Below are 71,373 nucleotides of genomic sequence, written 5' to 3' on the forward strand. Positions count from 1 at the left end.
GTGCTGTGCGGCCCTCTCACTGCTGCATTTGTCAGACCAGATGCAACGACACAGATTCTCGGGTAGAATGCTCCAGGCTTGACCTAGGTTGCACAATCAATTTGCCCAGTTATATTCTGGTTTAAAAATAAAAACAGAGGACATACTTCTGTTCGACCTGTGTCAATCACTACATTGCTACAAAATGTAAGAAGACTCCATAAAAGTCTTTGGTTTGGGTTGGGTTTGGTTTTTACCAAATGAGCCGTGTATAAAAATAACCGGGTATAGGTTAAATCGTGTGTCCCGCCCTTGGCAAGCAATGGGGTAGAAGTTGTTAGAGAGTACTTTCCTTCTATCAGAGTCATCTTGCTTTTAGACTCTTCCCTGCATCTTCTGTGTTGGGGCGCCTTCCTCCCAATCATCACAGACGATCTGGGGGCCACAAGGGTCTAAATCCCCACGTGCTCTCAGTAGCTGACGAGCAGCACCTCTCATCAGTTGAACTTTATTTTCACTCACAATATAGTGTATTTCCCAACACTTCAGCTGCTTACAGGTCTCTGCACAAGTACAGCCTTCCAGCTATTTATCTGGCAAAGAAAGCAGATAAGGGATTCTAGGTCTGTTTGTCTCCACGAAGGCCGCCGAAGTGCTATTAGCGGAAGTGTTTTCCTGAATTGAAGCATGGAGGTTAATAGGGACCAAACTTTGCGAACAGCAAACACAGTCCAGCTGGTGAAAAGCAGGGATGAAACTATGCTTTGTAATTACCTGTCTGTCCAGAAATCGTGTGGGTGTCCGGGGAGCGCTTCATTGAGAGGGCGCTCCGCACATGCCTGCTGCCCTTCTTGGCGTCCGTCGTCAACCTTGGTGGCGAGCGTTTGTCTTCTCATCCCCCCCCGCCCCCGTGCCGGCAACACAGAGGACATGGTAAACAAAGCCTTGAGGGTCCATGCACCCAGCAAGGCCTCTCCTCATCCCTAGTGGTTCTTCTAAAACCCTCAGAGGTAGATTTTTAATGTGTTGTTTAGGACTCCCTTTTTCCAGCAGGCTGATGGCATGGCTCGTCCTCCCAGTCTGAAGCAGGGACATTGGAGCCAGCCTGGATTTGCTGCCTGGCTGCAGCCCATCCCAGGTCTCTTTGTTGGCTGGAGCCACCACCCCAAAGAGTGACAACAGGGGGCTTAAACAACAGAAATTTATTGTGTCCGAACAAAACCCTTCTGGCGGGGCGCCTGGGGGGCCCAGTCGGTTCAGTGGCTGGCTCTTGATTTCGGCTCAGGTCCTGATCTCGGGGTGGTGAGATGGAGCCCCGTGTCGCTTGAGATTCTCTCTCTCCCCCTCTCCCCCTCCCCCTGCTCACTTACTCTCTTTAAAATAAATAAATGTCTTATATAATAGATAGATAAATGTTTCGGGAAAGGGGCGCCTGGGTGGCACAGCGGTTAAGCGTCTGCCTTCGGCTCAGGGCGTGATCCTGGCGTTGTGGGATCAAGCCCCACATCAGGCTCCTCTGCTGTGAGCCTGCTTCTTCCTCTCCCACTCCCCCTGCCTGTGTTCCCTCTCTCGCTGGCTGTCTCTATCTCTGTCGAATGAATAAATAAAAATCTTTAAAAAAAAAATGTTTCGGGAAAGATCAAAAGTCTTCAGACTCTGCCCCATGCCCATAAAGTAAGCACAGTTCCAGAGCCTGCCATTCAATCCAGGTGCGAGTATCAGCAAAAGTGAGAACAGGACGCTGAGCAGAAGAGAGGGAACAATGTCAAGAGAAGTCAGGATCCCAAACACAAGGCTTTGGGACTCCGTTGCTCAGCAGGGGGTTCTGGGGCTTGGGGAACTATGGGATCTGTGACCCCTGGTGGTTCAAATTCTTCCTGCCCAGAGCATCTGTGTAACCAACCCTCAAAGACAACTCCAAGGAAAAGAATCCCGGTCCTAACACAGTTCAACTAAACTGTTTCATGGAGAAGGCCAAACCACCCGTGTAGATCAGATGACCTTTTTCAGCCACGACCGAGGTGAGCCAGGATCCATAAGAGCCTTGCGAAGAGGAAACCAAGGCAGATCAAGTCTTCGGGAGCTCATTGAATGGTCTCGAAATAGAGACACATGCTGATCGGAAGCCAGGCTTCAAACACCACCAGAAGCCTTCGGAAACCACTCCGCTTCAGCAGGCATCTCTCTACCTAGTTCATCCAGATTCAGCGTGTGTGGTTTCTTGCTACACCCGCACCAGCTGCAGCTGTCTCTTATCTTGGGTTTTTCTCAGACTTGGGATTTTCCCATTTCTTTGGCTCAGATTTCATCATTGATTGTTGACATTTCCTTCCCGACCAAGGTCCTTCCCCACCCATGCTTGACTCTTCAATCTGTCTACGCATGTCTGACTCGGCACTGGTGTCTGTCCCTAACTTCAATATTTCTGGTCAGTAGACGGATTCTAGAAAGACTCTTTCCTGAGCATTGGGATGATCAAAATCAGATTAGCAACCAGGGCGCCATGGAAATGAAGGGGTCTGAGGCAAACCAGACAGAAAGGTGAGACAGAACCTAGAGAAGAGCATGGACATTGGGAAGGAGGGCAGGGCCGCCAGGGATTGAAAAACAATAGGAATCCTGGATAAGCAGGCCAGCTAGACTTCCCTGAGGTTCAGGAGAAGCAGGTCAGGAAACGGGGAGAAGTCTGGCCACAGCCCAAATCCAATATTGCACGTACTGCTGTTGAAGACAATTGACCCTGGAAGTGAAAAGTAAGAAAGCCTTGACCCTAAGGCAAACAGCGCATCAGAGGAACTCTTCTAGAACTCTTTCTCGGGGAATGCTCAAGATGATGGAGATAGGAGGTGGGTAAGTGCACCTGCCTGGACAGGAAGGCAGGGCACAGGTAGCAATAATGGGAGGCTATGAACACCAGCCTTCTCCTTGGTCCCCTCCACCCCTGAGCACTCAGCCAGGCCACACGGGTGGAGTTGGAAGCAGCCTGGCATGCGCAAGTGAACCTCCAGCCTTCTTCTGAATGGGGCCTCTCAGCTACCCACGGGGTCCCAGCCTCTTTCAGATCACCTCTCCTTGGGCCCCAACAGCTCCACTGATTGGATTTTGAGAAAGGGGCATTGCCAGGAAACGTCAGCAATGTTCCATCCCATGGGCCTGTTCTCCTGCAGCTGCACTGCATTTCGGAGGACCATCCAAACAAGGGCGCGTGTAGGAAAGCCCATATCAGACACACCGGAGAAGCTGTCGCCCCAAATAAGAATGACGTCCCTCTGCAAGGCCCTGCTGTGCCTGGCTGAGGCCCTGCTGTGCCTGGGTCTGCAGCAGAGATGCTGAGACCGGGCCCTTACCGGCAGAGAGAGGAGAAGAGCGCCTTCCCGCTGCTGGCTTTGAGCAGACAATGGAGCTGGAGTGAAGGGGGGAAGGAAATTCTCACCACAGCAGTGGTTTCTACCGCCTATTTCAAAATATGCTGCAAAGGCTTGGCGGATGAATGTGCCCTCGGGTCCCCGCCAGGGCTGGCTGTGGCATCTCATGGTGTGCAGAGAATGGTGTGCTTGTGGGACAATTTTGCACTTCCCTGTCTTGAATGGCAGCTCTCTTTTGGATAGCATCCCTCCATTTTTCTTAAAGATATCTTTTATAACATCTTCTTCCACAGTGGAAAATATGCTCCCAGGAAGCCCCTGGAAATGCCTTACTAGAAACGTATTTTGGGGACGCTTGGGTGGCTAAGTCGGTGAAGCGTCTACCTTTGGCTCAGGTCATGATCCCAGGGTCCTGCTCCGCGGGGAGCCTGCTTCTCCCTCTCCCTCTGCTCCTGCCCATGCCCTGCTTGTACTCTCCCTCTCTCAAATGAATAGATAAATAAAATCTTGGGGCGCCTGGCTGGCTAGCTGGTTGAGTATCTGTCTTTGGCTTGGGTTATGATCCCAAGGTCATGGGATCGAGTTGGGCTCTCTGCTTGGCGGGGAGCCTGCTTCTCCCTCTCCCTCTGCTTGCTACTCTGCCTGCTTGTGCTTTCTCTCTCTCTGTCAAATAAATAAATCAAATCTTAAAAAAGAAAAAAAGAATCCCTTCCTTTAGGGGCGCCTGGGTGGCTCAGTTGTTTAAGCGTCTACCTTTGGCTCAGGTCATGAGCCCAGGGAGCCTGCTTCTCCTTGTCCTTCTGCCTGCCGCTCCCCCTGCTGTCTCTCTCCCTGTGTCAAATAAATAATAAATGAAATCTTTAAAAAGAAAAAAAAAAGAGAATCCCTTCCTTTAAAAAAAATTAAAATAAAAACTAAATAAAATCTTTTTAAAAAAATCTTTAAAAAAAAGAAAGGTGTTCTACAATAAATTGTGTCTCTTGCTCCCCGTGAATTCATATGTTGAAGTCCTGACCCCAGGTACCTCAGCATGCGGCCTTATTTGGAAATGGGGTCATTTTGAAGGTAATTAGCTAAGATGATGTCACACTGGAGTTGGGTGGGTCCCTAATCCAGTAAGGCTGGTGTCCTTATACATTGGGGGAAATTCGACACAGACATGCACACAGGGAGAACGCCTTGTGGAGATGAAGGCCGAAATCGGGGTGATACAGCAGAAGCCAAGAACCCCAAAGACTGCCAGAGGACTTCCAGAAGCAAGGAGATTGGCATGGAACAGATTCTCCCTCCCAACCTTCCTTTTTTATGGGGTTTAACTTTTTCAGAAGTTTCTTACAGATGCTGTCTCATTTCCTTCTTTTTTTTAAATTTTATTTATTTATTAGAGAAAGAGAGCACAAGCAGAGGGAGCAGCAGGGAGAGGGAGAAGCAGCCTCTCCACTGAAGCAAGGAGCCCGATGCGTGGCTCGATCCCAGGACCCCAGGATCGTGACCTGAGCCGAAGGCAGACACTTAACGACTGAGCCACCCAGGCATCCCTCGTTTCCTTCTTATTATAACAAGACTGGAAGGCAGGAAGAGCCAGTGTTAATAATGAGACTCGCTGAGGGCTCTGCCTCGGGGGTCTGATGCCTGACGGGAACCCGCCTCTGTCATTTACTAGCTGTGTGATCTTGGGGAACTCACTCAACTCCTCTGAACCTCATTTCCCTCAACCGTAAAACAGGGATATTGAGAGTGTCGACTTCAAAAGGTTGTTTACTACCTAGGTCAAAGGGCTGTTGTGAGGATTAAGGGGATAAGCCTGTCAGGCATGTGGTAATAAGCACCTTACAGATGGGGAAACTAAGGCCCAACTCAGGTGCCTTGCTTAGAGATGGAAAACCAGGATTTCTAATGTCCAACTCTATACCTCAGGGCAGAGACTTCATGGGGTTCAAACAAGATGGGCAAGGAGCTTGCTGGATTAATTTAAGATTGTCAAACAGCACAAAATATGTGGATTCGAGCAGGAATTTCAAGGAGTGGAGATGGCCGTGACACAAAACAGAGCAAGGGGAGCAACGAGAGAAGAGAGAAGGAACAGAGAAGGGCAGAAGGGCCATATGGCCGTCAGAGGTATGGAGGCCCTGAAGTTTTCATTGTCCAGAAAGGGAAACTGAGGCACAAGGCAGCCATACACACCTCCCGAGGCTAGAGCTGCAGAAGTCTGGACGGAATCATTTCACGCGGGAGAACTTTCTCGTTCTGGGGAGAACTGCTGAGCAGCCAACCGTCTGCATCAGCTTCAGCCTCCAGGGCTCATGGTGATATTTTCTGGAATGACTTCAGATTCTTCCCACCGGCCGCCCACACCCGTGGCCAGACAAGCGGAGCTAGTCGAGGGAGGACAGCACACAACACATCACGATATGTTCTTCTCTCTTTTGTTTTATTCTAATCTGTCTAGGCACAGGACACAGATGACCTTTCAATAATCCAAAATCCCAATAAAAAGAAATTCTCTCTGAAAAGTACACAGTGTTTGGGAAGGCTTTAGTAGTTAGTAGGCTTTAAAGATTTTCATCGGCCCTGCAATCTCTCTGTGTGCTTTGGAGGCAGTAGGGGAGCAATATTAGCCGAATAAAAGGTCACTACCACAAAAGTTGTTTTTAGCCAAATAAATCTGACATAGTAGAGTGGAAAGCTCTAGACAGATATGAAGTTGCTGACGGTACCACGGAGCAGGTACAACGAGCACTTCTCACACACCCAGGCAGGGTAGGAGAAGCCCTTCATTCTACGCTTGCTTGAAAATGTCTTTTCGTCTGTTTTTGTTTTTGTTTCTGTTTTTTTTTTTTTCTATATTCTCTCGCACGTTTCCTCCATAATTTACTTCAAGCTTCCCCTGGCTTTGCAACCATGAACATTGCCACTGAAACGTGGCTTTGCTGGTTCTCAAGCTTGTGCATGGATCAGAATTATCTGGAGGCCCCGTGACGCACTGACTGCTGGGCCCCAGCCCCCTAGTCTCCGATGCCGCTGGTCTGGGGTGGAAACTGAGCACTGGCGTTTCTAACAAGTCCCCAGGTGCAGCTGCTGCGGTGGTCTGGAAGCCACGCTAGAGATAAAGATTTACAGAACCTTCCCTGGGCTCTGCCTCGGCCAGGGCCACTGAGGCACTCTGCACTCAGACCTGCCCTCACTCCCAAGGGGGTTCAGGTCCTCGGGTTCGTGATATCTCTGGGCTGGCCCCACAGTCGGATCAGATCACGGGTCCTGAAACCCCCAGAGCAGCGTGGGGCTGAGCAGTCCTCCCCGCTGCCCTCTGACCCAGGAATGCCAGCGCCCACCCAAAGGGGTTTCCATCACCAGCCAGCAGTGTCCCTTACTTAGGGTGGGGGAGGCGGAAAGGGCACATCTGGGCATTTGTCTGATGCACTGGGTGTTAAAGATCAGGAACTCTGAGGTCAGGTGTGACAGACAGTCCTCATCTTCACAATTGAAAAAATAAATGAAACATAAGGTTCATTTCAACTTGTTCAGAAACAAGGCAATGGAAATCGCGGAGAAGATTGTGAAGTGGTTTTCGGTTGAAGATAACAAATTAGATTAGAAATAATAGATACATTTCCAAAAGGATTCAGTGGAAACCTTATTCCGGTCCTCTTGACGACGGTCTAATTTTCCTAGTAGGCTGGTCATTTAAGAGGAAACCATGAATACTCGGCCTCTTCTAATTAGCGGTTCAGCAAGGCTACGGTTTTCCTGGGAAGCTGCTGGTGAGTGTCAACACGGCAAAGGGACCCTGCGCTGCCCTTTCAGGTGCTGCCCTCTTGTGGCCGCCCGAACGCATGCAAGCTAAAGCTTGCTTTCGGAGCCTACACATCTATTCCTTCAAATCAAAGGGAGCTGAGACCAGAACTGACTTCTCTCACCAAAGGGGGGGAGGGGGGTGGAAGTGGGCCACAGCACAGATGTTTCCACAGGTCTGAAACTGTTGCCATGGCTGTCGCTTCGTAATGTTTTGTGCGCAAAGGAGATAAGAGAAATCATCGAGGCAGGTCATACTGATTTCCCTAGACTTTGTTAATAGGAAATTTGGAAAGTAAGGGGGAAAAAAAACATGAGTATGTGTATGTTGTCTGTGTATGAGTATATGTAAGGAGAGAGAGGGAGAGAGAGGGACAGAGATAGAGGGAGAGGCAGAGGGGTCTATTTTGCTCTTCTGTCCTGCTCCTACGGGCGAGCAGGGAGAACACGTTTTGGTGTGGGCTCCATGGTGACAGGTGTGTGAACCCGGATGGGTAACAAGCTCTCTGGGCTTCAGCTGCCTCCCTGTAAAATGCCATCATGGGATAGATAATCGCTGCAGTCCCTTCCTGTTCCAAATTCTGAAACTACTTAAAACAAAATGGAAGAGAAACCCCTTCTCTTCACTCATTGCAGACGCCCCGGCTGATAGACTTTGCCTCCCCTTTGCCTTCCTTCCTTCCGGCTTCTCTTCCCATATTCTCTAACAGAGAACTGATGCTGTCATTCTGGCTTAGTTTTGTGCTGCCCTCTTTTTGAGATTTTCAATATTATATAGGAAAGTTCCATTTTTCTTTTTGAATCTCACTCAAGGGTATTCCTGTTGTCTCTGCTTTTCTCTTCTTCTTTTCACACTCCCCTAAAACTTGTGTATCTTACCACGCCCTTCGTTGTTGTAAATTAGCAATTCCTGCTCAGAAACTGTTGGAGTCAGGCTTCACCACGGAGCTCCTCTTTGAGGCAGGCTACACACCAGGCATTCGTTGCTTTCATTTACATGCTGACTTAGGGCAGTGATTTTCAAAGTGTAATTTGGGTACCACCCCCCACAACACCCCGAATTCCTGAGAGCCTTCCAGGGGACCCACAAGGCCAAAACTATTTTTGTAATACCAAGACATTATTTCCTTTTTTACTCTCTCAGTCCCTCATGAGTATACACTGGAGATTTCCAGAATCTATATGATGTACCATATTGCAGCCAACTGAAAGCAGTAGCAGATATAAAAGAAGCAGATGTATTAAGCTGGACATTAAAGAGATTTCAAAACTGTAACACAATGACATTCCTCTGACTCTTGTTTTTGGTTTTGAAACTACAGATATTTTCCATAAAAATTTGTTACATCCTGCATGTAATAGATTTATTGTTATGTTTGAATACATTAATAACTAAGCATTTAAAATTTCCTTCCGTTTTAGTTTCTAACACAGTGAATATCAAGAGCTAGAACCCACATAATAAACAAAGGCTCAGTGGGGTCCCAAATAATTTTGAAGGGGTAAAGGGGTCCTGAGACCAAAACCAGGGATAGTAATAGTATCTAGTTCAAAGAGACGAGCAGTTTGAGAGCCTGTGGGTCAGAGGAGAGGGTTAGGCTGGTTAGCAGTCCACCTACCTAGTTCCGAAGGGTGGAGAAGCAAGGTCAGGTTTAACACTGCTAGCCAGAAGGGTAGTCTTAGGTCCCATTAAACTTTCCCTGAGCCCAGGAAAAATGAGGCTGCTTTGCATTACATCTGTGCCGAGCGGGGAGAAAGCTGAGGCCCCAGTGGAGATGCGCCTTGCGTGATGCTGATCGAGCCCAGCCCGGCTCCCAGCCCAGCGCTCCTGCCTGGCGCCTCCTCCCAGCAGCTGTGCCTGAGAAGCCGGGGATTGGCCGGAGTTATCCCTCTCCACCTCCAGCTACTGTTCTGTAGAGTCTAGAAAGCCAAACATGAGTTTCCTTAGCTTTGTTTGCAGCTAGCGTCCTCCTAGGGTCTGAATTATGTTCCCAAGAATTCATAGGTTGAAGCCCTAACCCCCTCATGTGACCGCATTGGGAGACAGGGCTTTAAATTGGTCATTAAGTTTTGCATGGGGTCATCAGCCCGGGGCCCTCATCCAGGAGAATTCGTGTCCTTACAAGAAGGAGAGAGGCCATGGGGGAGCCCGGCACGGTGGCCGCCCACAAGCCGCAGTTGGGGGGGGGGGGCGCTCGGGAGAAACCAAACCAAGGGCACTTCCGTCTTGCATTTCCAGCTTCCAGAACTGTGAGAAAATAAATGCCTGTTACTGGATTGAATATTTGAGAATTGCTAAGAGAGGAGATCTTTAAAAAGTTCGCACCACGAGAGGGGCACGTGGGTGGCACAGTTGGTTAAGTGTCCGACTCTTGGTTTCAGCTCAGGTCACGATCTCAGGGTTATGAGATTGAACCCTGGGTTGGGCTCCATGCTCTGCACGGAGTCTGCTTGAGATTCTCTTCCCCCCACCTCACACAATCAATCAATCAATCAATCAATCTTTTTTTTTTTAAGTTCTCACCACGAGGGAAAAAATATAGCTATGCAAGAAGATGGTTGTTAACTTCTTGTGGTGATCATTTCACAATATATACAAATGTCGAATCTCTGTATGGTGCACCTGAAACTAATACAATACTATAGGTCAGTTATTCCTCAATTTAAAAAATTCAGTAAGTAAGAAATAAATGTCTGTGGTTTAAGCCCCGCAGGCTTTGGTATTTTTTTATGGTGGCCCTGGCAGACTAACACAGGAAGTGACTGTGATTTAGATTCTGTCAAACAGGCATTTGGGTGAGATCTGGAAGGCAGAAGGGAGGTAAACACGAAAACTTGCTGCTGCTGCTGCTGCTTCTGGAAACTTCCTGGCCATGGCTGTTTCTGATCGTATTGGCTTCCCGATCGTGGCAGGTTCCTAGCTATACTGGCTTCCAAAACGTGGCAGCAGAGGCATGGCTTGGGGGTTAGCAGCTGCAAAGCTGAGTGACCATACCGACAGGTGACTTTCTGGTCACAGAAGAGGAAGTGGCTCTCGTGGTACTGAGGTGTGCCTTTGAGAACTGTTCCTGAAAGTTCTGAGCAAGAGAAGGCTCTGCAGGGATCTAGCTTGCCATTTGGCCCCTGTGACCCAAGGGACCTGATGGTATTCCAAGCCCCTGGGGCAGCCCAAGATGCTCTGTGGAGCCCGTGACAAGCCCTAATAGGCCCCAGAAGTCAGGGATCAAAGCCAAGGTCTCTCTGGCTGTTAGTATTCTTGAGAAGTAGCCCCTAACTTGCTCTGTGTCCTGGTGAAGATAGACCAGCTGGCCGTGGGACGTTGGTGGCCACGTGCCTCAAGCGCTCCATCATAACTCACCTGTTACCTAACCCAGCAAGTCGTAAGGTCGGGCGCATACAGCGGTACCCCATCATCGGGTGGCGTGGAATATACGAGCAGGTCCTGGGGTGCCGTTAGGCTGCCGGCACGGGTGCTGCACAACCCCAGCACAACGCCTTCTGCCACGTTGCCACCTGCCTTCTACCCTCGGCCAGGACCTCATGGCGGGGGGCTGGGGGGAGGGTGCCCCTGGGACCAGCTGACCGAGAAGAAGTTGAGTCTGGTTTTCAGAAGGTTCCACACAGCAGTCTGCAACAAGGCAGAAGGCCGACACCCGCCGCGGGGCAGCCCATAGGGCAGAGGAAGGCTTGCAATGAGCGGGACTTTGGGGTCCTGGAAGGAGATGTGGTCAGAGACCTGGCTCTTCACTCACTCCTGGGCAGCTACTAATCCTCTGGCTGGATGGCTAGAAGCTCGGAAGGAGTGAGATGAGGGGAACTGTCGGCACGTCTGGGAGAAAGTTATATACAAGATCTTCACCGAATGAGTCCCAAGTGTGACAATAATTGTATCCCATGTGACTGTCACTAAAGAGCACGACTGCATGTGAAGCTCTTAATAATCAGGTGAGAAGACGGCACACGCCGCGGGTGTCAGCCAGCCTCTCCCTCGGCAGCCAGCGTGCCACCTGCTTGATGGCCTTGTCGATGAGCCGGCGCCGAGCGGCTAGAGAAAGAGGGGGAAGCAAGGCAAGCTTGAGCTTTCGGTCCTGCTGTTGCGCGGGTAGCAGGTACCACGGGTGAAGGTATCGGACTGTGAACGCTCCTTCGGGGCCCTATCCCATCACCTGCAAGGTGGAGCCTTCAACCGCAAGGGGCCACACGCCAGGGCAGGGGAGCCTCAGCGTTCCCGTGAGAAACTGTCACGTCCGAGAGCCCGAGCAGCGCCCCGTTTATCATCCCAGAAGTTATCCCGTTGATGAGGTAGGCAGGCAGCTGGAGAACAGAAGGCTGAGATCACGCATTAGGAGCCGGAGGGGATGCGACTCCTAGACTCCCAGCTGGGAAGGCACAGTCTGGGGACAGAGAAGCGCTCCACTGCGAATCCACTTCCAAAGTAGAGAAAGCGTCCTCCTGTTCCCTCCGGTCTCAGCCCGGTGCGTGGCTTCCCGCAGCCACCAGGCAGCTGCGGCTGCTTCCATTCCCATCTGGTCCCCCTGTCGCCCCCTTTCCACCTTCTCCTCGATGAAGCTCTGCTGGTTTTTGCTTACACCGAGATACGCTCGGTCTCTATCCTCTGCAGCGGATCACGACACCTGCTTCACTGCCTTGTACCAAATAGTAACTCGCAAATCAAATTTCGGCAACTGGGGATAGTTACTTCACCAACCTAATGTCTATACCTCAGGCCCATGATGCAACACGATATTTGGGATTTTTAAAATGTAATGAATGGCTGATGTATTTCCCCAACACTCCCAAGAGCAGGCACTGAGGGGTAGAGTATCGTTGACACTGCATAGGCTTGAAGCACATTTGTCTCAGGTCATTCCCTGTAAATTGAGACATTTCCCAAGAAGGGGCTTCTCCGTGTTTCAGAAGGCTTTAGGAGGCCACGAGCTTCATCTGATGCCGGAGGAAAAATTACCAGAGCTCAGGGCACAGGGTCATCCCACTCCCAGTGCGGATCTGGAAGTCACAGGCTGCCAGCCTCTGGAAGGGTCTCCATGGTTTCTGGCTCAGATTTGTGAAGTCCCGGGGCATGCTTGCAGAACCTGGAGGGAGCAAGGGGGCTTTCTGGGGAGATGTAGGAAGACTGAGTGAGGCTGCGAGAAGCAGCACATTGGAAGGAGCCTTGAGTTGCCACGTCTGGTCGTGAGACTCTCCCTTAGACTTCCTTAGTCCTCATTTTCCTTCAAGCATGGACAAGAAAGTCCCCTCGGAATCCGCAAGGAGTGCAATCGTGCTTTCTATCCTCACAACTCCCATTACACTCCAGCTCGCCATTGTCTCTCTCCTCCCCTCCAGCCAAACTTCTGGAAGGAATTTTTCATAAAGGCCCTGCCTGATTAACCTTTCTCATCCTGAAAGCCTCAGAATGTGATAGCTAAGAGTGTGGGCTCTGGACTCAAACTGTTCGGGTGTGTATCTTGGTGTCCCCACCTGGCTGTGGCCTTGGGCAAATGACTTATCCTGTGCCTCATTTTCTAGGTGTGCAAGTGAGGATGAGAACAGTACTTCCCTCAGGGTGCTGTGTTAGGATTAAATGCCTTGGTTTCTACAAAGGGCCTAGAACAGTGTGTGGCATGTAACAGCCCTCGATAACTACAGCTGTTGTCATCTTTCAAATCTCAGCTTCAGGCTAGTTTCTCAGAAATTCCTTCTTCAGCCTCCCAGTTAGAGTCAGGCTTTCATGGTTCTCCCCTAAGTTGTGATGAGGCATTTGTGGTGTTATTATTACCCTCACCTGGGACACTACAAGATCAAAGAGCGGAAATTACCTCTGTATTCGTCAACACTGTATTCCCAGGGCTAAGCACAGTGCCTGGCACACGACAGGAGCAAGTAAACATTTGCTGAACATATAATTCCCGAAGGAATGGGGGAGTGAATGGGGGAGTGCGCACTTGCATGCAAGCATGAAGGGAGGCTGCCTCAGGGAGCCAGTGCCCCCAAACCCCTTGATAAACTCACTATGGAAGACATTGTTGGCCAAAGGATACCTGGTGGCTTGACAGACTACGACTCCCAAAGGGAGCCTTGTAGGGAGTCCCTTTGAATGAGAAAGCTCACTTTGAGCCAAAGATGGTGCATGTCTTGGAGAAGTTCCTGTTTGCACATGAGTGTCATTAATTCAGACCGTGACATCGAACAATCCCATTACTCAGTGGGTCTGGTGGTTCAAAACCACGGTTGGCTACTTCCTAGAATCCTTCAGGAATTTTTGAGAGAAGTATAGGTGGCTGAGTCCTAGCCCACCTGCAAACCCCTGGAGTTACCCCGGGGCCTGAATTTGCGCAAAGCTCCTCAGGCGAGCCTGCAGCCTGCGCAGGCCAGCATCTGAGAACCTCTCGTGCTGCCAAATTCCATCATTTTACAGAGAAAGAGGCAGAGGCACACTGACACCATGTCAAGATGGATAGCATGATTTTTTTAATGAACGATGAAGTAAACATAATTTGGTTGGGACGAGAAAATATGGTGTGCCTTTTGAAACAGTGCAGAACACAAACAATGCATGTTGGGGTTCATTAGCATGGCAACAGGCCCTGATGAGAAGGCCCTGGCAGCACCCCCCCCCCTTCCTATTGTGATCTGAGCAAAGATATTAGGTTGTCTGGGAGACTCAGTCGAGTTTCCACCAGCAGACTTGCCACACTTGGCTGGGGTGTATTTGCTAAGTTCAACACAGAATGACCAGTGTTAATTGTCTAAGTACGGACAGCCCCAGGCACAAGGCCAAGTCCCTCCATGTAGGGGCTCTGCACCTGACTGTTTCCGGTTTGTGAGAACACAGCAATCAAAAGGATCATTCCAAACTCAGAGTTTCTCAACGCGGGCACTACTGACTTTTATCAGATAATTCTTTGATGGGGGAGGGGTGGCTATCCCACGCACTGTTTTTTTTTTTTTTTAAGATTTTATTTATTCATCTGAGATGGGGGGGGGAGAACAGGGGCAGGGGGAGAGGCAGAGGAAGAGGGAGAAGCAGGCTCCTCACTGAGCAGGGAACCCGATGTGGGACTCCATCCCAGGACTTGGAGATCATAACCTGAGCCGAAGGCAGATGCCCAACCGACTGAGCCACCCAGGTGTCCCTGTTTTGGTTTTTTTTTTTAAGTAGGCTCCAAACTCCATGCAGAGCCCAACTTGGGGCTTGAACTCATAACCCTGAGATAGAGACCTGAGCTGAGATCAAGAATTGGACACTTAACCGACTGAGCCACCCAGCTGCCACTGCATTGTAGCATGTCAAACAGCAGCCATGGCTCTGCCCTCGGAAGAACAAGAAAAATGTCTGCAGACATTGCCAAAGCTCCCCTGGAAAGACAAAATCGTCCCCTCTGCCCCACTGAGCAGTATTTATTTATTTAACCTTACAAATGTATTATATTGTTTATCTAATCTTACAAATCCACCTTACAACGAATCAAAGGACTTGCAGCATTACATCAGGAATTTTTACTGGAGCCTTTTCCCCTATGGAGAAAATATTTTTAAAATATTTCTATGGATTTCATGAACAAAACCCAAAAACTCACAAACCAAAAGGAAAAGAGTGGTAAATTTGCCTACATCGAAATGTAAAGAGTTTATCATTTACAATGTTCCCACAGATGGGGAGAAAGTATTTGCAACACAAATAATCAACAAAGAATTGGTCTTTGGATACATAAAGGACATCTTAGAATCAATAACAACAAGAAAAACACTCAGTAGAAGAATGGGCAAAGGATATGCTAGGCAATCTCTGAAAGAGAAGCTCCAAGAGCCATTAAACACATGGAAAACACTCAACCCCATCGGTAGACAGGGAAATGCAAACTGAAGTAATCAGACCCTACTCCTCAGGGATTTAACACTAAATTAACAGGTGACAGAACCAAGTGTTGAGGAGGGTCTTTTTTTTTTTTTAAGATTTTATTTATTTTATTTGACAGAGAAAGAGACAGCCAGCGAGAGACGGAACACAGCAGGGGAGTGGGAGAGGAAGAAGCAGGCTCCCAGAGGAGGAGCCTGATGCGGGGCTTGATCCCAGAACGCCGGGATCATGCCCTGAGCCGAAGGCAGACGCTTAACGACTGAGCCACCCAGGCGCCCCAAGAGGAGGGTCTTGACTAATGGTATCTACTCCCCTCCTCCACTAGTGGAGGTATAAATTGGCAAAATCACTTTGAGAAGCTGCGTAGCATTATCAGGAAAGTCTGAATATACATACGCCTGATAACCCTACGATTACTCTCCTGACTAGACACCTGGAAACTAACATATCTCCATGAAGAAACACATACAAGGAGTTTGTTACAACTGTGTTTGCAAAAATGAAAAACTGGAAACATACCAAATGTCTACCTAGCAACTGGTGAATGGATAAATATTTAAGGCATGCATGCACTCAGTAAAACTCTATGAACGTCAGAAGTGAATTGCCAGCTACACGGACTATGTTTAATGGGGAAAATCATATTCTGAAAGGCTATTACAGCATGGATCCAATTACATAGTGCTTAAAAACAACAAAGTACATAACATTTATAGACATGCGCATGTTATTAGTAAAAATACAAAAACATGGATGAAACTTGGATAAGAAGAGAGGAAGGACACGGGATGCTGGAGGTCTACAATTGTGTTTACATGTTTTATTTATTAATTTTTTTTTAAGATTTTTTAAATTTTTTTATTTGACAGAGATAGAGACAGCCAGCGAGAGAGGGAACACAGCAGGGGGAGTGGGAGAGGAAGAGGCAGGCTTCCAGCGGAGGAACCTGATGTGGGGCTCGAACCCAGAACGCCGGGATCACGCCCTGAGCCGAAGGCAGACGCTTAACGACTGAGCCACCCAGGCGCCCCTACATGTTTTATTTTTTAAACAGAAACACATTAAAAAGAAAAACGGCAAAATGTTACCCTGTGTTTATTAGGGATGATGGCTATGCAGGCTATCAACTGTTTCATTTCTTTAGCCTTGTTGGAATGTTTGAAATATTTTCTATTTTTAAAAAATAAACTTTAAAAAATAAAGACATCTGGAAAAGGCAGAACTATAGGGATGGAAAATAGATAATTGCTGAGGGCTGGGGGTAGGTATAGAGGTTGACCACAAAGGAGCCCCAGAAATGTTGAGGGGTGATGGAACTCTGTATCTTGCTCATGCTGGTCACAACCGTGTGCATGTGTCAAAACTCGCAAAAGTGGATACTTCTATAAATTTTTATAAATTATATCTCAACTTAAAAAAGAAAAAGAAAAAATTCATCTAATAAATGTAGGAACAAAAGGTGCAGAACCAGACGTTATTTTATGAGCTTATCTAATAAAAACGAAACACTACATAAAATTCGATTGTTACTTAAAAACATATATTAATACATTCCTAGTCGTAATCAATACATTTTTAAAATTGGCTTTTTACCGAGTATGAGTCTTTGCCTCTGTCTGGGTAACGCCATGATCGAATGCCAGAGTTCATTCAGCAAGAGAGGAGGGACAGGCACATGGGTAGGCCGCCGAAAATGGCCGCCTCTGAGTGTGTTGTAGCATAGCATTATTTTAAGGCCCAGTTGGGGTCTAGGGACTGTAGTTCTAAAGGCTTCTCATCCTTTTAAGTACTTTGGCGTCTCTGAACTTTGACCTGCACTGGAAGGGGGTCTGGTTGGGCCATCTGGGGGAAAGGTTCTTATAAAACTGAACATATCTAAGACCTGGCTGAGAGGTGGGGCCTCCTGGAAAAGAATTCACCTAAAAAAAGAAGCGGTTGATTCCATCACTGTTGTCAGTAGCCATTTATTGAACACCTACTGTGTGCCGGCCGTGGCGGTCAGGGCTAGTGGTGAACGGGGCATTTATGTAAAGAGGAAGAAATTGTCGCTCTGATCGCCCTCCATCTCAGCACGCATAGACTCATACTGTATCCAAGGGAGAACGACCACTGTTACAATAAGGAAAATCTGCAGGAGCCGTTTCTATAAAAACATGCTGAGCACTTAGCAGCACTGCATCAAAGCCTGAATGAGAAAACACAGCTGGCACAAGGGGGGCAGAGGGGACTTATCTGTGTGTGCCGTTTGGGGAGCTCATTTGTGCTCTGAAGGGACACAGTGGCCTGAGCACCCAACCAGCCCAGCCCACCTCCTGCCCAGAGAAGTTAGAGGAGAAGGCGGCGTGCTTTGGAGAGTGGAGTGGGGACAGCAGGTGTAGGAAGCGCTGACCCCCCGGCAGCTCTCAGCATTCTGAGAGCAGGGTGGTGGGAGGGCACAGCTCTCAGGAGAGCCAGCACCATTAGAAAGGGAGCTAGGAGGGTCCAGGGGTTCACAAGACAAGCGAGATATTCCTGCACTCTCCCAAGACCAGTCAGGAGGAACTTAAGGAGAGCTGGAGTTCCTTTAGATCTGCTGGGGGTGACTATACTGTCAATAGGACCTATTTTTATCTGTGGGTTGGTATGTGGGGATGAAACATGGATTTCAGAATTTAACAAGAATTAGAGGAGCCTCCCATCAATTGATGCTTTCTCTATGCTGCTGTCACTGCCTCTACAAATGTGAGTGAGTTTATTACTATTATTTGCTTGAGTTTATTATATAGAAAAATAGGGGAAAAAAAACCCCAGTATAATAAGGTCCCACATACCCATCACCCAGCTTCAAAAATTATCACTACATGCCCAATCTTGTTTCATCTATCCCACTTCCTCCTGATACCATTTTGAGGCAAATACCAAATTTTATCATTTCGTCCATAAATATTTCAGTATGCATCTAAAACATAAGAGCTATAAAAAAAAACATGACCACAATACCACTATCACGTTAAAAAATTAATAAATCCTTCATATCTTCAAATATCCAGGAGGTGTTCAAATTTCCAACTGTCTCATAAATGTCATATGCTTTTTTACAGTTTGTTTCAGAATCGAAGGAAGGTCCCCATATTCTATAAATCTTAAACTCCTAGGGAATTCCAGATTGAAACAAAAAGCCAGAACAAAATTGGATTTTTCTATCCCTACTTTATATTTTATGAAATTGCAATAGTAGAGAGGGTATTTTTTTTTCCTTATTAAAAAAAAAACTTTGAGAGGCAATGGCGCTAGTAGTTATAAAAGCTATTTCCGTGGGCCCCAAGTTTCTAGCCTCATAACTAGAAGCACTTGGCAATTTGCCTGTCCAGCAATGTTGGAAGGCGAGGCATTTCCCACTGGGGTCCGTTGGGATTGTAATGTTCCTCCTTCTGTAAATGCCACCACCCACCCTCAAGATCTCTGAGGCCTAAGTCCAGGGGTCAGGTGCCAAATCAGCCACCAGGGGGCTCCCAAGGAACTCCGCGAACTTTGGGGTTGCTCAAAGAGCCAACTTGGTGCGTTCTAATACAGATACGGAACATGCCAGGCGGGGACTTGTCTCCTCGCTCACATCAGATTCTGCCAACAGAATAGACCAGGCCCCCGGGAGATGTGGCTCCCCAGGACGAGCTGGAAAAGGACAAGGTTAGCCGTCAACTGCCCTTTCGAAGGATTTGAGCTTAGCAGCCCTCCCCATCCGCCAGTGGTCCTCCTAGTAGATCCAGTTGGAGAGACGTAGCGCATACAGAGATGGGGAGCATTCTGCGCTAATTAGCTCCTCGTAACCCCCATGATCGTTGATAAATCCTTCGATTCTTAAGTACACAACAAGTGTTGCTGTAAGTGATATTAAGCACATGTGAGGAGGGATCGTTAACGGGAAATCACACACCCAGGGAGGAACCAAGCCTGACACCCTGGACACCCTGGCCTTAGAAATCTCTGTTTCTAGGCCTCACTGCCGGAAACCGAGGGGTTGGGATGGAAGCCATTCCCTAGGGTCTCGTCCTTCTCCACTGGGAGTTTAGTTGAGGGACGGTATTCCTTCGTTAAAGCCACGGTAACAGAACACCACACATTGGCTGATTTACCACACGGGTATGTATCATCTCACTGTTCTGGAAGGCGGAAGTCCTAACTCAAGGTGTCGGCAGGGCTGCGCTCTCTCGGAGGGCTCCCGGGGAGAGTCCTTCCTTGCCCCGGCTAGCTTCCGTGTCTGCTGGAATCCTTGGGGCTCCTTGGCTTGTAGGTAGGTGGCTGCCTTATTCCTGTACGTTTTCACACCTTCCTCCATCTGTGCAGATCTGTCTCTATGTCCAGACTAAGGACACCAGTCATATTGGATTAGGGCCACCTCCCCCCATGAACTCGTTTGAACTTGATTACCTCTGTAAAACCCTTACCCCCAAATAGGTCACGTTCTAAGGTACTTGAGGATTCGGACTTTGTATCTTTTTCAGTGGACACATTCAACCCCTAACAGGGACCACTACTGTAAAAGCGATAATGTTTGGAAGGCCTTTGCAATGTACCCATGAATAGTGCATGCCAGTGGGTCACCCAATCCTGAGGCTCCAGGACAAAGTTACAAGTCTACAAAGGTATCATGATAACACAAAAACGTGAAAAACTACATACTGTGATTTTACCAAGAAAAGCGAACATAACCCAAATTGCATTAAATTCACAAGGTTTGCTGTTTTCCTGTGATCTTTGCTATAGAAAATACATGGAGGACGAGTCCCCAAAAATCCAGGTTCTTTTTTTTTTCTTTCTGAAAATGTACATCAGAGGGTGATTATTATGCTACTATATAGGTTATCAGAACGCGTTTATACAGTAAACTCTCAGAACTCTTTTCTGCATTAAGCACAGAGAAGTTGTGTATCTTAAACATTCACAAAATCAGATTCACACCCCTTGCCAGGGGGACAAGCATTCGTAACCTAAATGAGGCCACGCCTGCTTTTGCTCATCACCAGCAGAACGAACCCCTTCATTCTTTCAGGTTTTACCAGAACGTTCATGGCCCTGCAGGCATTGGTCCCAGCAAGCACCGCTTCAGTTCCTGACATGGTTTCTCAATGCACAGCGTCAGGGCCAGCCCCATGATGAAGGTCAGCAAACAGTGTCCAGAGAAAAGATAGAACTGGAGAGAAAAAGGGGCAGAGTCAGACGCAATCTTACTACCAGATTCCTGGCTGTATGAAATGCATCTGTAAGGCAGACAGCCCTGAACACTAAAACTAGAATAAATACCATCAACGAAAGGTATTATCCTGAAGCCCACCCTCAAATAAAACAAAGGACGACAGGCTCTTCGCAACAACGGAACAAGCTTCTCCCCAAGCCAGCGGGTGGCTTTGTTGGTCCAGCAGCGAAGGGACAGTGGAGTCAGGCCGGAGCCAGGAGCAGGGACTCACTTACCATGTTGGTGTCGGTGTAGTGAATGAGCGTTTCTTGGAGCCCGTTGTAGAGCACGATGAGAATCGGGTGGGCCAGGTAGCAAGCGTAACTGATGCTGGCGGGGAGCGTCCAGAGCCGGCAAGAAAGCAGCCGGGTCACCAGGCCTGCGGGGAACCGACAGCACGGTTCACGGAGCCGCGAGCGCCTCTCCGGCTCCGCGGGGCCATCCCTGCTCCTGAGTGTGTGAACCTCGTCGAAGAGGGTCTTTATTCTCATTTTTAAGAGACTGTGCCAAAACAACCAAACAAAAAAAAAACCCCACAAGAAACAAAAGACAAAAAACACTTCCCTTTGCAGGAATATGAAACAAATAAGAGACACTAACGTACAGTTTACCGTCCGTCTACTCCCTTCGTACGCTCTCAGGGCCGGAGCACAAAACATGGCACATGCAAGACGAGGGGCCAAGTCCTTCCACCAGCTTCGGATCTGGCTCCAGAGCAGCCCAGGAGCCGCTGGGCCTTGGGACGAGGCGGTGGCATCGCCAGACCTCGGCCTTGTCATTGGTTATGGACGGGCTTGCATTTGGTCAGCTGCTAGTCCCTTTCAGGACAAATATTCTGTAACTTGGTATAACTTCTAGAACTGCGCCGTCTCACATGATAGCCACTACCCATTTGGGGCTATTTAATTTCAAGTAATTAAAATGAAGTGCAATGAGACATTCCTTTCTGCATGGGACTTCCTGCTCTCTCTGGTGGCTGGAAGAGGGGTCTCCCACAAGCTATGTCCACCTGGATCCTTGTCTATTTGCCATGAGGGTCTTTGCAGATGGACTGAAGGTAAGGTACTCGAGATGAGATTATCCTGGATTAGAGTGGGCCTCAAATCCACACGAGTGTCCTTATAAGAGACAGAAAGGAGACATGGACACACAGAGGAGAGGTGCAGGGCAAAGCCATGTGAAGACAGAGGCAGAGACTGGAGTGAGGCACGCACGCACCCACAGGCCAGGGAACTTGGGGCTTGCCAGCAGCCACGGGGGTGGGGGCAGGAGAGAGCACGGAACAGATCCCCACAGGGCTTCTGGAAGGACCTTGCCAACACCTTGATTTTGGGTTTTTAGTCTCCAAAACTATGAGAGAGTCACTTTCTGTCGTTTTAAGGCAAGAAAGAAAGAAAGAAAGAAAGAAAGAAAGAGAGAGAAAGAAAGAAAGAGAAAGAAAGAGAGAGAGAGAGAGAGAAAGAAAGAAAGAAAGAAAGAAAGAAAGAAAGAAAGAAAGAAAAAGAGAGAAAGAGAGAGAGAGAGGGAGGGAGGGAGAGAGGGAAAGAAAGGGAGAGAGAAAAGAAAATAAAAAGCTTGTCTTTCTTGTCCACAAGCCCCATCTCGAGTGCTCAGTAATGCATCATGAGGTTTCAGTTGCCCAGGACAAAGTCTTTGCTGCCATCCCAGATTCTGTTCTTTCTCCCGTATCCCACAGAGCGCCGCCAGTCTATCATTAAAACTATCTCTCTCCAATCAGACCCTTTCTCCCCCTCTCCTTGAGTACCCCCTCATCGAATCCACCAGGGATTCCTCCTCCACGGACCCCTACAGTAGCTTCCTGCCGGATCTGATGGTCTCTCTGCTCTTGTTCTTGCCGCCCTACAGTCCCCAAGCAACATCTAGAGTAATCTGTTAAATCACAGGTCAGATGACGTTACATGACATTTAAAATAAAATCCGGATTTTTTCCTGCAGCCATGAAGACCCTGCATGACCTGGCGGCCACCTTCCTCTGTGTCCTCATTCCCATCGCTCTCCCACCTTGATCCTAATTCCTATCTCGCTGGTTTTCTTGCTGTTTCTCCCACCCATTGAACTCATTCCAGTCTTGAGATCTCTGCTTCACCATTCCTTCTGCCTGCAATGCTTTTGTACCACGTATTTGCAAATGCACCCCTACTCCAGTTACCCTCCGGTCCCTGCTTTACTTTTATTCACTATATATATCTGCCCTGGAATTATATTATAAATGTATTTACTTACTGTGGCTCTGGATTTGTTTCCTATGACTGCTCTAACAAGTTGCACAAACATGGTGGCTTGAAACAACCAAAATGTATTCTCGCGCCATTCTGGAGACTAGAAGTCCAAAACCGCTATCACTGGCTGAAATCATGGTATTGACAGGGTCACATTCCCTCTGTAAGCTCTAGGGAAGAATCCATTCCTTGTCTCCTCCAGCTTCTCGGGGCTTCTGGCATTCCTTGGCTTATGGCCACTCCCACTAACATCAGCATTTTCAACGCTCTGCTCCACCTTCATATCCCCATCTCCTCGGTGTGTCTGTCAAAGCTCCCTCTGCTCTCCTCTTTTAAGGATACACGTGACTGCACTTAGGGCCCACCGGGATAACCCAGCATAATCTCCACATCTCCCCATCTCATGTTGGCCACCATCATATCTGCAAGGTCCCAATAAGACCTGATATCGTGGGGGCCATTATTCAGCTTACTAGAGTCTCCTGGTCTCTCTACTTCCCCTAGCCCTCTGTGATCTCCTACAAGAGAGAGATTGTTTTCTTGTTATTGCTTCTAGCCCCTGCATCTCAGTGCTTGGCATAAAACAAGCATTTGTTAAGTATTTTATGAGATTGAGTGAATAAATAGAGGTGGATTCACAGACAAAAGATGCATTTGCCCCAAAGTGAGTGCCCAAGGAGAAGATCAACCAAGATACTACTGGGGTCATACAGTTGTAGAAGAATTAAGTCAGCAAAGAGCACAGGTAAACCAAACACAAGAGAACATTCCTGAGGCAAACAGTATCTTGTTCATATCACCAGCTACAATTGGTTCCAGCCAACCACTAATCACATTAAATTAATGGTGTTGATTCAGATTTTATTGGCTTTATAGTTTGATGGTTACTCTATTATTTTTTTTAAGATTTTATTTTTAAGTAATCTCCACACCCAACCTGGGGCTCGAACTCACAACCCCAAGCTCAAGAGCCACACACTCCACCAACTGAGCCAGCCTGGTGCCCCATTTCTATGGTTACTTTATAAATTTGTTTTGGCTTTGTAAATGTATGTGCTATAAACATAAAAGTTTGTGTCTAGGTTTATGTTTGCTCATGTTTAGGTAAAATTAGAATTAAAATTTAAGCCAATACAAGGGATCCAAAAGACTTCTTATTCCTTTAGAATGGGTCCATATATTATTCAAGGTTGAGGACCATTGCTGTAGGACAGAAAGCAGCCCTGAAAGTTTTGACTGGAGGAGTAACGTATCAGAAGATGACTCTGGCGACTCAACAGAACACGACTTTGCACGGAACCACACCCCCATGGTCTACGCTGGCCCTGACTGAGCTGGCGGACACATGATTTGAGCCGTCAGGATCCCTTCACACCCTGAGAGTCTCAGCGAACACTTCTTCTTCAGATTTCCCTTTATAGATATACTTGTCTAAAGGTCACCAGGTGGATACATATTTTCTAGAACTGTATCTTGCCTATCACCTCCTACATTCACCTACTAACCAATCTTGAGATCTCAAAATAGCGTTGGAGACGCAAACCTAGAACGTCAGTCACACCTAGATAACTGTGATCGGCTAACGACAACAGACTTCGAAAAGACACATTGCTCCAGAACAACCAAAGGGCTAGTCTGTCACCTGGATTGATGGAGATATTGTCCATATTCAGCCTAATGGTCGATAGCACTTACTAATCCACTGTAATGATATTGCTGCAAATTCGATTAATCTTCTAACTTGACCTAAGTCACTCCCTCTAGCAGGTTAATTCTTCATTGAGCTCGACTTTTCACATTAGACAGGAATACTGTGATGTTTGCCACATACCATGGGCCAGGGGGAGTAGTTGCCTATGTTCTGAGGCTCTGGGGACAACTTAGGGTCACTGTCACTGGGTGGGAGCAGCGTTAGGGTGTGGTCATGTGATTCAAACAGCTGCCCAGAAATGCAAATACATCAGTCAGAGAGAATGCAACCCACTTCGTTAATGTCATTTCTCCATATAAGGAAAAGCTTTTACAGTTAAAATATTAAAGGACAAATCCCTCATCATTATATACTCACCAAAGTCAAAAACGGCTTTACCAATCAAACATCTGGGAGGGGTACTGTTGCAGAGAAATGAAGGTCATGGGCTTTGAGCATTGGCCTGCACTTGGTCTGGGTTCACTTCCTAGCTCAGCCTCTACTGAGCTTGACCTTCACGAGTTACTTCATCTCCAGGCACCATCTTTCTCAAGAGAAACAGCTCCTGATGGTTCTATCCATAGGGGTATGGCCAGGGTCACCCGGGATCGTATGGGTGAAGTTCTCCATGGGGCCCAGCATAAGCCTGTGCTCAATTAGCGGGAGATGTTGGGATCATTTTATCATTTTTCTCCTTAAACCATGATTTCCAAACACTTCTGCTGAGGCTAACTGGGTTGGGTTCACAGGCCCAAGTGGAAACGCATCCTGATTATTTCTCTAGGGTGGAAAGGGGTCATGGCTCCACCTGGCTCACATTCATCGCTTTAGGGCTTCTGGGCAGTGTGGGGCCAGAACTTTTTCTGGATGATTCTTGCCAGGCGTTCTCCTGTCATTTTCTTTTCTTTTTTTTTTTTTTTAAGATTTTATTTATTTATTCGACAGAGATAGAGACAGCCAGTGAGAGAGGGAACACAAGCAGGGGGAGTGGGAGAGGAAGAAGCAGGCTCCCAGCAGAGGAGCCTGATGTGGGGCTCGATCCCATAATGATCATGCCCTGAGCCGAAGGCAGACGCTTAACTGCTGTGCCACCCAGGCGCCCCTCTCCTGTCATTTTCTGACACCTCAAGTACCCAGTTCTTACCTCATGCCAAGTAGAAAAGACAGGGGGAAAATGTCAGGTGACTTGAATAGACATTTCTAATCTGGAGAAGAATCCCTTTCTTTCCATTTAAGCCCTTTCTGCTTGACTTTTCCACACATTGAAAGCCGGGCTCAGTTGAGACAATTTCCCTGCTTATCAGAGGGCTGAGGGGATCTTGGGAACTACTCAGTCTATACCCTCAGGTAAGGAAACTGAGGTCCAGGGTGAGCGTGACCAGAACTTTCGTCTCCGGCACTGGTACTTTGTCCTCACTGTGTGACCCTATCTTTCTCCTGCAGCTTCCAAACTAGATTCATTGGAAAAGCTGCAGATTTTTCTTTCAGAACCTGCATTTGTACATAAACCAGGGTAAAAATCCAAAACAGAATATGCGGGCAGTTCTCCCCCAGGATATAAACCAATGGATGTTTTTGAGTCAGTAGCAGTCTTTCACCAACCACTCCAGCGAATAAAAAAGCCCTTCCGTGTACGTTGTTTTTGCATTTGTCGCCTTTAAAGGGACACGGCGTGAACCCGCAAGCAGCAGCCCACGCCACACCATACCTCCATAGCCTTCCTGACACGCCAGCATGACCCAGCCCACGGCGGCCGCCCACAGGGTCCGGTGGAGGGCCTGGTACAGAGCAGCGGCAGGGGAAGAGGTGGCAGAGGCGTCATCGAGCACATACGCCAGAGCGACCACTATGAACAGGGTGGACAGCGAGCAAATCCACCCCAGCAGAGCCTGAGCCTACGGGGAAAGAAGAGGCGTGGTCAAGCCAATTGAGCCTACAGGGAAAGGAGAGGCGTGGTCAAGCCAATTGAGCCTACGGGGAAAGGGGAGGCGTGGTCAAGCCAATTTGGACGTTGCGTATTTACCTCTTTCTACACTAATTCAGTTTTTTCTCTTATTAGTGTCACTTTACGTATCTATTTGTAAACCTCAATCAGTGCCCAGCTTCGACTAAAATAGAAGGTTCAGACTAGTGGTGATGAGGGGTCAGGGTTGGGGTGGGGTAGGGGAGAGTGGGGGGCGTGACCACGAAGAGTTAGCACAGGGGCGATCGTTGTGGTGACAGCAGAGTTGTGTACCTTGCTTGTGGTAGTGGTTACACAACTCTCTGTGTGCTAAAGTTGCACAAAACTATATACACACACAAGTGAGTGCACATAAAACTGGCGGATCTAAGGCCTGTGGGTTGCGTCAATGTCAATTTCTTGGTTGTGATAAGTTACCGTACTTCTGTAACCTGTTACCAGTGAAAGAACCTGGGTCAAGGGCACACAAGACCTTCTATACTATTTTTGCAACTTGCCATGAATCTCAAATAATTATTAAATGAAAGTTAGAAGGGAAAAAAGAAAAGATAATATTCTAACCCACTCCTGACCTCCCATTCTGTTCCTTAACCTAAGAAGGCTCCTGGATTGGTTCTGTGCCCACCAACAGTGCTTCCGTCACGCGGTCTGTACCTGGGCTGCACCCTAGTCATCGGGGTCATAAAATGGCAGCAGGAGTGGGAGAATGGAGAACTTTCCAGCTCAGAGAAGAGCCCCATGGGTTAAATTCTATTACCGGGCTCAGTTCAAGGTCTTAGATCTTATGTCACCTTACTTGACCTTTTTAGACTCACACCTGTCTTCCAAGAATCTCTCTCTTGCTTCTCTGTTCCAGTTCCCAAGTTGCTGTGATGACCCCTCCACTGAACCAAGCTAGCATCTTATCAGTCCACCGTCTAGTCTCTAAAGAGAAGCTCTCCCCTCTTTGGCTTCAGATTCCTGCGCTAGGTTCTGGCTACATTGGAAGAAAACCATTTCCTGGGGGGGGGGGGGTCTCCACAAGCCCCTTCTTTTAGGCTAGGATCCCCTTCACTCTTTCACTGATAATGCACCCTGCCTCAACTCATTCCTAGCATAGGGCATCGGCCCCAGCTGCCTCCAGCTTGACCTCTGTGTTCATATTTTTTGGCTTCTAGAGGTTTGAGTTTCGTCTACCCATCCCTTCTATTTTGTTTCTCCAGCTCAGCTTGACCTGTATTCTGCTCCCTACTCCCCGGTCCTGACTCAACCCCTGGAGTGTTTGCAAATGCTCTGTCGCAAAGAGCCCCTCTGCTCCCTGGGTACCTGGAACCTGGTTGACACTGAAACACCTCTTTGGTGGCACTCTGTTGTAATCTACAACTGACTTGTGCATTTTCAGGGGAAACTCCAACCCACAGGAAAAGTCACGTAGCCCTTATACATCCATTCTGTCTAATGAAGCCCTATCTCCTGTTGCTGCCGTAAGCAACACAAGATTTTCCAAGGACAAAGACCTCTTCTCCAGAGCATCTAGGTGAGGTACCCTCAAGACCTAGGCAAGCAAAGGTAGGGCTTAGCGGAGGAGATTTGGGGCTATCGCTGTACCCTAATAGTGCAAAGGAATTATTGGCACTTCATCCATTGAAATGCAAATTATCCTTCATTCATTTGTTTATTAAGTGCCTTCAGTGATTTCAGAACCAGACGCTGGGGATTCAGAGGTAAGACTCGGTCTACGCTCAAGCTCTAGGGGCTCAATGAAAGCCATATGAAGAGGTTTTGCACATTCAAGGGCAACACCAGGGTAGTGTTTTAAATAGATTGCCCAAAGGGTGGATTTGCGATGGACAAGACAAGAAGTCCAGGCAAGAGATGAGAAGAGCTTCAGTGAGGTTAGTTGGACAGGCTGAGAGGACAGCAGAGGAAACAACAGGGGGGCTTGGTGGAGGATTGCCTGGGAGGAGGGTCAATGAGGAGGACTTGTCAAAGATGAACCCAGGCTTCTGGCTTGAATAATGAGGTTGGATGGCGAACCAGAACGACTACCCACAAAGGGGCCAGGGAAGCAATTTTACCTGGAGGACAAAGTGACAGCTTCTTTCCCCTTAGACACCTTGTGTCTTCAGGCCCAAATGGAGCCATTGAATCTGACCAAGAATCCTGTCTATAGAAACCAAGGAGCTTGTGCTGTTAGAAAGTAACTATGGCCTTCCAGAAGAGGGCCTTGCCAGTGCAAACTCTCTGGGTGTGTTTTTCCCATATCAGTGAGTTCTCTGGGTCTGTACCAAGGCTCCAATGGGTTGGAACACCACTGGGTTCCAGTCCTGGAGCTTTCTTAAAGGCGCTCAGTGAGGGAAGCAGAGAATTAGCCTCTGGCAAGAAGATAAGGTCTCTCTTCCTCTCTAGCACCAAGAAACATTGCTGACACACCACGGCCCAATAAAGCACTGAGCAGTCTGATTCCTGCCCATGGCTTTCGACGAGCCTGGCCAAATGGGCCACTCCAGTCCCAAGCAGACCCAGCCTTTACCGTGAGGTGTGGGGCAAGCTTACCTTGGTTTTAAGAATGTTTGCCTGGTGGTTTTGGTGCATAAAAATGCTCAGAAAGAGGCCCACGAGGAATGGCCCGTATCTGCAGTAGGGCTTAGTGTAGTACTCCAAGAAATACAACACAGTCGCGTGTTCACTGAAAAACACAAGAACAGAAGGCAAAAGGGTCTGTTTGATCTGGACCTGAAAAAGGGAATCCCTAAGATGTCCATTGGTGCAATCAGCAAATCCAAAGGAAAATGTGGGGTACATTTGTTCATGTCCTCAGTAATGATCCACAAACAGTAACCTCATGAGCCCGCCTTAGACCACAGCTGCCTTGCTAAAATTCCAAATTCCCTTGGGCTCCTCCACCCTAGATCCCGAGGAAATATGACGACTGCGTTCCTTTTAAGTAGTTGTTTCTGGTAGCTGGTACATCAGGACAGCTCTAAAATTCCAGTTCTCAACTGGGTATTTACCCCAAAGATACAGACATAGTGAAGAGAAGGGCCATATGCACCCCAATGTTCATAGCAGCAATGTCCACAATAGCTAAATCGTGGAAGGAGCCGAGATGCCCTTCAACAGATGACTGGATTAAGAAGCTGTGGTCCATATATACAATGGAATATTACTCAGCCATCAGAAAGAACGATTTCTCAACATTTGCTGCAACATGGACGGCACTGGAGGAGATAATGCTAAGTGAAATAAGTCAAGCAGAGAAAGACAACTATCATATGATTTCTCTCATCTATGGAACATAAGAACTAGGAAGATCAGTAGGAGAAGAAAGGGATAAAGAAAGGGGGTAATCAGAGGGGGGAGTGAAACATGAGAGACTATGGACTCTGAGAAACAAACTGAGGGCTTCAGAGGGGAGGGGGGTGGGGGAATGGGATAGGCTGGTGATGGGTAGTAAGGAGGGCACGTATTGCATGGTGCACTGGGTGTTATACGCAACTAATGAATCATTGAACTTTACCTCAGAAACCAGGGATGTACTGTATGGTGACTAACATAATACAATAAAAAAATATTTTAAAAAATAAAATAAAATTCCAGTTCTCAGGAGTGAACTTCTTCATGGAAGCTATTACAGAATTCGGTTGCTTGGGCCACATCCCTGGAGACTGTGATTCAGAGGTCTGAGATGGTGCTTGCTAGAAGCATCGGTGGATTTAAAAGCTCCCAGGTGCGTCTCATGTGCTTCCAGAATCGAGAACCCCTGGGCTAGATGGGAATGAGCCTCTTCCTCAGTCACCTGGCAGTGTCCACAGAAGACGATGACATGACAGGAAGGGCATGGTGCTCCTCGGGTCAAAAAACCTGGGGTGTCTTCATTCATGCAGTCATGCAGTCATGCATTCATTCCCCTCGCAAATACACAGTGAGCACGGTGAGCCAGACATGGCTCAGGGCTATTCTACATCAGGAGGTCAGCGAAGGTTCCTCTGAGAAATGATGTTTGCACTGACACCTGTAGGAAAGCCCTGCCAAGATCTGGCTTCTAAAGGAAAAGCATTCTAGTGTAAGGGAACAGCAAGTGCAAAGGCCTGAGGAGGGAGCACGCTGGGTGTGGGGCGGTAAGAAGGCCAGTGTGGCCAGTCCAGAGTCAGCACATAGGGGACTGATAGAGGAGGTCAGACAGGGATTTTATTGTGACAGCACTGGGAAGCCATTGGACAAATTCAAGCAGGTGACTGACAGGATCTCACTCTGCCTGCTGCATTGAGAAGAGATTAGCAGAAAATCGGACCACTTTTCCCCATATGATACACAGGGTGGTTATAAGGAAGAATCGTTCGATATACCTCACTGGGGAGGCAAAATAGCATAGTGGGTAAGATCCTAGGTTCCACTCACACCTATGTCACTTACTAGCGGTGTGACTTTCAAGGGATGACTCCAACTTCCTTAAACTTGAGTCTCTCCAGCCAATTATTAAGAACTTCCAAGCGCAAGTTCTCTACTGAAGGAGAAACCCAATGCGACCACGTGGGGGCGCTCCTCTCCTCCGAGAAGCATTTCAACGGGCAGCAGTGAGTTCCCCATACTTTCAGAGAAGATTCCCCCCCACCCCACCACAGTGCAAGTTGAAAGGTTCGGAAGTTTGGAAACAAAAACGTAATCAACTTTCCCATCCAGGCTGAACATTTCCCACCCAGTTTTTCCACAAGCCAGTGCACACAGCACAAACAGCCTGGGACTCATGGAGCAGCCCTCCCTGGGAGGTCCTGGCCATCCGGAGGGCAGGCAAGGGAGAGTGGCAGGCTGGGAACTGCGGGTTACCTTGCTTCTGATGGAGCTGCGACCGGAAGGGTATAAGCCAGTGTGAGCAGCGCCGTGGCAGTGAAAGATGCCAAGAACAGCACGGCTCCGAGGAGGACAAGGACATGTTTACTTCTGCAAAGAGAGGACATTGACAGAAGCACTCTTCAGTTTCCGTCATCGCAACATTTGTGGCCGCGAAAGATTTGAAAGTTTGGCAATCAGAGGCACTTCCTGCTAGGGCGGCCTTTGAGGGAGGCTGATGTGGGGGCAGCTGTGGCAGAGTGGGCTGCAGTTAGAGAACTGGGTTAGCCTTTAAACTTGACCATTTACTGGCTGTGCGACCCTTGGCAGGACCTTGAACTTGAATTTCCTCATCTTCACCCTGAAATTTATGATGCAGCGCAAAATGAGACCATGCTTGGGAATGTCCCCTGCCAGCCACGAGGACATACATGGTGGTTGATTTAGGGGAGAAATGACTGTCAGGCACAGGGGGACACGGGGAAGGGAATAGCATAAGGGAGCCAGGATTCTTCTCCCACCCAGATGCAATCTGAAACAAATATCTGGGTGCTGGTAGTTGACACGGGGTTAGGAATGAGGGATGGGGTGTGGAACAGGAAGCAGGGAAACCTAATACTAGGGACATGTTATCAAGGTGGCTAATGCTCCATTCTTCCAAAATGTTCTAGGGAGCCTTATGAAATGCTCCTGAAAACTGTCTCGGGAGATGAAAGAAAGAAGCCTTTTCTAGTGTCTTCTATCCCCCATGGGTCAAGGGAGGCCCCACAAAAGCCAATGCCGCCACACTTTGGGACTACACATGTTTAAGGCCAAGAGGAGTCCTGAAGGAATCCCAGCTGCAGGATATAGGAGGTTCTGGGACAGGAACTGAGATTGAGGGACACAGGCTCAGAGCAAGGCAAAGTCTGGTTGCACCTACTCAGAGTCATGAGGGCTGGGACCAAGACGATCTGCAGTGGTACAAAAGAAATGTCAAACACAGGTGCAGGACTGTCCAGGCACAACCCTGCCTGGATGATGCTCCTGACAAGCCCATTCCACTGCTCAGAGTTGCCGTGGTTCTTCTTGAGAAAGGGATATACGACGAGTGATGCAGGGAACAAGTGATTTTCGTCCAGAGTGCCAATTCTACTTTAGTGTTAATGCTTGGAATGGAGGCGTGTAGCTCAGTGGTGCTGTGATTGATTAGTAATGTCTGCTGTGAGCGTAGGCTGGGAAGTTATGACAACAATGCCATCTATTTACTGTGCCTTTTGCCAGACCATCTAATTCTGCCCTCCTTGAATGACTGGCATTCTATATGAGTGTGTTCTCTAAAGAAAAAAGCCCTAACTTTTATACCTCCCACTATGTAGAAGCTAAATGTAGTTGCGTGGCCACAAGCTTGGCTGGTTTTTAGCTGAGGGACTGAAAGCTGCCTTCCATGACAACCTCTAGGAAAGATGCTGACTCTGGGGCCAGGGCTCCTAAGTCACGAGGACACTCAAGTAGGTCCCCAGTAGGTCTGTAGTTGGGAGGTACTAAGAATTCATGGTCTTAGGTGGGTGGTAAGCCATTCAATCAGGATATCCAATAAAAACCCACATCCACCCAAGTAAATATTTGTTGAACTCCCTGGAGGACTTGAGCCCAATCTGTGGCATCTCCCCTCAGGAGTCCGACAAGTCTCCCCTGGCTAACCACCACTATAATAAAACTAGTAATGCCTCCTAACATAGACTCTCATGGGCTGGATTGGGTCCCCCTGCCCCAATTCCAACTTCCAGCAATTCAGAATGTGACTCTGTTTGGAGACAGGGTCTTTAAAGAGGTCGTTAAGATGAAATGAGGTCATCGGGATGGGCCCTCATCCAATCTGAGAGGAGGAGATTAGGACTGGGACAACCACAGAGGGAAGACCATGGGGAGACAGGGGGAGAGGCCTCAGAAGAAACCAACCCTGCTGACACCTTGATCTTAGGCTTCTAATCTCCAGAACCACGAGGAAATAGATTTCTGTTGTATGGTACTTTGTCACGGCACCCAGAGCAAGCGACTACGCATAGGGACCAAAAGAGACAGGGAGATAGTGCCACACGGCCCACCTTACCTCCTGCTTGTCCCTTGTCCTCCTGAGCCCCTGAGCCGCTGATCGGGGCCTTTGACCACAGCCCAAACGGCCCAGTGCCAAAGCCTTCCCTCTGCCAACTCAGGTTAGCAGTTATATTTTCTGGCTTTTGGAGGGGACTATTCCTGGGACAATGGGATTGAGAAAGTCCCAGAGCTTCAAGCACAGACTGCCATCCCCATTCTCTCAAGAGGGATGGTCCCTCAAAAAGATCCACTCAGGGGCCATAGCCCAAGAGGAGGAAGGAATAGCAGAGGGTCTCCCTCTCTGAAAAGACCCCCGTCTTCCTTGCAAGCCTGTCAGCCCCCAGCATCCCGGCCAGGATTCCCTACAGGATTTCTCTTGCTCTTTCTTCACGACATACCTGGACCAGCAATCAGTACATCTTGCTGCAAATGTCACCTCCGAGGAAGCCGGGAGAGGCTTGCCCTTTCTCCGCTGCCAGGGCTGCCGGGCCTGCTGGGGCCTCACACCAGACCCACCTGTTCCTGCAGGCACTGGCCAAGGTCTCCAGTGCCCTTCGAGCAGCCATAGTCCAGCGCAGAGCCAGGGCTGTGACCGCGCCAGAGAACAGGTCAACCCGGCTCTGCTGGGCCCAGCTGCTCCCCCGACCCTGCGGGAGCTCTCAGGGTTTGACCGCCTTGTAGGAGCGAGAGTCCACCTCAGGGGGGGCCCTGTGGGCCTGAGCAGCTCTCAGCTCCTGCTCAGGGAGCCCCTCCCCTGGCAGCAGGAGAGATGGGTGACCCAGGAGTCCTCCAGGAATCCGCCCACCCTTTCTAAGGGGCTTGGGGGGACGGGGAGCTTGGTCAGCGTCCCAAACCCCCCTTCACCTCCTCTTCACCTTCCTTGCCTGATCCATGGCAGGGTGAGGGTAGGAGGTCACACGAATTCCTAATTTCCATCACTCTCAGTGATTGCCTCCGGGGAGATGTGAGCATCACATAAGCAGGCATCGAGTGGCATCTTTCTACCAGAGGATGTTCAGAGCTATTTTTTTAAATCTCCATTTCCAAAATAAATAGCCAAGTGATTATTAGATCTCATTTCCATCTTATTACCAGATTTGGTTTCGATTTCATATGCTTTTATCAGTTCCGTTAGGCTATCAAAAATGGCACTCCCCACCCCCAACCCCCACTCTGAGAAAATAAGCCATTCGATTCAGATGCTTTTGTTTCAGCAGACTGGGTGGAGGAGAACTTGGACCTCCCCGCTCTCCCCACAGCAATCATACAGAGACAGACATCCCCCAGCATCGGGCATTTGCTCACGTCTCCACAACCCTTCACTCACCTCGGGGGAGTAGAACTAAGAAGGGGTGAAGCAGGAAGCCTGTGGGAAGGGGTGAGGTTGAGCAAGGGGAATGTGGACCCTTCAGTTTGGGAAGCCTCCATTAACATCTGCTCCACACCAATACCTTCTGGAAAGGGTGTTTAGAGAAGAAGCAAGGAAGGCGATTGATTGCCCAGAGAAGGGGACCCTCTGTGGAATAGGGATGGTGCAGAGAATAGGGAGATGGCCATCCCTGCATGGGTTTAGCGGAGGAGCAGAGCAGGGCGCTAGCAGTGGCTTATCCAGACACCCTCCCCTGAGTCCCTGTGACACTGGGAGGGGCAAGGGGCCGCCCCTGCTTAAGGACAGCAGCTGGGGACAATGGCGATGACAAAGCATCTCAAGTAACAGGTAGCTGAGTGACATGTGGTCACACATGACTGACAGGCAGGTGCTGGACTGGCTCCCATGTGTATGACCTCGCTTTGTCCTCCAGCCCTGACGGGAAGCACTACCATCTCCTTTTACAGAGACGGAAGTTGAAGATGGGAGTCTCGCAAGCTACCCTGGACCCCATAGCTAGTGACTTCCCAGTCAGGATTGGAACCCATGTCTTCTGACTCAAACTCACTATCCCAGCAAACTGCCTTTGTGCTTAGTGGAATCCATGGAACATTTTTTTTAATGATTAGTAAAACAAACTATCCAAACGCCTCTTTACATTTAAAGTTAGAAAGCGGTGTGTGCTTAAGATATGTGGAAAAGCAGATTTTCCTTTTTTTTTTAGTTGCCTAATTCTTAGATTAAACTAAATGCTCTCTCACTCTCTCAAATAAATAAATAAATCTTAAAAAAAAATATTAGGATGCATTTCCCTTGCCCAGGATACTTGAATGTTCGCATGTGGCTGGAATGGGCAATATTCTGGGTCAGCCTGGAATTTAAAGGTCTGTCCGCAAAGAGCATTAACAGGTAACTGTGACATAGAGCTGGTCAACACACATTTGGAACTCAGCTGTACCGTAGTAATTGAAGACTTGCAAGTTAGATGTGAAAAATGAATGTTTTCTTACATATCAAAATAACAAGGTTTGTACTTTGTTCTGTATTATCATTAACGTTCCATATTGGCAACAGTGTAATTAGATGGCCAGAGGACTGAATATTGATAGACCTTTAAGGAAAGCAAAAATTATGCTTCGAGAGCCTAGAAGGCATTCATGCTCTTTGACCTAGTGATTTCCCTTAAAGATATGCATTCTAAAGAAATATCGGAGTTGGAGACAAATGGTGACCATGAAAATATTTATCAGACTGTTACCTACAAAAGCATAAAATCAGAAATAATCCAAGCATTTAACAATAGGGGAAGTTATAAGTAAACTAGAGTTCATTCATGGAATGGAATGTTATGCACACATTAAAATTATGTTTACTTAGAAGTAAAATTCTATGGGAAATTGCTTATGTCATAAAACTATTAAAAGAAAGATACTAACGTGTAGATAAGGAATCTTTTCATGTATAAAAAGCGATGCAGAAGAAAGATCAGAAAAATAAACACGAAGATATTAACAGGGAATTCACTTCTCCTTGAGTGAGGGATGGGTCGAGGGTGATGGTTTTCCCCTCTCTTCATCCTATTACCTTGCAGGGTTTCTTAAATTGAACATGTGTTTTAACAAAAAAAGAAATATCTTTTAAAATATGGCATGGAGGGGCCCCTGGGTGGCTCAGTTGGTTAAGCATCTGCCTTTGGCTTAGGTCATGATCCCTGAGTCCTGGGATCGAGCCCCACATCGGGCTCCCCGCTCAGTGGAACACCTGCTTCTCCCTCTCCCTCTGCGGCTCCCCCTGCTTGTGCTCTCTTGCTGTCTCTCAAAAAAATAAATAAAATCCTTTAAAAATTATTTTTTAAAATATGGCATGGATAATCCACAAGCTATAAGTCTTCTTGTGAATTATTGAGGTCTTCAGCTTTTCTGGAACTAACAAAAATTAAGGTAAAAAATATCCGATGTGGGGAACAGGTACACTGATGCATTGCTGGGGGCACTGTGAATTACCTCACTCTTTCTGGAGAACAATCACACAATATGTAACAAGCACCACGAAATTGTTCCCACCCCTTGACCTAGTAACTCCACTTGGAAATAGGACCCCAAGGAAATGAAGATGAGGGAAACGTAGTGTGTTCAAAGACAGTCACCGAGGTGTCACCTGAAGTCATGAAAAGCTGGAACTAAGCTAATGGCCAACTGCAAAAATGGTACATAACTCCGGAAACTGACAAGTACGCAGAGCATGTCGCTATGTGGACATGTTTGCAGAGACCGTTAAGTGGGAAAGCTGAGACTAGATATTAATACACACGGATTACAACTCTGCAAAAACCCAGAGGGATTCGTGTAGGACAAAAATCGGAGGAGGACACAGCGCAAGGTAAACAGAGGAGGGTTCGGTGTCCAGACTGTTCTGAAAAGTGCGGTTCCTAAATTGTAAAACTACTCTGCCCAGAACTGTGGTACTCGTTGAGAGTTCCATGGGAGATGCCCCACAGGGAGACACACCTGTCTTGGGGAGACCCCCTGTCCCGGGGAGACACATCTGTCCCAGGGAAACTCACTTTCCGTGGACGAGGACGATCGCCGGTGTGGTGAAATGGAACTGAAAGTCGTTGGCGAGGTACCACGTCCAGCCATTACACTGAAACAAAAGGAGCAGAGGTGACCCCTTTCCCTTGCTCACGGGGCACCCCACATTGTCTCGCCTTCCTGGAGCTGGAGGAAGAATTCACTGGGCAGCTGGGGTGGGGGGCGGGGGGAGGGCGGGCGGTGGATTTCCACGGGAAGGGAAAGGAAGTCTGAGTTAGAGGTATTTCAGGTAACCCCCTCTCATTTAACCCAGTTACAAGCCTGGGTGGTGGGGATTCCTATTGTCAGCTTACAAAATGGAAACGCAGACAAGTGTTCTTGCTTGTTGAAAAGAGCAGTGATAGCTAAGCTCCCGGAAGCCTTGTGGGAGCTCCATTCCATCCCATGACACGAATGGAAGGAACAACCGTGGCTTTGGTGCCGTCAGAGTTGGAAGGGTCCCTGTTGTGCTCTCCTCCCTGCCTTGCCGGCCCTCCCCACCTCCGGCAAGGAGTGTGTTCCTTTAGGAAGGAGGCCTGGCTCCAGACAAGCTTTTTGTGGGAAACCCCAGAGTTCCCACGCATGACTGACAGGCGATCGTCTGGCCAAAGCCACCTCCTTGCACAGGCTGTCCGCGTTTGTGTGAAATGAGGCCGTTACCTGTATTTCTTCTTCAGTGTGAGGAAATTCCTGGGGGCAATTCTCTCCAGGGCTTCAGAGATACAGGCTCCTTGTTCCCTCCAATCCCCCCCAGTCCAAGGGAGACCAGACTTATCCAGGGGAAGTGACAGCTTTCCTCGTCCCCATCAGAAAGAAGTTCCCGTGATGGGGAAATTTGTGGGGACTCCAGGCTTGACAGCCTGACACTTCTGCTTTCAAGGACCTACAGTGGGCTTTGCCTCAAAGAGGCGGCTGGCTCGTTCGTGTCCTTGCCCCCAGTGCCCACAGAGGGCCCAAGCCAGTCTGCATCTGGGCAAAGAGCCCAGCCTGGCCTCCACGGCCCTGTCACAGACACAGGCCCATCTGAAGGCAGTTAGGCGGTGACGCGCGCCCTGTCCGAGCCTCCGGGCGCCGGCCGATGGAAGGCGGCCATCTAGTCGGTAAGTCGTTCTGTGCAGTCATTAGCCACGCTTGAGCGATTCTCTTTTCAGCCTTGCTTTCCAGGCCTATGCACACATCAGTGACATGATCTAATTACGGCGATTTCACTTTCGTTTCCTCCAGCATCATGATGAGGATATGAGGGCTCTGGGGAAGCCACCACCAATACGTACTGATGTGGCATAGTCAGATCTGGCCGACAAGGCCGGCTGCATCCGGGACACGCACCTAGATGGCTGGCCCCTCAGTGCCTACTACCCTGCTCCCTCCCTCTGCTTTTCACCGCAACTGCCTGCCCAGACTGGTAGGGGTTAGTCTGCCCACCCACAGCCCACCTTACTATGGCTTTGCTGTTACTCCAGCGAATATGCCAGAAGAAAGGGCATCAGACTCGGGCTGGCCCTGGGAAAGTCACCAAGCTGCGCGAAGGGAGGCCCGGCGTTGGCTCCTGCCACCTGCCCGCTGCTGGCCCGAGACGCGGGACTCACCGCATTCCGGACCGACAGGAAATTATTAAGCAACAGCGCATTCGTCCACCACGCTTGCCGGCAGTTATCCAGGTGGAACTTGGGCACGTCCCAGACAGGTCCCCAGGGAACAAGGGAGAACAGTCCAACCAACAAGCACACCGAGTACAGGTGAAGAGGCTGCAACCTGGCAGGGAGAGCGAGAGGGGAAGAGAAGGTGACTCCCCGCAGCGGTTCCGTTAGGTGCGCTGGGTGAGCGAGCGATAGAGACACTCCAAAACGGATCGTACTGGGTGGGCGAGCAGCTCCCCAGCCACACCTCCAACCCCCCTACATTCCTGGGTGAAAAGTCGTGAGTGCCCACCGTGAGCCGGCTCCGGTGCCGCAGCTGTGAAAATCCTACGAGTCCTGGAGCGAGGGGTGCCTGCCGGCCACTGTGCTAGAAGCTTCTCAGATACTTCTAAACCTCGGAACACTCCTTCAGGGAAATAGTACCTCTATGTCACTGATGGGGAAATCAGAGCCCCGAGAAGTGAGCGACTTGTCCAAGGGGGCTCAGCCAAACAGCAGGGCTGGGATCAGACCCTGGTTCCTGTTCTTTACCCCGGGCTCCCCTGGAGGACAAGACCTTTCCTCCCTGCCTCCCTCTTTTCCTTCCTCCCTTCCTAGCTTTATTTCTCCCTCCCTCCCTTCATACCCTACCTCGTCCGAGCAAGACTTGAAGCAGCTACAAAGATGATGGGGAAAAGGCACAGGTGTCCTTTAAAAACAGAATTGGACCACATCTGCTGCCTGGTGTATCAGTTCCAGCAGCCACATTTGTCGGTCCAAACAGCTACAGTAAATTTTAATACTATACTTTATAGAGCCCAATGTATCCCAAATAGTATCATTTTAATAGGTAATCCAGCTAAAAAAGCAGTGAGCTGGTTTACATCCTTTCTTCTTTGACTACATCTTTTGAATCCGGTGTGTATATTTAATACTCGCCCACACGGCCGTGGGCCACCTGTCTGATGGCTACCTATGGGACCTCACCGGCCTCGAGTTTAGAAGTGAGGTTGTAGCCGGGAGGGGGACACGATGCTGGCATGGATTCTGGGTGAGCGATGATGCCAGCCATTTTTTAAAAGAACACATTTAGAAATTCAGAGCAGAGCACATGGCCCAGCAGCATCTCCGAACATCTCAGAGGGGGCATCAGGGCCCGGGGTGGGCTGTGACAGATGGGAAGGGGAGGACTGCTGCGGGGGGGGGGGGCACCCAGCCTCTGGTCCACACCAGCCCCAGACCTGTTGGCCTCCTGTCCTCCCCACAATGAGAGAATCCTTCCTAGCATGTGTCTGGTAGGCCGGAGGGCTGTGGGCACGTGGGGAGCAGGCGGGAATTACAGATCGCAGTCAGACAGAAAGGGCTGCCGACGGTGCCAAGACGTGTCTCCCCAGATGAGCTCAGACAACAGCCACGGAGCCCTCCCTGGGCCTGGGCCCTGCCACATTAGCCATCTGACCAGGCTGCCCTGCAGCTGCTCCCACAGGCCTCCCAAGCCTCCCTTCCCACCATCTGTCACCTCCCCGGGGACAGTAAGTCAATCCACCCTGCTCCCCTCAGAACCAGGGTTCAGGTCAGATGCCCTCAGGAGGGAGCAGGGTCCAGGCGGCGTCCTCCCCAGCACTGCCTCTGAGTTGCGGCCCATGGGGGTGGGGTGGGGGGGCTGGGGTCGGTCTCACCTTGAGGAGCAAGGCTACAGAAATGGGTGTTTTAGTTTTATCTAAATTTTCATTCTGAGATCATCTCACTTCTCTCTTTCCTCTTCTATGGAAAAAGGGGAACGATAATTCCTTAGATTCTTTTAAGAAAGATCACGATTCCTGCCTCCTGAGGTTTTTTGAGAATCAAATGAGATCAGTAAGGAAACACTGGGAAACATCGAGAGCATCAGATAAATGTAAACGCTCTTCATTTTTGTCCAAGCTTCTGGAAGATTTAAAGTCAAGTTTTTCAAAGATTAAAAAGTACAACTTTGGCTATTGTAAGAGGTGTGAGAAGCAGGCCTTCTCAGACCTGTTGGGCGGGAAGGTAAATTGGAAAATGTCTATCGAAATGTTAGATGCACCAAACTACTACTTGTAGGAATTTACCCACAAACATGTTCACAAAAGTGCATAAGTGTCTAGACATTGTATTATTGTCTGAGACGGCAAAAACTTGGAATTAGCACCATGCCCATTAACGGGGACAGGTTAAACTGATAGTTCACCCACGCATCACCGTCCCACCCGAACTTTGGAGTCAGTGAGGTGGTTCCTTTCATGCAGAGAGAGAGACATGCCAACGTTAAATCATTAAGTGCATAACAGCTACATGCAAAACAGTGCGGCATATTGTATAATCCTACTCACAAGGGGAAACCCCAATGCATATAAATACATGGAAAGTACCTGCAAGAATTCACACGAAACCGTTAACAAAGGTGTCCTGTGGGGAGTGGGACTGCAGTGGGTACCCTTTCTTTTAGTGTATAACCTTCTGTTATCATTAGACATTTTTATCAGTAATTTTTTTACATACACAAATCTATCTCTATCTATCTATAGAGATAGATAGATAGATAGATAGATAGATAGATAGATAGATAGAGATAGATAGATAGATAGAGATAGATAGATATAGATATTTTAAAAATGTGGCTCTGGTTGGAATAACCACACAGTTTTCAGGGTCCGGAACATCTACCCCTCTTGTTTCCCATTACAGAAGCTGTCCTGATTGACCCCTGGAAGCTGGGTTTTGCATTCTCTTATAGCCACACTAGCTTCCAGCTGTCGCCCGTCTCCTGCTGCTCTCCTCTCACTGTCTATTCTCAGAGTGATTCTTGGAAAATGTGAATCTGACCATGCCACTCCCCTCCGGGAACCCCCCAAAGGCTTCTTGTCTCCAGATGAAATAGAAAGTCCTTAAGCCAGCTAACGGTCCTGTATGCCGCCCCCCCCCCCCCCCGGCGGAGCTCCTGCCCCACCTCTCTGAATTCACACCTTTCTGTTCTCCAAGTTAACTGCTCCCTCCTCTCTAGCGGGCTCTCTGGGGTCTTCCAAACACACCAACGGTGTGCCCTTCTCTGCACCCACTCCCCATGTAGGCCCTTCTTCCCGCACAGCATTCTTTTTGCTTAGAACCTTCTTTTATTTCCTTGGACAAATGTCACCTCCCATGACTACCCTTCCAGAGGAAGAGCGCATCGTGCCTCCATCTCCCAGTTCGCACCTTGTGACACTTACCAGCACTGACCTGTTAGAAATGTATTTGCATGTTGCAACTTAATGTTGCATATTTATTTGTTGATCGTCTATCTCTATTCACTAGAACATAACCCCAGGCCAGAAGGCACTTGCATGGTTATGAACTGTTGGGTCCCCAGGGCTTACAACAGTCTCTGGCACACAGGGGGCCCTCCACAAATACAGAAAGAGTGAGTGAACAAATGATCTTACTTCCAGTCCCCTTGGAGGTAAGTAGGCAAACAATCCATCATATTTGAGTAATAACTGTGGGTTTTGCTGACAAGAATGAGAACAGCAAAGTGGCTAGGAGTGTGGCTGCTTTCTCACTGGGTTTACCTTACAGAGTGAGTTCAAACTCAGTTGGGGATGCTTCCCCTGATTTTTCAACAAAGTTTTGTCCCGCTGTGGACTCTCTCTTCCTGGCTCCAATCTGCCACTTTCCCCGAGCTCCCTATCTCAAGAACATCACCACCACCTGCCATGTCGTTCAGGCTGGAAAATGCGAGTGTCCTTGATCTGCCTTCTCTCCATTCCCAATGCCAATCACCAGCCCAGACCTGCTGTCCTGCCCAGATATTGCAAGAATTTACTCATGGGATCCTCGCCACCATCTTGCCCTGTAAGGCCTCACACACACACACACACACACACACACACACACACACGGACTCTTCCTGCCCCCACTACTGCTTTATCTGCCTGTTAAAACACTTCCTGCTCTTCAATCTCCAGCTCTAGGACTTTTCTTCTGAAGCGGGTTTCCCAGGCAGAACCCACCAGGCCATGGCATTCCACGCCCCACCCCCTAACAACCCATCAGCCTCTCTCACTAAGAAACCCTGGTCTGAATGCCGGTCCCTCTACAGAAGACCACAGAGCAGAATAGGCTAAACCCAGTGCCAGGCACCCAGAAGATATTGAAAGAATAAGCACTCTGTCAAGCATGCAGGACAAGGGCTAGATTTAATAGTGTTTGGAAGAAACCACAAAGGTCATGGTGGAAAGAAATCAATAGAGGCCTATTCCCTAGCTCAGACTCATTGTTAACCTATTCACCAGAAAAGTTACAAGGTGCAAGTAGCAACAAGAATAATAATGGCAGCTCGTACTTATGAAGGCTTATTACGTGTCACACTTTTCTAGGTTCTTAGCACACGTTCTCTCATTTTATCCTCGCAAGAGTCCAGTGGAGTGAGTGCCACTATTCGTCCCATTTTTGAGATGGGTGAACTCCAGCACAGGAAGGTTGAGACACTTTCTCGGGGTCACACAGCTGGCAGAAGATTGAGCCAGAATGCAAGCCCAGGCAGACCAACTAGAGTCAGATCTACCCACTCCATTTACCAGCCCAGAAGACTATTTCAACACCCCCCTTCCTGTTCCTTGACATGAAATGTAACAAGAGAGGCGTGGGCCCTAAGCAGTGAGAGCTGGCCCAGCTCAGCCAGCAACAAACCATGAGTTAGAGAAGGTACAAGAGGAGTATTGGGTTACCTGAGTTGAGTTTCCTCTTCTCCCCGAGCAGAGTGTGTTTCATTGCTTCACTACCTGTCTGCTATCCCACTGACTCCATACTCCGTCCCAATAGCGTATCCCCTCCTGCCCCAACTGTCCACACATTCGTAAAGAGGACCACGTCCTCCCCGCCTCCCTCTGAGCAGAAGGACCGTTGTTTCAAGCGTCACCTTCCCCTCTCCTCGTTATATCTTATTTTATTTTTATCATTACCCTTAGTACTCTGATTTACAGGACCCAGTTACTACCAATTTATAGGAACCATGGACATTCTCCCTTTGGAGACACATTCCAGGGACACCTGACAGTACATGTATTGAAGCCTGCTGCCCATCAGCTGAGAAATAAGGACGTTTTGCTGGTTTAATATAGTTCACATTCTATTGGGACAAATGCCATGAAAATTGTTATCTTGTAATGGCAACGGCCATTAAGCCAGCAAAAATCAACTTTATAAAGAAAACCCTGTCTCTCAGTTTATTTTTCTTTGAAAATTATTTCAAAGGAGGGCTAAAGACTAAAAAGGAATAAATGATTACACAGCAATAACGAATGAAAAGATGAGACAGCCCTACCTTGTAAAGCGGCTGAGGACGTATCTGAGTATGACACTGAGGGTCGTTCCTTTGTCTGAATTCTGATGTATCTTTAAAAATGACCTCGCACTTAACCAGCCACTGAGAGAGAGAGAGAGAGAGAGAGAGAGAAGACGAGTCACAGGAATGACTTCTCAGTGATACCGTTCATCGGATGATACACTGGGCTGTCTTTATCAGGGTCCGTAAGCGATGCTGCAGTAAGAAGATTATCTCCAACACTAAACAATAATAGTTTTTTTTTTTTGCTTGTGCTGCACGCACACGGCCGGTCGCCTGGAGCTCAGCATCGTTCCCACCAGGAGACCCATGCCGAGGTTACAGCCACTCTCCAAAAGGTCACCAGCGACCATGGCAGAAAACAAAAGGGTGCTGGAGGGCTTCAAACTGACAATTAAATGCTCTAGCCCAGAAGGGACGTGTCTAAAGCTCTCAGCATACCAGCAACACCAGGTACCCCTCGCTGGCCAGACCTAGTTCCTGCCCAACCGCCGCGGGGCCAGGAAGTCACCAAGGGCCTGGAGGGAAGAGAACCAGAAATATTTGGTGAACAGCTCGTTGAGCTACCACATCAGCCTTTTGAAATAATGACGTCCAAAGCCTTCCCCTCTCAGAGAGCCACATCGTTTTCAAAGTACTTTCGCTAATGGTGTTGCTTTTCCTTCTAGATCATTGCCAGACTGCTTTGCAATAAGTGTTTGTTGAGCGAGTGATTGGTGAAAGGGAAGATATTACCACCCCGGCTTACCTAACAGGGACATTGAAGCTCAAAGACTCAGTGGGTTGACCAACATTCTCCACCAACATAACCTGATGATGAATTTGTTACCCAGAATGCTCAGCTAAAGACACAGGCTACGTCTCTGAGTTCTAACTTGACAACAAGCAAGTTTGGGAGTGAGTTTCCTGACCTTCTGACAGGGATGCCAATGATCCTTGTGGGTGTTTCCCTAAGGAACAAATGCATTTCCTATTGCAAAAGAGGGCTGTGTGTGTGTTGGAAGGGATCAGGGAGGGTTAGAGAATGTCTTTGTTCTCTGCCAGCATGAGTTTCTTTTGAAACGCAGCAGGTCGGATTCACTAGGATAGGAACACAATTGATGGAGACATGTAGACAGCAGTGCTGAGATGTGGAGGTAGGACAGCCAATTCTAATCCCGGCCTCCTCTTCATTTCAGGGAAGAATGAATCGGGGTCTGTCTCTGTGGGCGGGCATGCACCATCCCATTCGTCCGGAGGACAAAGAGAAAGGCTGGCAGGGAAACAGGCTGTGAGCAGGAGAAGTCGCTGTCGGATGCTGGGAAGACCCAGAGACCCGACCCCACGGGTGAAGAGCACGGTCCTGTGGTAGAGATGCATGGAGTCAGCCGGAGAGGTAGAAAGCGATCCCCCCAACCGTCCCCAGAGAGAGTCAGGAGTCTTTAGTTTTACTATATAAACATATGAGTGGCGTGGTGGGTACGACACACTTTGGGCCCGAAACAAACATTCTGTTTCAGTTCCGATTCTAACTTTCCTAGCTGGGGGGCGGGGGCACGGGCACGGGCACATTATTTCGTCTCCGCACATCAACTTTCCCAGCTGTGAAGGCGGGCATGATATTCGTTGCAACTTCCTAGAATTATAGTGTATGAATAAAAGACTGTAGGCTCCCAGCACGATGGCGATATTTGAATCCCTTAGTATTATTTCCATTGTCCAAATGAAAATTCTATTTAAGAGAATATGTGTACTTTTTTTTTAAGTTTATCTGTTTCAGTCATCTCTACCCCCAACGTGGGGCTCGAACTCACGACCCCGAGATCAAGAGTTACTTGCTAGCGCCCCAACGTGCACTTTCTCAAGTAAACAAAATGAATGCTGGAGGGGAAGAAAACAGTTACCGAGACAGGCAATGAGAAACAGAAGCACACAGAGATAAACAGAAAAGAGAGAGATGTCTTGGTCTCTTAGGCTGGGTCAGGAGTGGCTGGCTTCCACTCCGCCGTCCTCGGCGTCTCACGCCGCGGGGCTCATGCTGCGGTTCTCGGACTTGACCAGGAGGCAGCAGCACCCCAAGGGCTTTTTCCAGCCTGGATGGTATGACTCAGCAGGCCTGGTACGGGGCCCGAGAAGCTGCATTTCTAGCAACCTTCCAGACGAGGCTAGTACAACTGCGTTGGGACTAGACTCTGAGAACCACTGATAAGAGGCCCGCACTCCCCAGGCCCCAGGGCGAGCCTGGGGTCAGACATGTGGTCCTTACAATAAAGGGGCACCTAATTCTCATTTTCTTGGACATTGGAAATTTCATAGCCTTGGCCTGTGTTGTGGGTATCTCAGGGCTGACCCAGTGGCGTCCGCGTTGTCTCAGAGATTTGCACCGATAGTCCAGGCATGACCAGTGGCTTTTCAGGCCTTCATTCTCCCCTCCTGGTGGCAATCCTGCAGCTTGAGTTCTGGCTCCGGTTCCAGCCATCCTGATCGTCCTTGCCAGCCGCCCGCCCACGGCTTGGAGCTCGGCCAATCAGCCCCATCCAGCATTTGGTGTCTTTTTTTTTTTTTTTTTGCTTTGTTCTTACTAGTCCTCTTGCAGGGAACAGAGTTCTGGACTTCGTAATGCTGTCCCCTGGGCAGACCTCCCCACCCAACCGGGGGCTGGCCGAGGTCTCCCGCAGTTGGGCTTTTCCTGCCTGGTTAGTCCCAGTGTGCCCTCTTGGAAAGTCCGGTGCCTAGTGGTTCCCATATCACTAGAGACGGTGGCCTTTGACCCCCGCCTATCTGGGTCACTTGAGTGTCACCCTGGCCATCTCCTAGCATGAGCTGCTGCCCTAGTGACCAGGTCTCAGCTCACTCTGTACCCTACTTTCTCTGCATTCCCCCAAGAAACTGTCATACCAGAGGCTTGAGCTAAAACAATTAAGAAATCATTTCAAAAAAAAAAAAAAAAGAAGAAAGAAATCATTTCAACAACTACTTATCGAGCAATACTATACATGCTTGGTACTGCTTTAAGCATCCGTGACAGCAGGACACAAAACAGAAAAAAGACCTGCCCTGTATTCCAGTGGAGAGACAGAGACAACAAGCACAGAAGAATAAATAAGGGGCATCTCTAGGTATGTTAGATAAAGAGAAAGATAAATCGGGAAAAGGAAGTCCAGAGTGCTGGTGGTGCATTTTAAACAGGGGGGACCAGCAGGGCTGGCGGAGAGGCAGCATTCGAGCAAACGTCTGAAGGAGGAGAGGAAACAAGCCACCGGGGTCTCGGTCTCGGGAAATAAGTGCCGCAGGAAAGGATGGCCCGTCAGCCTCTGTGGCTCCCCCTGTTTGCCAGCAGGTTCTCTCCTGATCTGGTGGTTCGCTGGTGCATACCTTTGGCATTTCACAGACTTTAAAATTTAAAAAACTAAGTGGCACTCTTGAGAAGCTTGCTCCCTCGTCTGGCCAACTCCCATCCCTCCGTCCCCGCGTGGCTTGTCTTTGGTCGTTCCCGGCATATAATGTAGACAGTCTCGGATCTCCTCTCTTACCTGGGACCGACCTGCTCCCGCCGGCCGTGCAGCCCCCAGGCACAGTCTGCAGTCCGCCCCACCTGTCAGGCTGTCACTTCCGCTTCTGCCTCAGTGCTGCCAAACGCAGAGGGCACCTCTTGGCACATTCAGCTCCCAGAGCGTGGGCCCAGCGGTGACGACGCCCTTCCCTCCTCAACCACTTTCTTGTCTTGGCTCTCTGGTCCCTGTGTTGTCCCACCTGTCCTCCCATTTCACTGCTCACTCGTTCTCGGACCCTCGGGGGCTCTCCTTCCTCCCCGATTTCTCCAGCCTGGGGCGCGAGGGAACCTTAGCATGCCCCCTGATCCGTCATTCTGCCCTCCTCCCAGCGGCCTCTGATTCAGCTCCGTGGCCTCCATGCTGCCCGTAACCCAAGGGCTCCAAAGTTCCCATCTCTCGCCTTGACATGTCCACCGAGCTCCAGGCTTCCAGAGCCCAGGCTGACCTCACACCTCCGCATGGGTGTCCACGAGCTCCCTTTATCTTCATGTGGTCAGGACAGTTCGATTTCAACAGAAGGCCTGATTCTCCCTCCAGACCCCTCCAGTCTTTCCACTCAGCGTGCATCACCCCTCTTTTCTTCAGTTACTGAGCCACACCAGAAATCCTTCTCAAGTCCTCTCTTTCTCACACTTCATGTCCGATAAGCAACAGGTCCTGACAATTCCACCTCTAAAGCCCATCTTGAACGTGAGCTTCTCTCTCTGTCCTGCCCACCACCCCACAGGCCCCTCATCGTTTCGCATCCAAAGTACAGCCAAGGGCACCCGATTGTTCTCCCTGCTCCCATCCCTGCCTTCCTTAGTTCTGTTATTAACCAGGACCAGAGTGATCGTTTTTAAAATGTCAGATGAGGGGCACCCGGGTGGCTCAGTCATTAAGTGTCTGCCTTTGGCTCAGGTCCTGATCCCAGGGTCCTGGAATTGAGGCCCGCATTGGGCTCTCTGCTCAGCGGGGAGCCTGCTTCTCCCTCTGCCTGCTGCTCCCCCTGCTCGTGCACTCTCTCTCTCTCAAATAAATAAATCTTTTTTTAAATAATAAAATAAAATAAATAAAATGTCAGATGATATCACTTTTCAAATGAAAGCTATCCAATCACTTCCTGTTTCACCAAGACTGAAGTCCAAATTCCTGAGTCTTGCTACAAGGTCCTCTGTGGTCTGGCCCTGCCTGGCTCGCTGTCTTTCCTCTCCTCCCTGTCTCCCCACCTTCTCTATGCTTGTCTTCGTTCTGCTCCTTTAACAAGGCGCTCTGTCTCTCTCTCTGTCTCTCTCCCTCCCCTTAGCTTTTCTCCACTACTGCCTCCCTTTGCCTGAAGTTTTCCCATCCTGGATTTGTCCCATGGCCGGCTCCTTCTCGCCACTCAGATCCAGCAGCCCCTCAACAGACAAGGCTGCTCCGATGAGTCTAAACAGCTACCTGCTCGCTCTCACAACCACTGTTCTATTCTTTCCTAGTATTTATTACTACCATATTTTTTCTTGTTTATTTGTTTGCTTATTGCTGGACACACACACGCACGCACACACACACTGATGGGAACACCACAAGTAGTCCTTGTTTGTTGTACCCTCAGGGCCTAGAACGATGCCTGGCAAACAGGTGGTCAGTGGACGATGGTTGGACGGATGAATGCCTAGCATTTGATGAAAGCCACTGCCGTCTACTGTCACCATCTCCCTGTGAAGGAAGAGACATTCAACCCAAAAGAGGGAGAGGCGGGTCCGCACAGTGACTGAGAACATGGACTCCAGGGTCTGACTGCCTGGGTTTGGATAGCGGGTCCACACCAGGACTGTCTCCCTCAGGCTCAGTGGTCTTGCCTTTAAAGTAGAGATTTGGTAGTCCAGCCATACAGTGGAATATCACTGGGTCACAAGAAGGAAGGAAGTACTGAATTGTGTCACAACGTGCGTGAGCCTGGGAAACAGCAAGGAGAAGAAGCCAGGTACGTAAAGGCCAGACGCCGTGTGGCCCATTGATACGAAATATCTAAAAGAGGTGAATCCACAGATTCAGAGAGCGGATTTCTAGGAATGGGGGGGTGGGGAGTGGGGAATAACTGCTTCACGGGTGTGACGTCTCCCTTGAAGTGCTGCCCATGTTCTGGAACTGGCTAGAAGCGGTTGGTTGCACAAACCTGGAAACGTACTAAATGCCACTGAACTGCTCACTTGAGGGGCTTAATTTATGTGCATTTCACCTTCGCCACCAAAAAAGAAGAAAATGGGGATTTTACCAGTGGCCCCTGTCGGGGGACATGGTGAGGATGAAGTGGGGTGCTGCTGCGGCTCTGAACACAGTGCCGCCGTTCATCCCACGATTAAGGCAGCGCACCTCTCCGTAGTTCATTTACATAAAGAAAGCGTTACGAAATGTCACACCCTTTTCAGATGTGGTCACATTTCACTTCGGTGAGAACTGGCAACTTTATCACGGATTCGCATCAGTCCGTGGACCAGAATTTGAGAACCACTGAAATAAACAATTTTGATTCAGATAAAATCACCTTTTGTAAAAGAAAGAAAGAAAGAAAGAAAGAAAGAAAGAAAGAAAGAAAGAAAGAAAGGAAGAAAGGAAGAAAGAAAGAAAGAAAAATTTAGAGGGGCGCCTGGGTGGCTCAGTTGGTTAAGCATCTGCCTTCGGCTCAGGTCATGATCCCGGGGTCCTGGGATTGAGCCCTGCATCGAGCTCCCTGCTCAGTGGGGAGCCTGCTTCTCCTTTTGCCCCTCCCCTCTGCTCATGCTCTTTCTCACTCTTTCTCTCTCTCTCTCATAAATTAATAAAATCTTAAAAAAATTTTCGAGAGCCACCCTAACTCATTTAACAAACTGAAGATACAAAAGCGAGGAGCTGATGACAAGAGTACTACTTACAGTAGGACAGAAGCAAAGGCCAGGTGAGTAAATAAGTGTGAGCCATTCACTTTTTCTCACTAAAGTGGTGATGGCATCACACACACGCACATCTCCCCAGACAAACAGCAACATGTACAACAGCAGGGAAAACACCGTATTACCTGACCAGGAAGAATGTGTCAACCCCAAGATAGAACGGGCCGCTCCGAGAGTAAAGGTACAGTGGGTTTTTAAGCACTCTGGTTTTCCACTCGAGCACGTTATCTGCAACAAACCGGAAAACGATATCTTTTTGTTTCCCGGAAGAAAGTCACGTGATATATGTTTTCAGAACAAGCAAGAGAGACACCTTCAACTTTCATAGCATCAGGAGGATCTCGTGCAGCCCCACAACTTGCGAGGGGACAGGAGCTTGGCATGAGAAGTGGTGACAGAGGCACTTAAAGGGCCTACCATGGCATGGTACCAAGGCTTTGAGCTGCTTCCTGCTCTCCCAGGGCCCACGGCTCAGGGCACACAGCATCACCCCGCCACGGGCTGCTGCAGATCGCCTGGGATCTGTAGCAATCTGGCCCCTCCCCTCAACTCTGCCCCACGTGTTGGCCCCACTTATAAAGGGCTGCTCCTTCTGGCGGTGCTTCGGGAGCGAGGCAACAGACAGCGGGCCGGGAAACACTTTAACACCAGTGCACAATATTTATTTATGCTTGGCTATTTTTCCAGGTGAAAGAAACATCAGTTTCTGGATTCATCAATCATTACTAGAAGGAATCCAGCCCTTTGGACAAGGAGTATGCAATCCTCAGATACCGCTGTTCACCTGTTCGTCAGAGGCCTGACTCACACCCAGGAGGAGGTAAAGCGACCACCGGGCACTGGCCTGGGAAACTCACTGGGGGGCAGTCATGGCTGTGGCTCTAAGACAGGAGGAAGGCTGCTCGTGGGGAAGGCTGCAGCCTCCGCACCCCCTGACCCAACAGGCTCCCCGCACAGGAAAGCGTCTCTCTTCCTCGACTGCTCCTAGAGACTCATCGGTGCCTCTCACCCAAAGACAGCCATGCAGTCATCTGGCTGGTGTGCCCCGACATGATCCAGAGGAGACTCAGAACTCGGACGCCGTTCAGCACAGAGCACGAGCTTCCTGGCGTCTCTCTCGTCCAGAGGGCCGGCATGTTCTTCTGCCAAGAAAAGCATTTCAGAGCATGCTCCATGGCTCCTAGAAATCCTGGACAAGAGCACAGGTGTTACCGTCCACCCTGAAAGCCAGATCAGGCCACACGCTGCCCCACAGACAAGAGTCAAAACACACACACCGGTGATCTTGGTTGTCACACAGACACTCCTTGGCTGTGACCCCGGACTGCTCAACCCAGTTCTCCACGGTCCCCTCTTGATCTATCTGTGCACCTTCGGATGGGGTCGCCCTCCCCCGTAAACCTTGACTTGCGCTAACATGCTGGACCTGCGGTCGGCGCCCACACTGCCATGCACTTAATACGCTGCCCCAGCCCACCCCCTGCCCCCAGCCCTGTTTTACAAAGGGGAGGGGGACTTAGACATCATTCACAAAGGACATGCTCCATAAAGCCAGCATTCCACTTGGAATAGCATTCCTTCTGTCCTCCCAAGAATGAACTACTTGCCAACAACATCCCTACCTGTCAAGTACAGGGATGATAACAGAGGGGCACACAGCACAGCAGCCAGGGGCGCTGGCCTTATAGTTAGCTGCTCCTGGCTCTGAACCTGGCTGTCCTCTGGTAGACGCTCTGTAACCTCTGGCAAGTGAGTCAACCTCTCTGTGCCTATGTCTCCACATCTACGAAATGGGAATCAAAGTAGATCTTACAATTTTAGGATTATCACGAAGAACAAATGAGATGGCATCAGAGCTGCTGTGTTGACTAAGTTAAGTCCTATTGCTTTAATCCCTTCCACTTCACTTATTCTTCTAATTTTTAAAAAATTTTAATTGGACTCACTGAGATTAATTCCAAATAGCTGGAATTGTGAACCAGGAACCTCCAAAGAAAGGCTCAAGCCATTCCAAGGGACTCCTGTTTTCTCTCGGATGTGGCTTGGTGCTTAAACGTCGCAGGTGCAACGTGGCAGAATTGAGACTTATTTACAACTGAGATCTGGCTTATAACCAGCAGCTGGAAATCTAAATCAATTTCTTAAATGGGAAAATGTAATTGCCAAACTTTCTGAGGCTGCAGCTGTAAATACGAGGTTTTCCCCCGGGGTCAGTCTCCAATGGGCCTGCCTGAAGGCACGGAGCTCACCCTGTCAGACAGACAGATTTTCACTCACCAGCACTTGGCACGGCACGATCAGCCGTGTCCTAGCCCTGAGTCCCGGCTCCCCTCGGCTCCTGAGAAGCCACGTGCCACATGGAGAGATGCGGCCCCTGGCTCTGCCCAGGTCCCCCCACTCTTCCACCTCTCAGGACCTCTTCCCTCACTTTTAAGCTGAGCACGCTTTTTGGCCGGGCTCCTGGGAACATTTGAGCCCGTTTGTCAAACATCTGGCCTGATGCCTACCTTGGCAAGTGAGTACTGAATATATTTTGCTACCATTTCATTTTTTTTCCATCTAAATTCTACTTGTGGGTGAACTTAACTAGTAGCAGCTTCTCATACCATCAGAAAATAACTGGTCTATGGGGAGGACAGCCTCTCTGAGCCTCCTGTACTCATTTGTAAATGGAAAGGAGAAGCTGAAGGAGCATGGGAGGATCAGCTGAAATGACGCATGCGGTCAGTGGTTCTCCAAGTTCGGGGTCCCCAGTCCAGCATTTTCAGCATCGCCTAGGAACCTGTTAGAATGGCACAGTCCCAGGCCCCACCCCAGACCTACTGACTCAGAATCTTTGAGGGTCAGGCCCAGCAACCTGGGCTGTGACAAGCCCTCCAGGCGCTTCTGATGCTCACCGAAGTTAGAGAACCACGGGGGAGGGGGGGGGGTGACGGTGCTTTGGAAAATCTTGCGGCCCCTTTGGATTTTCTCAGTGATTATTACTGTGAGCCTGCTTCAAGCGACACACCACAGATGAAGAGCCTTGACTTCCAGGGGCTGAAATTCACACCTATTTAATTCATGGAAAATTCCTCAAACACAGGCTCGTATTTTTCTCATCTAAGTAGGAAAGGACAGGCTCATGTAACAGGAAACCGCTCTGAGCGAATGCAATGATTATGTGGAGGATAAAGATCCAGGAATCTGAAATACCCAATTTGGCTTTAAACTTCTAGAAGACACGGTAGTCTTATGTTGATTTGACTCGCTGCTGAGTATAAAAGTGGAGAGGAAAAAGATGTTGATCCTGGGGCTCTCTCCATCTCGACTTTTGTTTCCAACCATTCAGGATGTGATATTTTACTCTGATGGCATTAAATACAAAAAAATTGCTACAGCAACAGAACACGGAAACCGCCCCCCATATATCTTTTGAAGGCACACTCAAGCGTAGCTGCTGAAAAAGCTAACATAACCTTCATATCCCGATCATAGAGAGTCCTATTTTGGGCTAGAACCCTAACATTTCGGTGGCTCATTGCTGACACCATCCCAGGTGTGTCTGTCTAAAGCCCTGCGATCTGGTCTTAAAACGCCAGGCTCCACGGCTCAGCCTTCCCACTCATGCTAGGCAATAGAGAATTTTGGGGACTGTAGGCTCACCCTCAGTCTGATAACTAGAAGCATGTGGCAGGTGCCTGGAACCCAGCTGACCTCAGCAAGGTCAGTGTTAGTGAGAGGACTTGGCCAACTGAAGCTGCTCCCCTTCCCCCGCTCTGGCTTCAGGGTAGAGAATTAGGAAAAGAGCAACGAATCAGGAGGAGGACGGTTCACATTATCTCATTTAATTCCTTTGACAAATCCCATTGTATGCCCCCATTTTACGCATGTGGAGACCGAGTTTTCTAGAAGTCAAACAACCTGACCAAGGGCAGAGTTAGAAACCGAGGCAGGTTTGATCGACAATCGCTAAGCATGGGCTCTTTCTGCCATGCCCATGGAACCTTCCACGTGGCAGCTGGGGAGCTGAGTTCTTGAACCACGTCACATGAGGAGACACTGAGGGGCTCTGAGACTTGGGGGAGCCCATCATAATTGTCCCCAGTATCTGATGTGGAATAGAAACAAGGCTAAGTCAAAGGGCCAAACGAGGGCCTGTGAGTAGAAATTACAGAGCAGCAGGGACTGACTCCGTGCAGGGGCCTAACAATGAACGCTTCCCACGATGACAATGCGTGTTGAGGCACCGCCGGGCCAGCGGGCGCCTTCTGACTTGGGAGGGAGGGCAAGCATTCTCAGCTCTTCTGTCCCATTATCCTGACACACACAGGCTTTGTGTTGCTTTCCTTGCTGTTGGGAGTTTGTGGTGGTGTAACATTTGTTTTGGGGTTTGCCTGAAGATCCAAACAGGGTCGGATAAAATCATCACCGTGCCCTCCACAGTGGACCTAGTCCCCAAAGCTACCTGATCACGTACTCAGAATCTTTTGGCCCATTCATTGAAATTGTGTCTTATTTTTATCCCCTTAGTTGGCAGAAGGGAAGGTCAATGATGTGCACCTGCTGGACACGATTGCCCACATTCTACAGGTGTTTGCACAAGGATGCTATTCTTGTTTCAGAGTCTGCGTGTGTGTGTGTGTGTGTGTGTGTGTGTGTGTGTGTGTGTGGTCTTTGCCTTGCCATATGGGCGGGCGGAAATGAAGGAAACGCTCCTGATTTTTCACTGACACGCAACACAAGGTGACTGACCGCGAACTGCCATCCCGCTCTCCCTTCACGGAGGAGGTTATCCAGCTCGGGCTCAGCCGCCCTCCGCCAGCCTTTAACCAGCCGCGCTCTTACCCCCCGGCTTCGATCTGTACATAAATCCTTCACCTTAGCCATGCCAGGAGGGTTCTGTGAGTCATCTGCGTAGCCGTGACACTGAAAATAGACACTGGGGTCATGGAATTGTTCTCTAAAGGATTACTCCACTGAAACCCAAGCTCTGTTCTGACCGAGTCACTGGGTAGCACAAAGACACACTGGAGAATTGTACCCGAGAAAGAAAGCAGCGTTTTCAGCGACCTCGCCTCAACACTCTGATAGCGCACAAACACCGAATTGTAAAGAGCAGGGACCCAGCCTCACGCTGGCATTTACCAGCCGCGGGGCGTTCACCAGACTGGATTTATTTTCCAGCTGCCACTCATCTAAGTCGCCTCTCGTGAGTGGTCATAGTTTCTTAAAATGCCTACTTTTTCCTCTGCTCGGGGCTCCTGATAGCGAGAGATGGGCTGGGCAACCCGGTCTGCTGCTCGGTTCACTCCTCTGCGTCTCTCTCAAAGGCAGACTCCCGTCGGTGGCCGGAGGCGCGGCTGGCGCCCTGCCGTCGGACCCCGTCTCCCTGACTGCCACGTAGACAGTCCCGGCCAGGGGCAGGGAGACGCCCAGCAAGGTGAGGCACCTGCAGGGAAAAGACAGGTGTGACCAAGCCTCTCACACCAACGCCACGGGCACATCAGAGAAAACAGCCCAGTGAAAAACAAACCACTCAAGCCCCCGACTAAAATACAGATAAATACCTAACAGTTTTAAGGGGTGGGAGTGGCGTTCTCAAATAAAGAATGAAAGCAATGATAAAGTCAAAGATGAATGGATTTCACTAAATTCCTTATTATAATTGTAAAAAAACAAAAAACAAAACAAAAAAAAAAACATAAACAAAAGCAACCCAAACACTGAGGAAGATACTTGTAGCTGATACGACTAAGGATTCGTATCTTTCATCTACATTACATAGTTTCAAAATCAGTAAGAACCCAACTCGCTCACAGAGATGTAGAAACAGGAGTGAAAAGTAGGAATAGCAGAAAAAGTTGCGGGAAACAACTCCTTGTTACTAAGTTTTTTAAAATGTTCATTAAACCAATGTATGTAATCTATCAAACTAGTACTAGTTTTTATAAAGCTCGCCTTTGATGCGGGTGACGGGGTGCTACAGACATGGACATCTGGGGGGTGGCGGTTATATAAGTGAGGTTTTCAGGAAAGCCTCTTACCAACAATTCCAGCTACAGGCCAGCAATTCTATTAGTTTGTCCCGAGGACCAATGCATGATGCAAAGAAAAAGTAACAGGCGGGAATGCTGAGGGCTTTGTGGGAGAAGCCATGCCTCAGAGAGAAGAAATTCATCTTCAGAAGAGCATGACAGGAACAGGACTATTTTGGGACAGGATACATTTCTCAGTGACTCTGAAACTCAGTCACATGTGGGTGTGGCCAGCCTTCCTCTTGGACACTTCCGAACGTTCTCATTTAAGGTACAGGGCGATCTCCCGTGGAGCATTGGCCAGACATCACTCAGGAATGAAAATTAAACGACTATGCACCGTTGGTGAGTGGAAGCTGATAACACAGCCCCGACATACACATCCCAACCCGGGACCTCAGATGCCCATACTCACAGACACATGGCAACAAAGGTGTCGAAGGGGAACATTCCAGCAGCGCATCTAGCCACACCCACGTCCGATGAGGAGGAATTCATTGTAAAGAGAGAGAGGGAAGGGGCCAAAAAGGAAGTATTTCTGAATCTTAAAATATCTACCAAGGGGAAAAAAGAGAGATTGTATTAATAATACTTTATTTTGCCATAAATATACTTTTCCAAGAGCTTTCATATCTATTATTTCAAAACAAAACTTTGACATTAAAAAGGGCAGCTGGCTTTTCATATATCTGATGTACAGATGGGGAAAATAAGGCACGAGGATGCTGAGATTCACGGAAGGAGGAACTCAGCCCCTCGCGGTGTGGACCGTGCTCTCCAGACTTCAAAGCCCGCCCAGACTCCCGCATCCTCTCCCGGCACAGCGCTGGGAAGGACAATCCTAAAAGGTGCCATTGATCTCAAATCTGTTTGCAAACAGGTTCCCCACAAGAGAGAGAGAGAAATGCAATGTGAGATGAAAAAATACAACGGAAGCCCACAGGCTGGGGAAAGGTGCAGTCTAAAATGGAAACTCAGAAGCACCGACTCAGGGCACAGCTAATGGTCATTGCAAGGAGTTAGTCGGGATATTAGTGGCAAGATGAGGGCCGTGGTCCTGAACTTTCGAGTGCCCCAGAATTACCTGGAGGGTTTCGCCACAGATTGCTCCCTGCTCCCCTTCCTGAGGGCTGATGCCGTAGGTCTGGGGCAGGGGGACCTGAGAATTCACACTTCTAACAAGAAACCAGGTGCTCGTGCTGTCAATCAGGACACACACTGAGAACCACAGGACAAGGGAGCTTCCAAAACTTCAGCAGACATTGGCGGACACAGTACGTTTTCATTAAATAGCAACGGCCATAATAAATACCAAAAAAATAAAATATTACGTGCCCATTAGGTATGAGACATATTTTGATCATTCTCTTTAATCCATCAACAACCTACAAGGAGCTATTATTTACCTTATTCTACAGACCAGGACAATTCTCCTCGGATAAGTTCATGCCCTTAAGCAGAGTGGCTAAGAATACAGTTTCTGCAGTTTGAGGGCCTGCATCTACCCTTTATAATATGACCATGCACAAGGTACTTCATTGCTCCGTGCCTCAGTTTCCCCCTTGGTAAAATGGAGAAAACAGTTCCTTATACGGTTGTTGTGAGAACCAAATGCAGCGATAACTAGAAAACACTTAGCAAATGCCTGGTACAGCCAGAGCCCAATAAACATCACTGCCTGTCTTATCTCCGCTAAGTGGCAGGGATGGAACTCACTCAGGTCTGTATGAACCTGAAGAGTGTGGTCTTCTCAGTTCCTCACGCTGCCTCAGTTCACCACAACGCATTGCCTCGACTGGCATCATGAGGCTTGGGTTTGAGCCCGCTTGCTGTGTGACCCTGGGCAAGTTACTTCACCTCTCTGGGTCTCATTTCGTCCTCTGGCTAATGAGGAAGGATGGGTTAGACACAATGTCTTCTAATGTCCCTTCTACCTCCAACGCCCATTGTTCCCATGAGTGTGATCAGAGGGTGTCTGTTAATTGTGATTCTTAATTGTGATCTGTTAGCGGTGGAGACAGGAAGGAGTTGTCCCCGTGTCCTTAGCACTGGCTGAGGGCAGGGTGCTCCATTAAGTAGGTCCCCAAAGGGGACACGGCAGCAGTTTCCTCAGTATCCGATTCCATTTGCTCTGAATCAATACCCCCCCACCCCCGCCAGCTACTGCCTGGTTCTACTTGAATTTACCAGATAAACTCTTCTCCTGAAGCAGAAGCGTACTGACCAGCTGCCATGTCCATCCTCGTTGGAATTTTAAAAGGAATCGACTGGCCTTCTGTTTAATCCAGGAACCACTCAGGAGCTTCTGGGCCGTGTGAACCAGGCCCTTCAGCCTGATGACTCCGGATGCCCTGAGAAAGTCAGCCTCCCAGACCTACAAGGCCAAGCCCAGCTGTGTCCCTGCGGGGACCTGCAGGCATCCTCGGAGACCACAGCAGCCAGAACCTTCCTTTGTCAGCCTTAATGGCACAGCATGTACTGGAGGCCACAGAGAAATCCAAAATCAAGATGTCAAAAAGCTTCGTAGTTTATCTATACTCTTACAAACCTTCTTTAAAAAATTTAATTTAGGGCCCTGAATGTAACAAGAAGTACAAGACAGCAGAATAAGGAACAGAATGGTAAAATGTACATCTGGGATTCCAGATTAAACCTTTCATCTTCCATGGTTTTTAAAAGGACGCTTTTCCTTAGGTCTGAATCTTCCTGTCTCAAGAAGCCCAGGCCTAACAGCAGCTGGAAAATGTTCCTAGTTGTCTCAAATGGTCTTCTTCCTGCATCTGAATCCTAGGGGAGCTGCCTCACAGGCCCCGAAGCTGATTGAAGCAAATTCCAACTGACTTCACCTCTGTCACCCCAGGGGAGTCCCTTCTGGGGGTCAGCGGTTGCCCCCAGATGAAGTCTGAAGTCAGTGTCCAGACCCTGAAGGACAGAGGAGGGTCTACACTGCCCCCGTGACCCCAAAGATACTCCAGGCTGCTGGATACTTAAACTTGTAAACCGCAGGATGGCTCTGGCCAAGCAAGAAGCCAGAACAATGCTCTGTGTGCGTGTGTGCGTGTGCGTGTGTGTGTGTGTGTGTGTGTTGGGGGAGGTTAAACTTGGTTATACTGAAGTCATCATCAGCTTTGGCCTCCAGACGCTCAGGTCCATCCCCTCCATTCCCTCAGGGGTAAGAACACATTGTGGGGGGCTCAGCAGGACAGCCCCCTCCAGCTCCCAGCCCACCACTTTTCTCTTCCCACGTTCTCCCTGCTCCTATACCCCCAAGGGCCTTACGTGCAGAGTGCAGACAACTTAAGCCCCACCTCCCTGACCCTCCCCGATAGTCCCCCCTTAGAGGGGGGCTGGCAGCCAGCTGGGCAGGGAATTCTGGGGTTCTAGTTACTCAGAGTGTGACTGGAAGAGAAGGGGAAGGTGGGCATGTCCCCCTGACCCCACAGACATCTCATCCCACGGGGAGGACACAGCCAGAGGAAGGCCGGAGGAGTGGTCCCTAAAGTGGGGTCCTAGGTCTGAGGGCTGCACTGCAGACACCACTGTCCCAGACCCCAGGGCACCCACCCTCCTCTCAGGGCAATCACAGGACTCAGGGAGCCAGGCGTCCATCAGGAGAGGAAGAGAGTGAGTAGAACAGAACTGGGCCTTGGAGGTCCTCAAATCAAAGGGTCTCTGAGAAGAGACTCTTACAGACTGAATTGTGCCCCCTCACCCACCCATATTCCTATGTTGCAGCCCTAACCACCAGGACCTCAGACTGCGCCTGTATTTGGAGGTAGGGCCTCTGGAGAGGTGATTAAATGAAAATGAGGCCATCACAGATTCTGATCTGTGTCCAAAGGAAGTTTGGACACACACATGTAAGCACACACCCAGCGAGCAAGCCCAGGAGAGAGGCCTCGGGAGAGACCAGCCCTGCCACCACCGGGACCCGGACTTCCAGTAGCCAGGACTAGGAGGGGTGCATTTCTGTTGTTAAGCCCCCCAGTCTGTGGTATTTTGTTGGGGGCAGCCCTAGCCTCCTAACACAGAGACCCCCCAGATCGCGACGTGACGAGGCCGCACACAGGCCGGGAACCAGGCCAAGACTCTCGAATGGGGCTGCCTGAGGATGGTTGGGTTTGTGGGCTCGTGCGCCCTCACCAAACCGGACTCAATGTCCTCGGTCCCAGCAGCACCGTGGCCAAGCGCCAATACCTTGTGCTAAATCCTGCCGGAGCAAATAAATCCAGCTGGCGGCCCGTGCACATTCAGTCGAAGCAAAGTGTCTACACTGCCAGATTCCAGGTCTATGCAGGGGAACGGGAGACCTCTGTCTGATCTGTTTCCCCCCAGCATCTCGCCATGTGCCACCCGCAGCCCCTTCGCTAACCCTGGCCAGCTCAAGCCCCCTTACCGCCTCCAGCGTGGTTCTTCCCCCCAACCCCGCGGCCCCCCAGAGCCGTGGAAATCAGAAGACCTTGATTTCTACAACCAAACAAAGTATGCCTTGTGCCTCACACGTATTTGGAGAACTGCTTGCAAGAGCGTGTCCCCCTCTTGCTCCCAGATAGAATCCCCTGGAGCTGACAGGCTTCGGGGCCATTCTTCAGGGCGACCTAAAATACCGTCTCCTGGGCCGCTGTCCTCAGAAGACAACAAATAAAGTGTTTGCTGGCCTACTTGGCGGTTGCCTTTCTTTGGGTCCACACTCTCAACACCCCGGTGTGACATATTTTCATTCTCAAGAAGTGATGCCAAGTCAGGCGACTGAAATGTCGTAAGATCCTATGGCAGCCACGCGGGGCAGGTGTTTTGCCTGGAAGCAATACCTTCTGCCCTTCCCGGCATGGTCTTGCCTCTCTCTGCAGTCTTGGGCTCATTTCTTCTCGGCCTGTCTGCTACGGTCCCCACCCGTGAACTCCCTGCCCTGCTGCTCTGGGTGAGCGAGGCCACCGTTGCTGAGCTGTGCCCCCGCCTCCTGCATCTGCAAAGGGAAGAGCCAAGAAATCCTTTCCGGATAGAGCCCTTCTCTCCTGGGCAGAGAAGCTCCCAGCAGAAGCTGGTGAAAGGCCTCAGCAGCACAGACAAAGGTCCCCTCGCACATCCACCCCTGTGGGCTCTTCTTTTCCCAGGTCCTCAAAGACAATCATCAAGACATCTTTGTATTCATAATAGCCTCTCACCTTCTACTTTATTCTAATGTCAACTCTGGCTAATCAGCTTAGCATTAGCCAGCAAAACTAGGCTAATTGATAAATCTCCTAAATAATAATGAACATTAACTCAGACTTAGCGAGCCATTTATTCGCTTGAAATGCTAATCTCATAACAAATCTGCACATTCCTCTTCGTTGCTAGGATATTGATGGCCTCGCCAACCAGAATTGAAATTGAAATTTAATTCATAACAATTGGTTTTCTTTTTAACAGCACATAAAATATTTGCCTAGAGAGACAGATCCTGGACCCGAAGCTGTAGGGATAATCATAAATTCAGAGGACAGTGTCAGGTTATTGGAAACTAACCGCAATATCAACACTTAAAAGAAGATGTTTAATACGTGTGCGATATTGTGATATAATAAGAAATCTATATTTGGTCTTCAGCCCAGCTTCCTGGCACAGAGCCCGTAAAGCCCTTGGAATTTCCTGAGTGACAGGGGTAGGAGGAGTGTGTGCTCTTATTCACAATAAGCTTTCAACCAGACTGGAGTTGATGGGAACAAGACGACTCCAGGAGGAAGGGGCTGGTTGATGGAGGAACCGATCCTGTGATTAGAGGATTCGAACTTCCAGCCCCATCCCCCACCTCCGGGAGGGATGGAGATTGAGTCAATCACCGATGGCCCCAATGGCCGGTGATTTAATCAAATGCGCCTACATAATGGAACCTCCATGAAAACCCTACACAGAGGGGTTCGGAGAGCTTCCGGGTTGGTGAACACGTGGAGGTGCTGGGATGGGAGGGTCACCCTGAGAGGGTGAGGAAGCTCTGAGTCCCTTCCCAATAGCTCCCCTGTGCATCTCTTCCATTTGGCTCTTCCTTAACAATCAGCCAGGAATAGAAAAGTGTTTCTCTGTATTCTGTGAGCCATGAGAGCCAGTTATCAAACCTGAGGAAAATACCATGGGAACCCCTGATTTGTAGCCATGTCAGACAGCACCCACTACTTGGGATTGGTGTCTGAAGTAGGAGACAGTCTTGTGCCCTTAACCTATGGGGTGAGTACTCTTTCCAGACAGTTAGTGTCAGAACTGTGTAGCGTGAGGGGGAAATCCGCACATTTGGTGTCAGAAGTGTTCTGTCAGTAGAGAAACAGTATCTTCCCTTTAATGGATCGCGTAAGTTCTTATTTGGATAACCGGAATAAATAACAAAAGACGCTAGCAGTAAGACTTCCGGCCTTTAAAACTCTTTCTTTGAACATTTTGAAAGAGTTAGAGGAAGCCAAACCAGTTTCCATGTGAACTGAAGTGTATTCATTCTGTGAGGCGAAGGTCCGAAGAGCCTGCTAGGCCGCAGAGTGTCGGAGCCACTCTGACCTTCGGGGTCCCCCCCTCCCCGTGCAGAGGAAGTGACTGAAATGTGGGGAGATTAAGTGATTTGCCCGGGATCACACAGCTGGGAGGTGACAACCAGGACCAAACGCGGGGCCCCTAGTGCTAAGCCTTGACAGCACATCGGCTGCCCCAATCCCAGCTCAGAAAGGCCCTGTGGACGTGGCAGCTGACAGATTTCCACACACGGGCCCCAGCAGAAAGCACTCGCAGTACAGAAACCGGACACGGCCCGCCGCCTCTCTTCAGGCCTACCCGGGCCACTGTGGGTGACGGAAGATTGTTCACATCTTACGTTTGATTGTGTGAAGATTCAGCCCTTACCTTCTCTTTATTCTTTCCCCTCCTTCCTACCTACTCCCCTCCTATCCTACCCTCTCCATTCCCAAATCCCCCGAATGCCACTATTCTCCATGTGTTAGACTTATCAGGATGAAAAGGTTGGTTCATTCCTGAAGGAATGGCCTTTCTTGACTCCAAGAAGGAAATCGTTTCCCTGGGTATCTTTCGGACCTACCCAACTGAGACATCACAGTCACATCCTCTTCGGCGCAAGAGTCAGGGACGCACACGCCCACGCTGTACTCGGCTCCATCCTGAAAAACACAATGCCACAACGTTCTTTCATTTTAGCGTTCACAGCATACATGCGCCATCATTTCTAAGGCTTTGTGCTGCCCGAGATTAAGAAAGTTAGGCCAGGGGACAGAAAGGTTTGGAAAGATGTTTGCTGACGTCTTTGGAGATGGCTGCCCCATTACGGAGTGGTTCAAGTTAACTTTACAGAAGATCGGATGCTGTCATTTTAAATCAAAGTATGCAGCCGATCATTTACAAAGCCGCCACCACTGTGGGATCTGTCCCCGTGCACCTGTCCCCCACAGTACTAAGATTTGACAGTCCTGTGATTTTCAACAGAACTGCCAAGTGGTGATTTCTTAGTGACAGGACACAACATCTCAAGTAAAGATTTTATTCATGGGGCGCCTGGGTGGCTCAGTCGGTTAAAGCGGCTGCCTTTGGCTTGGGTTATGATCCCAAGGTCATGGGATCGAGCCCCGCATCAGGCTCCCTGCTCAGGAGGGAGTCTGCTTCTCCCTCTGCCTCCCACCCCCTCCCCCACCCCCGCTCGTGTTCTCTCTCGCTTGCTCACTCTCTCTCAAATAAATAAAACTTTTAAAAAGATTTTATTCATCAATCAAGCCCATGATTAGAATGCCTGTCCCAATAAAGAAAAGATCAAATACATAAATAAAAATTTCCAGAATGCTGCTTCTAAACATGTATCGTACATGACTGTGTAGGCCTGACCTTTTGCTCTGATATCAAAACCATTAATCTGCTTCAAAAATAAGATATGACGTTTGTACACACGGATTAAACCCTCAAGCAATCATTATCATAACCCTCGGTGGGACAAGCGGAGTTGGGTGATAATTTCTCTAGCTCCAATAGTTAACCATTGCAAGACCATTTTATAGCATTAGAATTAGAGAGCTTGGATTTCTTATTGCTATTTTATATGACTGTTTTTAGCCAACCTGTTATTTTCTGTTAATGTGGTGTGACATCATAAAGTCTATTTTTGTATTTAACAGGAGGCCGTGTTTTTCCTGGTTTTATTTTCCAGCAGCAAAAGAGCTAACGTGCTTTGAAGATAGTGAGCCCTGTGACCTCAGTCAGATGCAGTGATGTTCATAGAAGTCCGGGCCCATCTGCTAAGATAGCCTCAAATTCCAATCTGGGAGCTCTGTTTCTGGGACAGGGTTACAGGTAATGGGAAGTCCGCCCTCCTTCTGGTATTTCAGAAACAGATGGTGACTCAGGAGTTAATGCCCAGAAACACTGGCTGGGACTTGACCTTGGATTCCACATGAAGGTTGTTCAGAAGGCCTGCCCCATACGATGGAGCGGGGGGAATATCTGAAGGCCTAGGAGGTTCGGGGACAACTGCCTCCTGTCATGTCCCACACTTAAAACAGGCAAGTGGGGCTGTTTGCAATTTAGTTTTAATGTTTTGCCAAACATCTTAAGAGTTTTGGTTTTTTGTTTTTTTTTTTCAAGAGAAACAATCGACGGAGTTATATGAGGTTCCCCATCATGAAGTTCGGTTGTGCTCAGAGAGCATGAGTGCAGATCCCCACGCTCACCTGCACGATGCGAAGCTTGCAGTACTGTCCTCGGAAACTCCCCGACGGAGCACGCGTGGAGAGGCACTCGCTGTAAGATCCCAGCCTGTCCACGTTTCCGTGGAGAACGTTGCTCCCAAGCTTCCCGACGGAGTCATACACTGAATTCCAAAGCAAAAGAAGTAGGTAAGGTTAGGGTCTTTGCGTTATTTTGAAATGAATTTATGGGCACTCAGTTCCACCTCGTAAAGCCATCAATCTGAAATGTTGGAAAACAGAAGAGAGACAGAGGCATTCCGATGCCACTCCGCGAGCCTCCGTCTTGTATCCACAGCCCGTCTACACTGCGGGAGAACAATGCTGTCTGTTCTCAGGTCGGCGGCATGGTCTGCTGCTGGAAAAAAAAAAATTAGGAATATGAATTCTTTTAAGTAGTACTTGGTTTGAGGGAGTAAAAAGATGTAGCTAGAAATTGGTAGCTTTTCTTTCTCCCCGATACAGCCAGGAGAAAATACTCAGTCTTTAAAATTTTTTACTCAGTTTTGTGGGACCTCATTTTAGACAGTTAATTTTTTTTCTTATTTTTTATTTTATTTTATTTTATTTTTTTTTACCGTCAGGAGCAGTCCGGAGCCGTCACCAGGCTCCCCTGTTAACGACGCTCTTCACCTTGGCCCTGCGAAGCTCTTCTTTTGTTTGTGCTCTTAAGTGTTCTTGTGTCCTTCACTTTAAATAATTCATTTCCTTTCATTTTCCCTCGTCTCTTCCTTCCTCTCTCCCTTCCCCATTACCCCGACCCTGTACGTTTTTGATGTCTGTCCTCTCATTCACAGATGTTCTTTTTTTGTGTAAGTGTATTTATAATTTATATACATGATTTTGTGCTTCGGACTTCCTGTTTCTACACATGTCACTCAGTGCTACGTTGGTGATGTTATTCGTGTTCTGTTTATGGTGCTACTGCGCTCACAGTCCAGACCTTCTAACTACCTGTAATAATTCATCAGAATCATAGACTTAGCTAGTCCCTGGGCGATAGACACAGAGATGGCCTGCAACCCACAGAAACACCCTGAGTGTCTCCATACAGACCTACGTGAGGCTTAGCTCAGGATATACACCTGCGAGTGGGATTGCTGGGTCATAAAGTAAACGAACACTGGTAAATCCCACCGGATTGTGCTCCAGAGTGACTCCCCCAGTCTACCCTTCCCAGGGATGCTGATTCCTATTTCTTCTTTGCATTGTCCAGCTTTCTTGTTTTGGGCAATGAATGGATGTGAAATGCTATCCAGGGGTGCTAGCTGGCTCAGTTAGCATAGCAAACAACAGTTGATCTCAGGGTCATGAGTTCAAGACCCACATTGAGTGTAGAGTTTATTTAGGAAAGAAAAAAAAAAAGATAGTTAAAACGCTATCCAGGGGCACCTGGGTGGCTCAGTCGGTTAAGCGTCTGCCTTCGGCTCAGGTCATGATCTCAGGGTCCTGGGATTGAGCCCCACATTGGGCTCCCTGCTCAGCACAAAGTCTGCTTCTCCCTCTCTCTCTCTGCCCTTCCCTCCCCTCATGCTCTCTCTCTAATAAATAAAGTTTTAAAAAATAATAAAATAAAATGCTATACGGTTGTTTTAACTTTCATTTCTCTAATTACAAAAAAGTCGGGGTATTTCTGTCAGCCAGCCATTGAAGTACTCTCTTCTGTCAAGTGCTGTGTGTGTCCTTTGCCCATGGTTATGGATTTGCTCTTTGATGTGCAAGAGCTCCTTGTCACTCTGTCTACTGGTCCCTGTCTACCTGATTCACTGAAAACATTTAGAGTCAGTCGGTTATCTGTGGGTTCCCTATCCACGGCGTCCTTTGTTGGACAGAAATCCATTCTTCTGAGCCTACGCTTTCTGTTCCAGTCTTTCGACAACCTTTGTTCTGGTCAAGACTGCCTGCATAATTGGCAGGGCTAATGCAAAATGAAAATGCAGAGCCTCTTGTTTAAGAATATTGAGATGGTGACAGCAAATCACACTTAAATCAAGTGTGGGGCCCTTTGAAGTGTGGGGCCTGTGTGACTGCAAAGGTCACATGCCTACAAAGCCAGTCCTTGTTCTAATACCGGAACCACATGGTTTTTAGTATTATGGATTTGTAGTATACTGCATATCTGCTTTTAGTCTTTTTTTTTTTTTTAGGTTTTGTTTATTCATTTAAGAGTGAGCACAGAGCGGGAGAGAGAATGAGCCTGAGCAGGAGGAGGGGCAGAGGGAGAAGCAGGCTCCCCACTGAGCGGAAAGCCCACTGCGGGGCTCGATCCCAGGATGCTGGGATCATGACCTGAGCTGAAGGCAGACGCTTAACCTACTGAGCCACCCAGGCGCCCCTGCCTTTAGTCTTCTTTTCAAAGTTGAGCTAGTTAATTTGTAGACCATTAAGGATTCATACAAATTTCAGAAAATCTGTATTCAGAAAATTTCAGGAAACATTTATTGAGCTCCTTGAAATATCCAACTAGAATATTGACTGAAATTGCTCCAAATTTATAGATTATATGGGGGTAAGTTGACATCATTTTTGTATTAAGCCATCATTGGATGTCAGTCTTCTTTTCTGTCCTTATGTGAAATTTTACATTTTTCCTTGGTAATCTTAACACAGATTGTTTAAAAGATTCCTAGATAGTGTATAGTTGGCTATTTTTCTTGATGTTTTATTTTCAATTATATTTTCCGATTGATTGTTGCTGGTGTAGAAAAATGCTATTGATTTTTATAATAGGTTTTGGTATCTGGCACATTTGCTAAGCATTCTTATTCGTGTTGTAATCTTATTTCTTCCTTGTCAATTCTTGTACCACTTTTCCCCCCTTTTCTAGCTTTGGAATCAAAATTACAATGAAATTTATAAGGAGCATTGGGTAGCTTTCACACTTTTTATTTTCTGGAACAACCGTAATTAACACTGGTTGCCCGGAGTTGGGAATAGTAGAGGGAGGGATTACACATGTTGGCAATGCAAAGGAGAACTTTATGGTGATAGACAGTTCTGTGTCCTGATTGTGGTGTGGGTTACACAGTCTACACGTGTGCTATAACAACACAGAGCTACCCACACACATTGTACAATTCTTTTTATATCGTCCTATAATTATGTTCAATGCAACCATTAGGAGGAATTGAATGAAAGACGTGGGGCCCCTCTGAGACTGTGTGTTCATGGATTCTAGTATTTTTTCACTTGGCATCCGTTCATCATGGGGCCAATTTTTGTATTAACTACATTTTCTTATTTTCTGTATTTGTGACGCTCTGACATTTGTGGCCTCCCTGGCTGCGGAGAGACGGCCCATCCTTGATCTATCCAATTCTTAGAGCAAACACTTTCCCACGTGGCCCCCCAGCGTGGCCTTCCCCCATCTTGGGAAACGAAAGCAATAAAAATCTTTCAGTGGCATTGTCCTCTTCCTGCTGTCGCTCAGTCACCTCCATCAATGAAAACCTGTAGGTGTAATTGATACACTTCGGTGCAATTTTTGCAACTTCCCGTAAATCTACCATTATTTAAAAATAAAAAGGTATTGTAAAAAGTAAGTGTTGGGCAGCTTTTCTATTTTCGGAATCTTTAATTTTGACAGCTGGTGTTTTCATTGTCACTCCTCGTTCTAAGTGTTTCGTGACCTTGTTTGGTGGTAACCCTCATCATGTCTTTTTGTGACACAAGGGCTCTGCGTAACACGTTACTCAGTTTCCATACACGTAGGGTTTCTCTTTTAGCTCTGCCTTTGTCATTTCGAAGTCAGGTGTCTGATTATCTTTCTTTCTGGAAATTTTTACAATTTCCTCATCGTGTTTCATGTTCTTAAGTTTAGGTCGGTCCCGATGCGTATGTCGATGTGAATTTTCTTTATCAGTCTGGTTTGGCATTCTGTAAACCAGTTCGATCTGATGTCTTTTATCTTCTTTTAATTCTGGAGAAAATATTGCTCTTATTTGTTAAATATTTCCTTCCTTCTGCTTGTTTGGTTACGTGTCTCCTTCTGACGGCACTTCTGGCCTCAAAATCTCTTAGTGGTTTGTTTCCCAGCTCTTTATTCCTTCCGGCTGTACTTGGAGTGTTCCCTTAAATGGAACTCCCAGCTCCTTGTGTTCCTTGGCCTCCATCTACCCTACTCTTTATCCCATCTATTGTGCTATTTATCCATTTCAACTAGTTTTACTCTAATAGTCTGTCTTGCTTTTATGATATTTTTAAAGATCTATTTATTTATTTGAGAAAGAGAGAGAGAGAGAATGCACGCGTGAGTTAGGGAAGGGGCAGAAGGCAAGGGAGAGAATCCTTAAGCATTGAGCATGGAGCCCCATGTGGGGCTCAATCCCAGGACCCTGAGATCCTGAGCTGAAATCAAGAGTCAGATGCTTACCCACCTGAGCCACCCAGGCGCCCCTTGCCTTCATGATTTTTTATTCATACTTTGTATTACCGATATTCTCCTTTAGCTCTCTGATTATACTTATTGTGTTTTTATTTTTGTTAAGATTTATTTATTTCTTTTAGCGAGAGAGAGAGAGAAGGGGAGCGGCAGAGGGAGAAGGAGAGGAAGAGAATCTCGAGCAGACTCCTCTCTGAGCACAGAGCCCACTGCGGGGTTCCATCTCCTGACCCTGAGATCATGACCTGAGCAGAAACCAAGAGTCAGACCCTCAACTGACTGAGCCACCCAGGCGCCCCTACTGTGCTTATGTTAACTCTTTGATGACCGTCTGTTCCAATAATTCAGCTTCATGTAGTACACATATTCGCTCAATTCACTGGCATTAGCTTCAAGAACACAGTAGGGGCGCCTGGGTGGCCCCGTCATAAGCGTCTACCTTCAGCTCAGGTCCTGATCTCAGGGTCCTGGGATCGAGTCCCTCATCAGGGTCCCAGCTCAGTGGGGAGTCTGCTTCTCCCACTCCTCCCTGCTCGTGCTCTCTCTTGCTATCTCTGTCACTCTCTCTGTCTCTCTCTCTCAAATAAATAAATATTTTAAAAAAAGAATATAGTAAACATGATACAGTTGGATTTTCTTCTAAGCTTGATTAATATGGTCCAGTTGATCACTTTCCCTTAAAGTTACTCGGTAAGACCTATGCTGCCAGAGCCAGATCCTCACATTATGCCAACAACAGCCAACATACGGAGACGATTATGTGCCCAGAGCTGTTTTGAGTGCCTTCTGTCCATTGTCTCGTCTACTCCTCACACAATCCTATGAGATTATGAGTAATCATGTTAATCTCCATTTTACAGATTCATAAACAGAGGCAAAAGATGGTCAATAATGTACACAGCCACATAAATCTGCCCCTTTCTAACGGCTCACAGAATCAGCGCTGGGTGCTTCAACTAAGAATCAGAGCTGTGTGTTCAAATCCATCTTGACCTGAACCCATAACCTCTCGCCGTCTAGAATATACAAAATACCCTGTTTTTACATGTCAGTTTGGTATATAAGTTCTTATTTATAACTAGAGATGGTGATGTTCCTTAGAATGAGTGGGAAAAAAACTCCACATACAGCTTGGCCAATTATGCATCTCTTCTTGCATTTCTGTCTTTGTCTTTGCTAACAGTTGGGTTTCTGAGAGTTAACCTAAAAATCAGATGGAAGGAACTGCATTTTGCTTACACGTGTGCTTTAAAAAAAAAAAAAATAATAATAATATATGATTTTAAAAACCTCCCAGGCTGGGGTGCCTGGGTGGCTCAGTCATTAAGCGTCTGCCTTTGGCCCAGGGCGTGATCCCAGGGTCCTGGGATCGAGCCCCACATCGGGCTCCCTGCTCCACTGGGAGCCTGCTTCTTCCTCTCCCACTCCCCCTGCTTGTGTTCCCTCTCTCGCTGGCTGTCTCTCTCTCTCTCTCTCTGTCAAATAAATAAATAAATAAAACCTTTAAAAAAAAAAAAAGAAGAATCTGCCCCAGGAAACACATACAAGCATGCAATTGCAAGATGGTTGTGGCAATAATGCCTGTAAAGGCAAAAAAGTAGACATACACTATTAGGTTGAACCACATGAAAATTCCATTTTATGAGACGAAAACTATTTAATGTCAGAAATGTCAAATAGTTCAACCTTTGTCAGGAAAAGGGTAAATGAACTATGGTACTTTCGTATTTTATAATGCTCTGCAACAATGAAAATGAGTTAGATCTATATTTGATGCTATGGGAAATGCTCCAAGACATACTGTTCTGTGGGAAACAAAGAAGTTCATGAACAATTAATGTAGGGGTGCCTGGGTGGCTTAGTTGGTTAAGCGGCTGACTCCTGATTTTGGCTCAGGTCATGATCTCAGGGTCCTGAGACTGAGTTCCATGTCGGGTTCCATGCTCAGTGGGGAGTC

At 48.5% G+C, this 71,373-nt stretch overlaps 1 protein-coding gene across 1 annotated transcript; it reads right to left on the bottom strand.

Moving 5' to 3' along the window:
• Positions 1 to 15,759: 15,759 nt before the first annotated feature.
• On the bottom strand, positions 15,760 to 56,465 carry LOC123000887 (O-acyltransferase like protein-like). The gene is made up of 12 exons (XM_044383055.3): positions 56,340 to 56,465; positions 55,536 to 55,744; positions 51,323 to 51,502; positions 50,439 to 50,541; positions 43,866 to 43,967; positions 38,516 to 38,681; positions 36,920 to 36,999; positions 30,909 to 31,022; positions 28,638 to 28,770; positions 25,848 to 26,034; positions 20,446 to 20,588; positions 15,760 to 20,167 (listed from the first exon to the last, which is right to left on the bottom strand). Exons 3-12 carry the CDS (start codon positions 51,486 to 51,488, stop codon positions 20,042 to 20,044), a joined length of 1,320 nt encoding a protein of 439 aa, XP_044238990.3. The 5' UTR covers positions 51,489 to 51,502; positions 55,536 to 55,744; positions 56,340 to 56,465; the 3' UTR covers positions 15,760 to 20,041.
• Between the last annotated feature and the right edge of the window lie 14,908 nt (positions 56,466 to 71,373).

The sequence above is a fragment of the Ursus arctos genome, unplaced genomic scaffold, assembly GCF_023065955.2.
Source record: "Ursus arctos isolate Adak ecotype North America unplaced genomic scaffold, UrsArc2.0 scaffold_17, whole genome shotgun sequence".
NCBI lineage: Eukaryota > Metazoa > Chordata > Mammalia > Carnivora > Ursidae > Ursus > Ursus arctos.

What these genes read in the sequence shown, in the direction of transcription:
- LOC123000887 (XM_044383055.3), bottom strand. Translation starts at nt 51,488, where the DNA reads ATGGAGCATGCTCTGAAATGCTTTTCTTGGCAGAAGAACATGCCGGCC. An exon ending in TCCTGTCGGTCCGGAATGCG is followed by an intron (nt 37,000 to 38,515) that starts GTGAGTCCCGCG and finishes CTTTTGTTTCAG; the next exon opens with TGTAATGGCTGGACGTGGTA. An exon ending in ATCGTCCTCGTCCACGGAAA is followed by an intron (nt 31,023 to 36,919) that starts GTGAGTTTCCCT and finishes CTCTCTTTGCAG; the next exon opens with AAGTAAACATGTCCTTGTCC.